Source organism: Lissotriton helveticus, chromosome 1_1, assembly GCF_964261635.1.
Source record: "Lissotriton helveticus chromosome 1_1, aLisHel1.1, whole genome shotgun sequence".
In the NCBI taxonomy this organism is placed as follows: Eukaryota; Metazoa; Chordata; class Amphibia; order Caudata; family Salamandridae; genus Lissotriton; species Lissotriton helveticus.
Window position 1 is genome coordinate 2,036,329,194 of NC_136057.1, and position 72,089 is coordinate 2,036,401,282.

A 72,089-nucleotide genomic window follows, 5' to 3' on the forward strand; every position below is an offset into this window, starting at 1 on the left:
GCAGGAATGAGCCAACCTCCACCCTTCCTCAATGAGTTAGGAGAACCAGTCATTCCCTGGAGAAGGTGGGAAGGTATCTTTAAATCTTACTTAATAGCCATTGGGGGTAGCAACTACACTAACATACGCAAACAACATATTTTGCTACACAATTTAGGCACACATGGGAGGAAAATATACGAAGATGTTACAGGGAGATTAATTGAGGATGAGGATGAAATGGTGGAGGAAGGTGTCAATGTTTATGAAAGCACGCTGAGGGAGTTAGCGGCTCACTTTAAGGAGAAAATAAATGTGGTGATGCAAAGGCATAAGTTCTTCAAGAGAGTGCAGAAGAGGGAGGAGAAAGTGAGCAATTATATAGCAGTGTTGAGAGGTTTGTCAGCCACATGCGAGTTTGGTCAACTCACAGACTCTTTAATAAGAGACCAACTGGTGAGGTGCACCAATGATACTAAGACACAAGAGGAATTACTTACCAAGAACCCAAATCTTGAGGAAGCAATAAACATAGCTAAGGGACTAGAACACACAGCACGTTGCATGAGGGAAATGAAAGCACCAGAGGGGGCAAACAGAGAGAGGGCTGAAGGCAAATCTAGTACAGAGAGTGAAACGGTTTGTAAAGTAGGGGACAAGAGTAAAGAGGTCCATCGCAGCAAGCCAAGTTCCTCTGTGTGTTATAAATGTGGTAGCCCCAATCACTTGGCCAATAACTGGAAATGTCCGGCAAGGAATGTACAGTGCAGAAAGTGCAACAGGTGGGGGCATTATTCTAAGGTGTGTAAGGCCCCGGGAAAGGCAGTGCATGTTATTGAGGAGACACCCCAGGAAGAGGAAAGGGAAAAGTCTTATGTTTTTCAAATGGGGGATGAGGAAGATAACAGTGATGATGTTTACCCCAAATGTGATGTCTTACTAGATGGTGTAAGTTTTAGCATGTATGCAGATTCATGCTCCCCATATACGTTAGTAGACAAGAAAGTGTTTGATGACAAATTTGCTAACCATCCTGTAAAATTGTTGCCACCAGACATCAGTCCCAAGGGTTACAACAAGGGGAAAATCCCCCTTGAGGGCATGGCAACTATGAGAATCACATTTAAAGATAGACACACAGTAGGTAAGGTGTATGTGTCCACGAGAGGTTCGACCTTATTGAGCTGGAAACATCAAAAGCAGTTGGGGATCACCCTTGATCCCAACAACAGAGAGCAGGTGTTGTTAATCGATCCAGTAGGAATATCAGAGGATCTCACCAAAGAGTTCAAAGAGGTGTTCAGTGATGGATTGGGTGTATTTAAAAACTACATGCACAAGATAGTGTTAAAGGAGGGGGCTGTACCAGTGGTGCACAAGACTAGGTCCATACCATTGCGCATGAGAGAGCCCCTCCAACAGGAACTGCAGAGACTAGTCAGTGAGGGGGTCATTACAGAAATTGAAAGTTCAGCTTGGCTAGCCCCGATTGTCATCATGGCCAAAGATAAAGGGAACAGCATAAGACTCTGTGTGGACCTGAGGGACCTGAATGCGAATATCCTGGTGGACAGGTTTCCTCTTCCTAGAATAGGCGAGATGTTAAGCACCATAAGGGGGGCCAAGTATTTCAGTGTGCTGGACCTATCATCAGCCTATTACCAGATCAAGCTTCATCCGGATTCCCAACTACTGACAGCGTTCACAACCCCATTTGGAAATTTCAAGTTTCAGAGAATGCCATTTGGCTTGGCTTCAGCAGCTGCTGCTTTCCAAAGAGTCATGCAACATGTATTGAAAGACTGTAGGAACACCATCTGTTTTCAAGATGATATACTTATCTTTGGAGGTAGCGAAGAAGAACACAATGAAATGGCAAGAAGGGTTTTGGAAAAGTTGAAAGAGGTAGGCTTCACCACGAAACCCTCCAAATGCAAACTAGGAGTAAGTTTGGTGGACTACCTGGGACACACCCTATCTGAAGATGGTATCAAGCCGAAACATGATTTAGTGAAGGCAGTGAAGGATGCTCCCACTCCCAAGAGTAAAGAGGACATACTTTCTTTCCTAGGTCTTGCAGAATACATGGCCAAATTTATTAAGGATTTTGCAATGGTGTCGCAGCCGCTAAGAGACCTGATAAAGAAGGACAGTGTTTTTGATTGGGGAAAAGAACAAGAAATGTCCATGAAGTGCATAAAGAAGGCAATCATAGAAGCTCCATTCATAGGGAAGTTTGATCCTAACGGTGCAACCATCATCTCTACGGAAGCAAGCAACAGAGGCATCGGAGCAATTTTGGCGCAGAGAGAAGGCAGCAAGATAAACGTGATAGCCTTCGCATCAAGAACTCTCACATCGTCTGAGAAAAATTACTCGACCATAGAGAAGGAGGCTCTAGCGGTCTATTGGGCCATCTGTCATTATAAATTTTTCATTTGGGGGATTCCGTTTGAGGTACAGACTGACCATAAACCTTTGGTTTCCCTGTTCACCAAGAAGGACATGGAAAGCATGACACCAAGGATAGCGAAATGGGCAGTGGGTTTACAAGCCTACAACTTCAGAGTATCCTACATACCAGGACAACAAAACAGAATTGCGGACTTCCTATCCAGAGCACCCGCAGAAGGAGAAGAGGAAGAAGTAGAGAAGGGTAGCTCTATCCTGGAGGTGCGTCTAGCAGCAGTGGAAAAGGTGTCATGGGAGACACAGATGGAACTAGACGAAGTTTTGAAGAAGGTGAGGAGGAATATTCTATCTGGATGGCCCAAGAAATGCAAGGACATGGAGACAGAGATCCAGCCATATTGGAATGTGAGGGAGGATCTATCGGTGGAAGGTGATTTCATACTGAAGTCAGGGAAATTAGTCCCTCCAGAGGCCTTAAGAAACAAAGTAGTGGAATTGGCTCACGAGGGACATCTAGGAAGAAGCTTGTGCAAAGCTAGACTTCGTGCAGACTACTGGTTTCCTACCATGGACAGAGAAATGGAAGACAAGGTACGTGATTGCTACGCGTGCGCTCTGAGTGACAAAACTAAGATCACGAGAAGAGCACCACTGTCGCCAGTTGAAGTACCGGAGGAGCCCTGGAGCAAGTTAGGCTTTGATATAGCAGGTCCCATCCATGGCAAAGGACCTCAAGACTGGTACTTATTGGTCCTAGTAGACTACTTCTCAAGCTGGATAACCTGCAAGACCGTACACAGCGTGAGCACCAAAGTGATAGTAGATTTCCTGAAAGAGGTGTTCACACTAGAAGGTATACCCTCAACACTGGTGACAGACAATGGCGTGCAACTGATCTCGGAAGAGATGAAGGATTTCCTCAAAGACTGTTCAGTGACCCACATTCGCACACCACTGTATTGTCCTAAAGCAAACGGAAAGGTGGAGAGAGTCAACCGAATGCTAAAGGAGTGCATACAGCTGGCCAACCGGGCGGGGGAGAACATAGAGGAAGCCATAAGGGACATGTTGTGGGCATACCACACCACGCCTAAGTCTACCACAGGATGCACGCCCTTTGAGTTACTGAGGGGAAGAAAAGCGGGCACCAAACTCACACCAGGTTGGATGGGGAGAAAACAAACAAGAGAGATCGAGCACAAGGAGGTCAAGAGGAGAATTGAAGACAGTCAACAGAAATACAAGGAGTGGTATGACAAGAAGTGGGGAGTGAAGGAGAGAGAATTTCAGGAAGGACAAGGAGTTTATGTAAAGAAACCAGAGAGACTATGGAGAGGCGGCAACAAGTTCTATGCCTCCAAGACCGTCCAGCGGCAAAATAGAAACTCTGTGGTCGTGGAGGATGGGAAACTATGGAGTCATGATCGAGTGATTCCAGCAGAAGGGGGAGAACATAGGACAGTAGTGAGAAGAGCAGGAGGTAATGACATCAGTGAAACCATCAGACGAGACAGAAGGAGTGACAGATTTAGAACCTCTCCTCAGTGGCACAAACAGTACATAATGAGATAGACACACACACCAAGGTCATAGCATCCTAAATCACCATAGACCAGATATTCTGTTTCTTATCCTGTATTTCCCTTAAGGGGGATGATGTGTTGTAACTGAAGTTAATGCTTTACCCTTTCCCCTGTTCCCCTCCTACCCCCCTTCCCCTGATTCCTGGTTGGTACATTCCCCTGGAAAGCCAGGCGCTCGCTGTGGAATGTTGACACAGCGACCCGGGCTTCCAGGTTGACAAGCTGACGGCAGTCTGTTATGTTTATCTGACATTAAAGGAACTTACTCCAGACTTCTGCGTCCTTTATCACAACAGCGAGTCTTGGTCTTGCTGCAACGCGTAATCGAGTTCTGAAACCTGTGCGGGAAATTGAGTATTTGGCGGAAAAGGAGCCAAACAGTACCGACATTTTGAAGACCAACATGTTGGATACATATTATCCAAATAGAAGCAGTCACCTCGACAATGTTTGTCTGTATGAGGTTCTTCAAAATTACATATTCAAGAGGAACATCAAAGAAGATACTGAGAAAGGAGTGTATGCTGTAATAGGAAGTGAGGGATGTCTGGTCAAGCAAAGAAAATGCCACTTGGTAAACCATCGAAAATTGAGTGGCGAATCTCCTGAAAAAAAGGAGTTTTTCTATTTAGCACTTTTGCAACTTTTCAAGCCTTGGCGTGCAGAAGAGGAACTGCTTGGAGATTTCCTCTGTTACGAAGACTCTTTCAATGCCGCCAAGGAGACCATAGAATGTCCTGCTTTTCCCAAATATGTAGAAATGTTGAATGCGGAAATTGAGCAGGAAGCAACGATTGCAGCCGAGATTGCCAGAGACAGTTCTCAGGACAGTCAGAGTTCTGCTTCATTGAGTCAGGATCCACTAGGAGGACCTGTTATCGAAAATGAAGCTGCCACTGCCATGAATGAAGTGGAAAGAGCCATGGCACATGCTCAGGAGGATGCGGTTAACTTAGAAGAGTTGGAAAGACAACTCAACGTTGAGCAGAGGAAAATATATGACGAAGTTACCATGCAAATTGATCATGGATTAAGTCATGACAAGAAAGAGTGCTCATGTACGTCGTTGAAGCCTGTCCGACTGTACGTGAGTGGAGAAGCGGGAACTGGAAAAAGTTTCCTCATTAAAGCAATTTCATGCTATTTGCAGGAAAGGACAGAGTCATCGCTGTCTTGTGTTGTCACCGCTCCAACTGGACTGGCAGCACATAACATTAAAGGGATTACTTTACATCGTTTACTGATGCTGCCAGTGGAGCATGACAACAAATTACAATATCACAAGCTATCTGGAGATGCTTGTTTTGAAGTTTCAAGAATCTTGAGGAAAATGAAACTTCTTATCATTGACGAAGTAAGCATGGTTTCCAATGTCATGCTTGCCTTTGTGCATTTGAGGATGCAAGAAGTTCTCAAAACAGAGTATGATGTGTTATTTGGTGGCAAACACATCATTGTTTTCGGAGATCTTCTGCAGCTGACACCAGTGAAAGGGCAACCTGTGTTCAAAATGCTCACGCATGAAGATACCAGGAAGTGCCTAGGCAGCATTGGCAACGTCAATATATGGTTAAACTTCAATTATGCTGAACTGCATGAAAATATGCGTCAGGCGAAGGATGAAGTTTACAAGACTATTCTACAAGATGTTAGAATTGGAAAAGTGACCGAGCAAGGGAAAGAAGCTTTACATGCACGATTACTGTCAAATTTATATCCAGAACAAGATGTTGTGCCTGAGAATATTTTTCAGAAAATTACTGATAAGAAATCTGGAATATGTTTGATGCCAACTCTTGCAGAATGTGCCAAATTCAACAACAAAATGTTGCATTTAGAAAAGCAAGAGATTGTGAAACTGGAAGCTATTGACAGAGTAGAGCATATGGGATCAACAATTATTTTGTCTGAGAATCTGAAAACAAAATTGGATTCATTAGAGAAGAGTATATCTAAAACTGCAGGTTTTGAAAAGACTCTCAATGTGTGCTTGAACTGCCGTATAATTTTAAGAAGGAATTTACATGTTGAAAGAGGTCTGGTAAATGGATCAATGGGTAATGTTGTTGATTTTGTAAAATACAGAAATAGAGATGGAATTGAATTTTTAAAAATTAAATTTGATGGCATTGAGGAAGTACAGCTAATTGGTCGTTGCTCTGCTAGATTTTTGCTTGTAAAAGACTTATATGTTCGCCGTAAGCAGTTTCCTGTTTGCTTGGCATATGCGGTGACAATCCATAAATCGCAAGGTTTAAGTGTAGACAGTGCATTGGTGAATATTGGCAGTTCTGTGTTCAAGGAGGGTATGGCATATGTGGCATTGTCACGAGTTAGAACTTTATCGGGATTGTACTTGATTGAGTGTGATGTCACAAACATTTGTGCTGATCTAGATTGTGTTAAGGAATACAATAGGTTAAGAAGAGAGTATGCGCCACATTTGCCTCAGTATCCTTTGTTTGAGAAACGTGTGGTAGGCCGGAAACGAAGAAATGTGACCAATACTGGGGAGGTTGTAGCAAAAAGACGAAAAGTCGATGAACCTAAAATTACAAGCAGAAACAAAAAGGATTCTGTTGAAGATGTTGTTGGTTTTCAATTTGAAAACAGTTCTGGTGTCAACTGCTATGCTAATGTAGTGGTTAATGTTTTGTTTTCTCTAGAAAATGTAAAAGAAGAGATTGTGGTCAATTCTGATCAAAGATTTTGCAGTTTGTTAAATTCTGTGTTAGGGAAATGTAGCACTGATAGAAGAAACATAGAAAGTGTGTCTGAAATTCGAAATCTGTTAGACAGATGTTCAGGCCAAACACAATTCTCTCAAAATATTCAGCAAGATTGTCAGGAGTTTTTAATGTATATGCTTGATGTATTACATGCTGAAGGTGTAGATGTAGATCAGCTGTTTGGGCTTTCTTATCAATGGCAGCATGACTGCGAGAACTGTATGGTATCAAGTACTACTAGTGTAGACTCAGAAAGATTTATATATTTAACTTTGCCAGACAGTAAATCAGTCTCCTTTAATAAGCTAGTAAAAGCAGCTGATCACAACATGGAGTGTAGCCAATGTAAATCTGAAATGATGTCCACATTATTTATACGAACATATGGCCAGTATGTCATTTTAATGTTCCAACGATGTAGGCCTGATGGAACAAAATTGACAACTTTAATTAAAAATTTTGTAGCTTCGCAGTTGTCAATATCAGGAAGGACTTTTGTAACTGCAGCAATTATATATCATGACGGCCCTTCAATAACATCAGGACATTTCACAGCTTATTTAAAGTCTAGAAATGGCTGGTCATTCTGCAATGATTCTGTTTTAATTTTCACAAAAAAATTGCCGTATGACCTTAAAAACTCTTACCTGGTGTTTTTAAAACCAAAATTTTAGGGAAATAATCTCGGGATGTGCTCTGTGGAATTTCAAGAAGTTCTAATGGCTCCTACACAATTTGGCCTTGAGGATAAGTGTAGTTCAGAGACATAACTTCTAACCATAGGACTGGACGTCATGGACAAATACGTGCACTTTGAATGAGTTCAGAAAAACTGTTTCTTTTTATAAGCTAATTGAAGCAGCCAATCAAAACATGGAGTAGAGGGAATGTAAGTCTGCAATGCTGTCTACTGTTTTACATTGCTTTGTGATTAAAAGTGATGTAGAGAATTAAATAATTGTAGTAGTCATAGAGGTAGTGTAAGTCTGCTTCATAGTAAGCAGTATCAGTGTCATAGGAAATGTAGAACATGACTGAGCAAGAAGGGGAAGATATTACTATTCCAGGATTGTGAAAATGATCTTCAACATTTTAATTCTGAAAGTTGCGGAAATGCCAAATGACGGGATTGGCTTACAAGAAATCCAAGAGTTATAAATGGCTCTGACCAGATTTGGCCTTGTGGAAAATTGTGGTAGAGAGCAAGAAGTCATTTATTGCATGTAACGTGTTTTTAAAAACGATGGAGATTTTCTTTCAGAAAGTGGCGGGCTGAAAGTAATAACAGCACAAAAGAGTGTAAGCTGTTCATAGGACATCCTTGGACGTCATGGAAAGTAAGTTAACTTTAAGGAGTTCTGAATTTTGATTTCTTATGTTGTATGGGTTTTTTAAACACAATCATTTTGATTGTGTTTTTTTTTCCCCGCTGTTATATGATGAATACCTTCAAGTCACTGTTTTTAGTGAATTTTGATACATTCTGAGAACAGCAAAAATAAACCATTTAACATGTATAATTAATTCTGTACTGTTTGCATTTATGATGTATATGTAGAACTGTGTAGGAGGCATGGAGAAGGTGAGGCTTCTGTAAGTGTCAAAGTTGTTGCATGCAGTGCTGCACTTCTGCATATTCTTTCATATGCTGGACTACATCTGCACAATGAGATGCCTAAGCAAAGGAAACACAAGTGATGTGATTGTGAAATGAGCAAAATAAATTGCACGTATTTCATTTACATCACCTGTGTTTCCTATCATTACGAATCACATTGTGCAGATCAAGTTTAGGTCTGTCCAGGGAAACATAGGAGGTTTGGACTTTGTTGAAGAGTGCAGTGGACATGACTCACTTCATTGGTAGACCTTCACATGTATTATCTCCTCTGTACTCTTCAACAAGGGTAAATCTCATCTGCAACCCTGAGTAGGCCTCACCTCAAACAAACCTCTGGATAGTAGACATCTTATTGGCATCCTGAAGCAATTATTTAAAATTTTAGTGTCTTGCGACACTTTTCTGAAACAACGGCAATGCAAAAGATGCACCATGTTTTAAGATAGGCCTCAGTTCATCTGCATCAAGATACTGTTAGTTTAAAATGTATATCTTTAGGACTGTGTAGGGGGCCTGGAGAAGCAGAAGCTTCTGTAAGTGTCAAAGTTGTTGAAAAACTGTTTGTCCTTCAATCTTTTCCCTTGTCTTTTCTAATTTTTAAATACAAGTTTTAATATTTTTCAAATGTTTGTTCTCTCTTTCACAGATTGAAAGTATAAAAACAAAAAGTGAGTAATTTAACGACAATTATAAGGTAAATGTTTTGTATTCTTTTTGTTACATTTCTATCACATTCACCTACTATTAGTTCCACAGCTTCATTTCTTTAACCCTCAGTTTCCTGCCTTTGCTACTTTCCTCATTCCTTTCTCTATTACCTACTTACTCAACTCCTTCCACTCTTTTCCTCAGTCCCTCTCTTCTCATAGTTCCTCACTTTTGTTCACTCACTCCGTCTCTATTACTCTTAGTGTCTTTGACTGATCACTCTATCACTACTTGTTCATAATGCTTTCTCTGTGTAGTTGAAGCACACTAAGGGGAATATTATGAACACAGCCAATAAAATTATTGCTCTTTTTATTGGCAGAAAACTGGTGCAAAAGTGGTTTTAGCGGCAGTTTTCTGCCACAAAAGCAGCTTTAGCGACACATTTCTGCCAATAAAAGCTGCAAAACTTTTATTGCCTATGTTGATGATATGGCTCTATGTTACTTACATTTCTTTGCTGTTTCAATTAATCTTTTTCTGTTATTTTTTGTTTTCTGTTTTCTATTTTTTCTCTCTGTTATTCCTCATGTTTTAATCTTATTTTGAACATTCACTCACATTCTCCAAGAAACTCTTCTTTGTTAATGTTATACTCTCTTTTTTTTTCTTTCACTTCGTTATCTATTTTGTTTTTCACAATTATACCCTCTTCTGTCTTTTCTTCGATAAATAGATCTATTAAACAGTATCTCTTCTTTACTCCCTATAGCTGTCTTTCTTTTAACATCACTCTCTGTTTACTTTCCTTATACTTACACTTTTTTTTTTTTTAATTTTTTTTGGTTAGCTCCCGGTCCGCGTACCGGGAAGCTAACCCGGGAGCGAACCAAAAGAAATAGAGCTTGCCAGAGTGCTAAACATTCTAGCAATTTTTTTTGAAATGGAAGGTAGTTCTGAAAAGAACTTTTTGTTGTTTTATATTTTTTTTTTATTTTTTGAACATTTTTTGTTTTTTTTGTATTTTTTGAACGATTTTATATTTTTTTTGGTTTTTTTTGGGGGGGGGGAAACAACAAAAAACAGGCGTTGAAAAGGGCTCAACAGGAGCAAAAAAAAATTACTGGGGGCGGTTAGGGCAATCATGGTGTTCATACGCCAGGTTGAGTGCATTGATGCTCATGTTGCCACAAGCTAATAATGCACGACAGTGCATACATAAGTGAATCATGTGCCCAAAATTTTCTTGAATATTTGGCACAGTTTCCCGTGCCTCTTCTGGTGTTAGAGAAATCGGTATTGTTGGTCTGGCCACAGGAGTTGGTCTTGGATTGTCAAGCATATCCCTTATTTCCGCCCGGCTGTAATTTAGTGGATGCTTCCTTGTCATGTGCCTGTGCATTGTGTGATTTCCATAGCTATATTTTTTGTCCGTCCCTCTGGACAATTGTTCTTTGCATATGCGGTAGGTGACATACCTCGCATTGACTTTTTTTTGGCCACAAGGGATCGAATAAAACTGCCAGATGAAACTGGCTTTCTTTCTGGAAACCCGGGGCACCTCTTCTAAGAACTGTGGTTCTTCTCCCTCCTCATCCATTTCTTCATCTTCCTCCTCAGTGTTGGTAATGACCTGGGGAGGTGGTCCTCTCTTCCCATGAGGAGGTGGAGGTGGTGGTGGGGGTCCACCAGCTGAAGCTACCAATGAAGCCATTTTCCAACAAGCAAAATAGGTCTTCCTCTCACAATGATGAAAGTCAGAGTGAGGAAAGAAGGAGGGGTTTTCATCATTTGGGAAAAACAATACTTCTCAACCAATGAAAAGTGTTATTTTTAGGTCACCTGACCTAGCCTTACATCATTATGAAACCAAAAGTGAAATGAACCAATGAAAAGTTTTATTAACAAGTCACATGACCTCTCACGCTCATGTTACGCGCTGCGGAACGCGCCCCGGTTAGCTTCCGGGTCGCTAAGCTTCGCGCCCCGGTCCGCGCCCCGGGACACTTCCGGGTGCGCTAACGCGGTACGTCACAAGACGCATTACGCGGCAACGCGATACGTCGCGTTTTCGCGAAGCGCCCGGGATCGCTTCCGGGGAGCTGCGTTTCGCGCCTCGGTCCGCGCCCCGGGGCACTTCCGGGTGCGCTAACGCAGTACGTCATAAGACGCATTATGCGGCAACGCGATACCGTCACTATGTTGATTTTTTACCGGTTCGCGGACCGGGTCGCGGCATCAAATTGAGCTAACGGGAAGCTTCCCGGTCCGCGGACCGGGAGAGAAACAAAAAAAATATTTAAAAAAAATTATTAATAAACATATAAAATATATTTTTGGATTTAAATAAGAATACATTTTACAGCTATAGATATTTGCTATTAAAAAACCATTGAAATTCACTGAAAAAACCATAGGTTATAAACCATATATAGTTAGGAATTAGCATTTACAAAACCTTGAAAATTCACTGAAAAAACCATAGGTTATACACCATATATAGTTAGGAATTAGCATTTAAAAAACCTTATTTTACTCACACAAAACCATTGAAATTCCATATATAGTTAGTTGCACTAACTATATATCGCGCACCCGCAATCCACTGCTGATGATGTCACATATTACATCATTCATGACATGGTCAGTGACATCACTGATGACATCACTGATGACATCTCAGTGTGAGTAAAATAAGGTTTTTTAAATGCTAATTCCTAACTATATATGGTGTATAACCTATGGTTTTTTCAGTGAATATATATATATATATATATATATACACACATATATATATATATATATATATATATATATATATATATATATATATATATATATATATATATATATATATATATATATATATATACATATATATTACCTACTGGCGGTCGCCAGTAGGTATATATAGTTAGGATTTTTTCTCTATGGGATTTTTGAAAATTCTATGTCTAATAACTTTGGCGTTTGTGGACGGAATTGGCTGAAATTTTCTGGAAAATGGAACATTTTGTTTCTGAGCAGCCCCTGGAAATTTGGGGGGGGTTCGTCCAGGGGGGGTCGAGAAAAAAGGGGGGTCCCAAAACGTGTTTTTAACATTGAGTTTTCCATAGGGCGGTTGGCCTCACTTTTAGCCCGAACGGCTGAATGGATTTGCATGAAACTTGGCAAAATTGTAGGGACTGGTAGCCCGATGTGCCTTTTGTAGGTCTCAATATATGTGCTCCAGTGGATTTTGAGAAATTAACATTTAAAAAAAGATATATATCTGTAAGCGCGCTCTGGGCAGCGCTCCGGTTCGCGGACCTTACGCGTACCGGAACTTCGCGTAGCGAAGCTGATTGGTTCTCCACTGTCTGTCAACATTCTAAACAGTCCGGAGCGGCCGCCATCTTGTCTCTCGGTAGGATTGAGAGACAAGAGGAGGCCAAAACAAAGGGGGAAATAACCATAAGGGGGCATACTAGATCCTCCCTGACCCCCTAGGTTTAATGTGGAGGTTTTAAAAGGGCCCCGCGGGGCAAAAAAAACAAAACATTTTTTTTGGTTTTTTTGCGTGGGTAGCGCCCGGTCCGCGAACCGGGAAGCGTTCTGGGCAGCGTACTGCAATGAAAAATGAATGATAGACTTTTTAAATACTGTATGTTAATTGATTGTTGGTTTTGTTGATTATTTTTTATTTTTTTTATTTTTTAAGCAATTATTTATTATTGTGATTGTGTTTCAAAATTTAATAACATTTCTAACATTTCACTGTCTGAAATGTCGTCATTTTCATTGAACATAGCTTGTAATCTATGAGGGTGTAAAATGTCCTCATTTTGAAGGAGGTCATCCACTGCTTGCACACATTGCAGTAGTTCTTGGTCCCAAGTTTCATCCATAAATTCTATATAATTTGGATCAATTAATTCTTGGCTGCTCTCTTGCAGGACAATTTGAAATGAAACTTTCTGTTCGCCTTCCATGTTGCCTGAAATTTGGATAAAAAAAATATATATTAGTAGAGATAGGGCACTGTTGGGATTAATTTTAGATAGGCATTTTTTAACAGAGAATTTATCTTTGGGCAGTGTATAGTATCAGAGTGGAAGTAGGAATATAAAAAAGTGTATGTGATTTAACGTAATTAAATTCATAATTATAAAAGAGAAGCCTAACTCCATCCATAACTATAACAGAGAAGTCTATCTAAATCTATAACTACTACAGAGGGATAGTATATAACTATCAGAAAAAGTTTACCATATTAACTGATAGTACACAATATAGTTCAGTTTTTAAAATAACAACTTACCTTTAGAAAGAAGTTGAAGTGATTAGTGAAAATCCAATTGAAATGTACACCAGGAAGTAGTAGTCAACATGGCTGTGTTTCATTCTCTTCTTTTATATATATTCAGGTACATAACCAATCAAATGTCAGGTAAAAAAAGTAGAAAATGAAAGTAACATTTTAATTGGTTGTCAATTCCAACACTTCAGATGTGTTTTGAGAAGTAATTTACCTCAGGGTATTTAGAGAGGTCTACAGGCTAAATGGCTAAATGGAATTCCAATCAAATTTGTGAAAATGGTAGGGATTGGTATGTAGTATGAGCTAATCTATATTTGGTGAAATTGTCTCCAGTGGCTTTTCTGTAAACTACTTTCCCACCTTTTTTGATGGTGCGCTTCCCAGGGAGCGACCCGGTACGCGAACCGTTGAGCGCCCCGGTTCGCGAACCTTAAGCGTTACGGGAGTCCACCATTTTGTGTTTCGGTCGAATTAAGATACAAAATGGAGGGCAAATAATGTTCAGAATGGGTAGAAGGGGGCACGGTAGACTTATCTTGACCCCCTAGGTTTTGTGAGGGTGGCTGAGGAGGCTTATATGTGCGAAAAAAAACCATTTTTTTAAAACATTTCGCGAGGTTAGCTCCCGGTTCGCGTACCGGGTAGCGCCCCGGGGAGCGTACTTTGTTGAAAATTAGTGAAAAAAGTTAGAGTAAAATAATAATTGTGAGTGATCAGATGTAGGGTAGCTCTGAGAAGAGCTTTTGGGTTTATGGTACATTTAGGTACTTATAAGTAGGTACCAATGCACAGTCTTAAATTCTGAGTGAAAATTCTGTTGCCCGCATCTGAGAAGTGAACTCCATCTCCTCTGTAGATATCTTGCATGTAGTAACGCAAGTTATTGTTGTACAGGGAGCCCATTCCATGGTCTCTCATGTAAGCTGAAACAGATTTGTTTACATGCTTCCTCGACTTCTCAATTTGTGGACAAAATTGGTTTGACCACCTCCATTTCTGTCTTTGGCATATATTTGAATATATCCTGAGCTAACACAAATATCACTTTGCATCCAATTGACAGATTACAAGTCGTTGTTTATTTTCTTATTTTTCTTTCTTTATTTCATGTGTAGATTGTTCACAAAACCTCCTAGCCGACACGTGTTTCGTCTGATAGGGAGTTAATCCACAGACTTCTTCAAGGCTTGTATAGATCAGTTCAATCTTTAATCTCTTATTCAACACCCCTGCCACAGCGTCATGGGGGTTCAGTTCTCCTCTTGTCTTTTTCACGTTAAATCGGCCCGTGGATAGCAAAAATCAGTCTCTCTCCAATTTATATAGTTAGGGTATTTTCCTCCTTAAGACGATATCTCGTCCTCCATGCATGGGTTTCTGGCGTGCAGGCCAGAAACCCATGCATGGAGGACGAGATATCGTCTTAAGGAGGAAAATACCCTAAATATATAAATTGGAGAGAGACTGATTTTTGCTATCCACGGGCCGATTTAACGTGAAAAAGACAAGAGGAGAACTGAACCCCCATGACGCTGTGGCAGGGGTGTTGAATAAGAGATTAAAGATTGAACTGATCTATACAAGCCTTGAAGAAGTCTGTGGATTAACTCCCTATCAGACGAAACACGTGTCGGCTAGGAGGTTTTGTGAACAATCTACACATGAAATAAAGAAAGAAAAATAAGAAAATAAACAACGACTTGTAATCTGTCAATTGGATGCAAAGTGATATTTGTGTTAGCTCAGGATAAATTTTGTGTTGTATATGAGGGCATTGACTGGTTCATGCCTGCTGTGTTTAGATTGGTGGCCTAAACTCTATCCTTTGAGCTTTTATATCTGTTCCTTTAGAGTAGTATCACTGTTACCCGGCGCAATTATAACCCAGCCATCAATTCTTTTGTTTGCTATATATTTGAATATACCAAGGCAGTCTGAGGAAAAAGTGCCATTAATTGCTCAAAGGTGTCCTTTAAAAGCATTTCCAGACCTACCCCAGTCAAAGTGCCCAAATCATTACCTCCACAGTGCACAATTAACAGGTCAGGTTTGGGCAAATGCATAAAGGTTTTCACCAATGGTATCAATTGGTGACATTTTAATCCTCTGTGGCCAAACCACTTAATTTCCACATCTTGTAAATTGAGGTTAGGTAATTTTCTGTTCTCAGCATACCTGTGAGCCCAGTGGATATAACTATGTCCAACAATCCAGACAGAAAACATGGTGAGAGAAGGTTCTCCTGCAGTCAGATGAAGTGTGGCAATGAAATGGCAGTTGAAAAAATGAGAGTTTAAAATGAAAAAAACTGTGGAGTTTCTGTGTTCATGAAGCAGTAACAGTGATTGGTGGATTTTGATTGCTGAAAACAGAAAGTTAGGGTGCATGGATGAGTTATTTGAAAGATGTATTTTGAATGGTCAATAAAAAATCATTAAATGAAAGAATGCACTGGATATGCAGGTGCACTGAGAGTTCAGAGTTCAATTGCAACATTGTTGTGTGAACTTGCAAACACCAGACGTCTTCCAAGAGGTGGTTGCCATGCAGAAAAGGCATGAAATGGCAGAGGGAGGAAGGGTTTTCATTTGAAAAAAAGTGAGGGAAGAGTTTTGATTGGGTGACATGAGAGATATGTGTGAAGAATTACAGCATTTCTGTGCTTTTGATAGCTGCAGACTCTGGAGTGCATACCTTTTGCTCTGCTGAAGACAAATTGGTGTGTTTCTGAGACTGTTTTCAAACTCAAAGTATTTGCTAAGGTGAGAAAATATTTCTTTAATTTAGATAGAGAATAGTGTGCTTTAAGGAGAAAATTATGAATTATGTGGCGCAAATTGCTTGTAAATATGCTCCCACCTGTGCATGGAAAATTTAGATTTTGAATGTTTGTGTTACATAGCCATGTTAAAAGTGATACAAACATGCTGCAAAGGCAATCAAAAAACGCTTTTATGTGTCTTAAGGACATTTTAAGTAATTTTCCCATGTGCAGTGTTTTGAAATTATGATTTGAAAATCGTTTTTGGGGAAAAGGAATTGTTTTTAAATTGATGACAAGGACATAATGGTGTATGCTTCTTTATAAGGCAATTGACTGTCCCTGATGTTATTTTTCCCATTTTAATGTAAGACCTTTCTCTGTGGCGCAAATTGCTTGTAAATATGCTCCCACCTGTGCATGGCAAATTTAGATTTTAAATGTTTGTGTTACATAGCCATGTTAAAAGTGACCCAACCATGCTGGAAAGGCAATCAAAAAACACTTTCATGTGTCTTAAGGACATTTTAAGTCATTTCCTCATGTGCAGTGTTTTCAAATTATGATTTGAAAATCGTTTTTGGGGAAAAGGAATGGTTTGTAAATTTATGACTTTTTGTCACAAGGGAAATGACTTAAAATGTCCTTAAGACACATGAATGTGTTTTTTTAAAGCGTTTGCAATTTTTTTGGGTCACTTTTAACATGGCTATGTGACTCAAACAGTCAAAATCTAAATTCACCATGCACAGGTGGGAGCATATTTACAAGGAATGTGCTCCATGGGGAAAGGTCTTATAATGTAATATGGGAAAAATGACATCAGAGACAGTGAAATGCCTTATAGAGAAGCATAAACCATTATGTCCTTGTCATAAATTTGCAAACCATTCCTTTTACCCAAAAACGATTTTCAAAGCATAATTTGAAAACACTGCACATGTGGAAATGACTTAAAATGTCCTTAATTCAAAATTTGCTATTCCTTATTTTGCGATTGCACTGAAGGATTTGCAAATTTTGCGATTCCTTAAATGCAATGTATCAAACAAAAAATATGTAAAAAATGACATTAAGGATTTGGAAACTACCACCAACTTCTAGTTTGTGGTAATTTGCGAATTCTTTTCAAAAAGCATTTTTTTCCAAAAAACAAAAGGTGCCATATGACGCCAATACATGTCCTTAGGGCATGTATGTGCGCCATATGCCCCCAAATTTCTTTTTCAGGGGTGCAGCAGGGTGTTCTTGAGATACCCCTGCACCCTTGAAAAAATTCCTAATTTGCGATGAGCTAATTGCTAATCGCAAATTGCACCTTCATTCCTATGAGCCTCCTAGCACATGGAAATGAATGGGTAATTTGCAATTAGCAATTTGCTCATTGCAAATTAGGAATGGTAAAGAATTGCTATTTATTCCTTAAAATTCGCTATTTAGGAAATGCAAAATAGTTTGATGGTACATATGGTGGTTCATCTGTAACAAGATAAGAAGCTTAGGGATACATTTATGATGACTGGTGAAATAAAGTGCACATCACTCACTTCATTGGTAGGCCTTTACATGTATTATCTCCTCTGTATTCTTCATCAAGCGTAACTTTAATCTGCAATCCTGAGTAGGCCTCACCTTAAACAAACCTTTAGATAGGCCACACCTTATCGTCATCCTGGATTAATCATTTAAAATGCTAGGGACAGATTTATGATAGGTGTATGCCTCTTTTGCGCCACTGTGCGTCACTTTTATGATGCAGCGGCGTTGCAAAAGATTTGCTATGAGGCGACAAAATTATAAATTGATGCATTTAGGCAGATATGTCATGGTGTAAAAAAAACGTACCACATGAAACCGATGCAGCAGTGATGCAAAAGATGCACCATGTTGCAAGACAGGCCTCACTTGGGGCCATATGTATCAAGCTAATTAGCATTCGCAAAGATCAAAATTCTGCGAATTTCGGCCTTTGCGAATGCTAATTAGACAAATGGTATGTATCAAACAAGTTTGATGCAAAATAAGGAATAGCAAAATTTGCTATTCCTTATTTTGCGATTGCACTGAAGGATTTGCAAATTTTGCGATTACTTAAATGCAATGTATCAAACAAAAAATATGTAAAAAATGACATTAAGGATTTGGAAACTACCACCAACTTCTAGTTGGTGGTAATTTGTGAATTCTTTTCAAAAAGCTTTTTTTCCAAAAAACAAAAGGTGCCATATGACGCCAATACATGCCCTTAGGGCATGTATGTGTGCCATATGCCCCCAAATTTCTTTTTCAGGGGTGCAGCAGGGTGTTCTTGAGACACCCCTGCACCCTTGGAAAAATTCCTAATTTGTGATGAGCTAATTGCTAATTGCAAATTAAACCTTCATTCCTATGAGCCTCCTAGCCCATGGAAATGAATGGGTAACTTGCAATTAGCAATTTGCTCATTGCAAATTAGGAATGGTAAAGAATTGCTATTTATTCCTTAAAATTCGCTATTTAGGAAATGCAAAATAGTTTGATGGTACATATGGTGGTTCATCTGTAACAAGATAAGAAGCTTAGGGATAGATTTATGATGACTGGCGCATCACCAGGGATGTGCTAGTCATCCTGCGCCGCTGTTCCGCCACCCATGGTGTGCTGCATTTACAATGCGGGGCAGCATGGGGCAAAAATGGCACAGATGCGTGACGTATCTGTGTTGTAAAGGTGGCGCATTGCTGGAGTTGTATCGCAAGTGCGATGCAGCTCAAGCAAGGCTCAGGGGTGCCCCATCTTCACAATGTTGCGTCAAGACCTATGCCTGCTTAAAGCAGGCGCAGGGTTTTGACGCAGCTTTCTCCTATCTGATTGTAAATACGGCACACCATGGGTGGCAGAGCAGCGGTGCACGTTAACTAGTGCATGCCTGGGGATGTGCCATTTAACATAAATCTGCCCCTTTACATTTAAGTATGTGCAGGGGACACAGAGTTGGTGAGGCTTATCCAAGGTTAAGAAGAGATGAGTCCTGTTCACTGAAAAATTAGACATAGGCTTCACCTGCTCAGCATCGCTGGACATGGCTAAATAATAGCTGCAAAATGTTACTCTTGTTAAACAATTTTACTATTATAATCTCTGAGATTTGTCTCTTACTCTGCAACATCTCATTGTTGTTATCTTTCTTTAAAGATAAAGACAACATCAACATGAGCGACAATCTGCAATCAGTTGATTTTGACCTCATCATTGAACTTGTAATTGAAACATCAGTGGATGTTGATCCCTTGGATGATTTAAATCCTGAGGATGAAGAAGAGCGTGATGAGGATGCAGATTTGTCCGAATTATATGACATAGGGTGGGAAAATGACCTGCTTGAGCCTATGGAACTATAAACATTTATTTTTAAAATTTATAATAAATAAAAAGTAAAAGTGTAAACCGTTTAATTTAAAAATAAAGACACCTTCAAAAACAGGTTATGTGTAGTGTCTTCAATAAAATATTAAAATATGCTCATAAAATTAGATCAGATTCACATATAAAATAGCACAGGTAACATGAATATAAATTCCATTTCTTTTCTGCTATTTCTGTATTGTAAATTTGCCAAGGACTAAAAAATCTTCTATTTAAAATGTCAAGTAGTGTGTTAAGTTTTTGATCACTGTTATTGATTTACTGTTTGGTAATAGTGGTTAATAACATTTTTTAATATATTTTACCACAGATTCAACTGCAGATCATTTCAACATTTCACCATGCCAACGAAAGAAAGAGAGAGAAAGGCTGCAAAACGTCAAAGACAACAGGTGAATCAAAAGAAGCAGCAGTCCTCTAACAAAAATATTTGTCAAGTCACGAAGAAAGCACCGGGTAAGAGTACAAAAACATTCATAAGAAATATGTGTAGTAAAAAAAATATTACTACAGAAAATGTTTCAGTCCATAAAAAGAGAAGCAATTCAAATGGAAAGGAAAGGCCAATCAAAAATGTTACTGCTAGAGCAAGAGATAACTCTGTGCATGATAGTAGAAGGAAACAACAGTTTAGGGACATTCGTAAACGAATGTTCCGCAACAGGATAATTGGCAATTTGTTAAAAAATATTAAGAAAGGTCAACAGAAAGTTGTTTTTTATAAGAGAAAAAAAAGTTGAGAAAGTTATTGATCAGGCATTTGAAATTAAACGTAAGTTATTTATTTTGATAATCAATAGAATTAGGAAGCTAAACAAGGCAATTTATGATTTCAAAAGAAATAGTAGATGGAAGAGAATAGTTAATCGTAGTAATTTTTGTGAAGTTTTTTCTGGAGAATGGATGCATAGTTCAAGCTGTGAGGCATTTTTTAATGAGGAGAGTTATTTCCAGGATAATGATTTGGTGCATGCAGTTGACACCAGTGGTCGTGCTTATGAAGTGAAAGATGGTTGTCCAGTTGAAAAAGAAAAACTTGTGACAACAGAGACAGAAGAGGTGTTAGGTAATGAGGTTTTAGGAAGACGTGCTAAGGGTCCTGTGTACACCTGGAAGTGTAGTAGTATTTGTAGTGTGCGACAGGATTCCATCAATTTGCTTTGTGATTTTGTACGGTCATTTAATAAGAAAAGTTTGAAGCAGAAAATAAGGTTGTTGCAAGAATTAGATCCTTGCAGAGTGAGAGAAGTGACAGGTTTGCATGGTCATTCACTGGCTTGTCTTTCCAGGAGAGTATGCCAGAGTGTTTTTCATCATTTCAGGATGCTAGCAGTGCATCATAATAAAGTGAGGAAATTAGTTAGAATGTTGTATTATGCTAAGAGTCCAGCAATTATGCTTAAACAATTATGTGCTGCTCTTTTGCATGGTTCTGAAATAGATGTGAAGAATATATGTGTAGAAATTGAGTTTTGTTACTTTGGAAGTAAAGAGGAGAATGTTGAAATTGACCAAGAAGAAGCGGGTAATGTGGAAGATAGTGTACAGGTTTCCAGTACAGATAATTTCCAGAGGGAAATTGTCACATTTCAGGTCAAATCAAGTGAGAGGCCAAATTTCACTTGTGTGTGTTGTCGACGCACTTATTATAAGAATCAGACTAAGTTATTGGATTTATATGCAAAAAGTGAAAGGGAAAATAATAGTGAATGGAAGGATTTTGCAACATACTTGATGGTAGAAAATTGTTTTGATTTGGGATTGGATCAACGTGTGTGTACTTATTGTTGTTGCAAATTAAATCAAAACCAGATGCCTGCTAGAGCAGTTCATAATAATCTGGAATTGGTTGACATTCCTTCTGAATTGAAGGATTTAAATACTTATGAATCTGTTTTGATTCAAAGTATCCATCCCTTTCAGGCTATTGTAAGAATGGAGCCAAAGACAGGGAAATTGCCTCCATCAGATTTACAGAGAGGATTAAAGGGAAGAGTTGTTTATTTGCCTCTAGATTTGAAGAAAAACATTAACACAATTGGAGTAGAAAAAGTGGAAGAGGAACCTCTGGTTATCTTAGTTAATGGGGTTCCGACAAAGAATAAGAAAATATGGCAAGATTTAGTAGATGTTAGGAAAGTTAAAAAGGCAACATTGTATTTGAAAAAAAATAATAAATACTATAAGAATGTATATGTTGCAGAAGAGGAAGTAAGTGAGGAAGAGGATAGTGATTTGTGTGCTGGTCAAATTGAGAAAGTAGAACCCTCTACTAGTGAAGAAATATATGAACATTATAGTGTTCATCCTTTGCATTCCAAGGAAGTCATGGGGAATGCTATTGAGTTGTTTCAAATGAAACAAGCCAAAGGGAGTCCCATTAGTGTTTGGGAGGAAAGTTTGGAAGCTCGGTGTTTCCCACAGCTTTTTCCAACAGGTCAGGGAGGAAGATATGATGAGCGACCTCATCAAATTCCTGCTTCTGAATACCGGACTTTGCGATTGTATGCAGGAGATGCTAGGTTTCGACAATGCATTCCTTATTTGTTTCATCTCCTGTTTGAAAGCAATCTGTCTGGACTGTCATATGCAGTGAACCACATCTTGAAAAGTGGTATACACATGCAAAACATCTCGGCAAGTGACTTTATGGATAAAGTCAATGTCCAAGACAGTATTTTGGATTCTCACCTGATTAATCTCATGGCGTGTCAGCGTGGTACTAATGAGTACTGGTACCGTCGTCATGGTGATTTAAAATGTATGCTGAGGAACTTAGGTACTCCCACATGGTTCCTCACTCTGAGCTATGCCGAGTATGGCTGGGAAGACTTACTTGAATTTCTACGAGAGGCAAATGCTAACGTAGATAACATCGAATTCAAGACACCCGGAGAACTGTGCTCTTTGGATCCAGTCAATGTATGTAGGTACTTCAATCATAGATTTGAAGCTATGATGTCTTTCATCATGAATAAGAAGAATCCACCTCTTGGAGAGGTGTTGGATTTCTTCTGGAGAAAGGAGTACCAAGCAAGAGGTGCTCCTCATATACATATGTTGCTGTGGATCAAGGATGCACCTAAATTTGGAACGGATCCAGAAGACTCAGTGATGAGTTTCATCCAACAGTATTCTACGTGTGCTGTTCCAAACGCAAAGGAGAAGAAAAGCCTAAGAGAAAAAGTTCTGCGTTTCCAAAGCCATCGATGTGGAAAGTACTGCCGTCGTAAATTCCGAAACAAGGACAAGTTCTACACTAAATGTCGTTTCGGCTTTCCACGACCGGTGATTTCTAAAGGAAGAGTAAACAGTTTGATGTCTTCGCTGCGACATAATGTCATGAAGAAATCACCTAAAAACTCCATGTGGAATGCTAACATGGATATACAGTTTGTGGCTGATAACTGTATGGCTGTGGCTCGGTATGTGACGTCTTACATCACCAAAAAAGAGAAGACAGAATTGAAGGATATGTGGGAGGACATTTCCCATGAAAAGAGCCTCAGCAAGAAGTTGTACAGTTTCAGTCTGAAGATGTTGTCGCATCGAGAAATTGGAGCTTACGAATGCTCTGACCGGTTGTCTTCAGCAAGTCTCTATGCCAAGTCCAGGAGTATCTTTTGGGCGAGTCTTGGTCTTGCTGCAACGCGTAATCGAGTTCTGAAACCTGTGCGGGAAATTGAGTATTTGGCGGAAAAGGAGCCAAACAGTACCGACATTTTGAAGACCAACATGTTGGATACATATTATCCAAATAGAAGCAGTCACCTCGACAATGTTTGTCTGTATGAGGTTCTTCAAAATTACATATTCAAGAGGAACATCAAAGAAGATACTGAGAAAGGAGTGTATGCTGTAATAGGAAGTGAGGGATGTCTGGTCAAGCAAAGAAAATGCCACTTGGTAAACCATCGAAAATTGAGTGGCGAATCTCCTGAAAAAAAGGAGTTTTTCTATTTAGCACTTTTGCAACTTTTCAAGCCTTGGCGTGCAGAAGAGGAACTGCTTGGAGATTTCCTCTGTTACGAAGACTCTTTCAATGCCGCCAAGGAGACCATAGAATGTCCTGCTTTTCCCAAATATGTAGAAATGTTGAATGCGGAAATTGAGCAGGAAGCAACGATTGCAGCCGAGATTGCCAGAGACAGTTCTCAGGACAGTCAGAGTTCTGCTTCATTGATTCAGGATCCACTAGGAGGACCTGTTATCGAAAATGAAGCTGCCACTGCCATGAATGAAGTGGAAAGAGCCATGGCACATGCTCAGGAGGATGCGGTTAACTTAGAAGAGTTGGAAAGACAACTCAACGTTGAGCAGAGGAAAATATATGACGAAGTTACCATGCAAATTGATCATGGATTAAGTCATGACAAGAAAGAGTGCTCATGTACGTCGTTGAAGCCTGTCCGACTGTACGTGAGTGGAGAAGCGGGAACTGGAAAAAGTTTCCTCATTAAAGCAATTTCATGCTATTTGCAGGAAAGGACAGAGTCATCGCTGTCTTGTGTTGTCACCGCTCCAACTGGACTGGCAGCACATAACATTAAAGGGATTACTTTACATCGTTTACTGATGCTGCCAGTGGAGCATGACAACAGATTACAATATCACAAGCTATCTGGAGATGCTTGTTTTGAAGTTTCAAGAATCTTGAGGAAAATGAAACTTCTTATCATTGACGAAGTAAGCATGGTTTCCAATGTCATGCTTGCCTTTGTGCATTTGAGAATGCAAGAAGTTCTCAAAACAGAGTATGATGTGTTATTTGGTGGCAAACACATCATTGTTTTCGGAGATCTTTTGCAGCTGACACCAGTGAAAGGGCAACCTGTGTTCAAAATGCTCACGCATGAAGATACCAGGAAGTGCCTAGGCAGCATTGGCAACGTCAATATATGGTTAAACTTCAATTATGCTGAAATGCATGAAAATATGCGTCAGGCGAAGGATGAAGTTTACAAGACTATTCTACAAGATGTTAGAATTGGAAAAGTGACCGAGCATGGGAAAGAAGCTTTACATGCACGATTACTGTCAAATTTATATCCAGAACAAGATGTTGTGCCTGAGAATATTTTTCAGAAAATTACTGATAAGAAATCTGGAATATGTTTGATGCCAACTCTTGCAGAATGTGCCAAATTCAACAACAAAATGTTGCATTTAGAAAAGCAAGAGATTGTGAAACTGGAAGCTATTGACAGAGTAGAGCATATGGGATCAACAATTATTTTGTCTGAGAATCTGAAAACAAAATTGGATTCATTAGAGAAGAGTATATCTAAAACTGCAGGTTTTGAAAAGACTCTGAATGTGTGCTTGAACTGCCGTATAATTTTAAGAAGGAATTTACATGTTGAAAGAGGTCTGGTAAATGGATCAATGGGTAATGTTGTTGATTTTGTAAAATACAGAAATAGAGATGGAATTGAATTTTTAAAAATTAAATTTGATGGCATTGAGGAAGTACAGCTAATTGGTCGTTGCTCTGCTAGATTTTTGCTTGTAAAAGACTTATATGTTCGCCGTAAGCAGTTTCCTGTTTGCTTGGCATATGCGGTGACAATCCATAAATCGCAAGGTTTAAGTGTAGACTGTGCATTGGTGAATATTGGCAGTTCTGTGTTCAAGGAGGGTATGGCATATGTGGCATTGTCACGAGTTAGAACTTTATCGGGATTGTACTTGATTGAGTGTGATGTTACAAACATTTGTGCGGATCTAGATTGTGTTAAGGAATACAATAGGTTAAGAAGAGAGTATGCGCCACATTTGCCTCAGTATCCTTTGTTTGAGAAACGTGTGGTAGGCCGGAAACGAAGAAATGTGACCAATACTGGGGAGGTTGTAGCAAAAAGATGAAAAGTCGATGAACCTAAAATTACAAGCAGAAACAAAAAGGATTCTGTTGAAGATGTTGTTGGTTTTCAATTTGAAAACAGTTCTGGTGTCAACTGCTATGCTAATGTAGTGGTTAATGTTTTGTTTTCTCTAGAAAATGTAAAAGAAGAGATTGTGGTCAATTCTGATCAAAGATTTTGCAGTTTGTTAAATTCTGTGTTAGAGAAATGTAGCACTGATAGAACAAACATAGAAAGTGTGTCTGAAATTCGAAATCTGTTAGACAGATGTTCAGGCCAAACACAATTCTCTCAAAATATTCAGCAAGATTGTCAGGAGTTTTTAATGTATATGCTTGATGTATTGCATGCTGAAGGTGTAGATGTAGATCAGCTGTTTGAGCTTTCTTATCAATGGCAGCATGACTGCGAGAACTGTATGGTATCAAGTACTACTAGTGTAGACTCAGAAAGATTTATATATTTAACTTTGCCAGACAGTAAATCAGTCTCCTTTAATAAGCTAGTAAAAGCAGCTGATCACAACATGGAGTGTAGCCAATGTAAATCTGAAATGATGTCCACATTATTTATACGAACATATGGCCAGTATGTCATTTTAATGTTCCAACGATGTAGGCCTGATGGAACAAAATTGACAACTTTAATTAAAAATTTTGTAGCTTCGCAGTTGTCAATATCAGGAAGGACTTTTGTAACTGCAGCAATTATATATCATGACGGCCCTTCAATAACATCAGGACATTACACAGCTTATTTAAAGTCTAGAAATGGCTGGTCATTCTGCAACGATTCTGTTTTAATTTTCAAAAAAAAATTGCCGTATGACCTTAAAAACTCTTACCTGGTGTTTTTAAAACCAAAATTTTAGGGAAATAATCTCGGGATGTGCTCTGTGGAATTTCAAGAAGTTCTAATGGCTCCTACACAATTTGGCCTTGAGGATAAGTGTAGTTCAGAGACATAACTTCTAACCATAAGACTGGATGTCATGGAGAAATAAGTGCACTTTGAATGAGTTCAGAAAAACTATTTCTTTTTATAAGCTAATTGAAGCAGCCAATTAAAACATAGAGTAGAGGGAATGTAAGTCTGCAATGCTGTCTACTGTTTTACATTGCTTTGTGATTGAAAGTGATGTAGAGAATTAAATAATTGTACTAGTCATAGAGTTAGTGTAAGTCTGCTTCATAGTAAGCAGTATCAGTGTCATAGGAAATGTAGAACATGACTGAGCAAGAAGGGGAAGATATTACTATTCCAGGATTGTGAAAATGATCTTCAACATTTTAATTCTGAAAGTTGCAGAAATGCCAAATGACGGGATTGGCTTACAAGAAATCCAAGAGTTATAAATGGCTCTGACAAGATTTGGCCTTGTGGAAACTTGTTGTAGAGAGCAAGAAGTCATTTATTGCATGTAACATGTTTTTAAAAACGATGGAGATTTTCTTTCAGAAAGTGGCGGGCTGAAAGTAATAACAGCACAAAAGAGTGTAAGATGTTCATAGGACATCCTTTGACGTCATGGAAAGTAAGTTAACTTTAAGGAGTTCTGAATTCTGATTTGTTATGTTGTATGGGTTTTTTAAACACAATCATTTTGATTGTGTTTTTTTTTCCCCGCTGTTATATGATGAATACCTTCAAGTCACTGTTTTTAGTGAATTTTGATACATTCTGAGAACAGCAAAAAATAAACCATTTAACATGTATAATTAATTCTGTACTGTTTGCATTTATGATGTATATGTAGAACTGTGTAGGAGGCATGGAGAAGGTGAGGCTTCTGTAAGTGTCAAAGTTGTTGCATGCAGTGCTGCACTTCTGCGTATTCTTTCATATTCTAGACTACATCTGCACAATGAGATACCTAAGCAAAGGAAACACAAGTGATGTGATTGTGAAATGAGCAAAATAAATTGCACGTATTTCATTTACATCACCTGTGTTTCCTATCATTACGAATCACATTGTGCAGATCAAGTTTAGGTCTGTCCAGGGAAACATAGGAGGTTTGGACTTTGTTCAAGAGTGCAGTGGACATGACTCACTTCATTGGTAGACCTTCACATATATTATGTCCTCTATTCTCTTCAACAACTCGAAATTTCATCTGCAACCCTGAGTAGGCCTCACCTCAAACAAACCTCTGGATAGGAGACATCTTATTGGCATCCTGAAGCAATTATTTAAAATTTTAGTGTCTTGCGACACTTTTCTGAGACAACAGCAATGCAAAAGATGCACCATGTTTTAAGATAGGCCTCACTTCATCTGCATCAAGATACTGTTAGTTTAAAATGTATATCTTTAGGACTGTGTAGGGGGCCTGGAGAAGCAGAAGCTTCTGTAAGTGTCAAAGTTGTTGAAAAACTGTTTGTCCTTCAATCTTTTCCATTGTCTTTTGTAATTTTTAAATACATGTTTTAATATTTTTCAAATGTTTGTTCTCTCTTTCACAGATTGAAAGTATAAAAACAAAAAGTGAGTAATTTAACGACAATTATAAGGTAAAGGTTTTGTACTCTTTTCGTTACATTTCTATCACATTTAACTACTATTAGTTCCACTGCTTCATTTCTTTAACCCTCAGTTTCCTGCCTTTGCTACTTCCCTCATTCCTTTCTCTATTACCTACTTACTCAACTCCTTCCACTCTTTTTGTCAGTCCCTGTCTTCTCATAGTTCCTCACTCTTGTTCACTCACTCCGTCTCTATTACTCTTAGTGTCTTTGACTGATCACTGTATCACTATTTGTTCATAATGCTTTCTCTGTGTAGTTGAAGCACACTAAGGGGCATATTATGAACACAGCCAATAAAATTATTGCTCTTTTTATTGGCAGAAAACTGGTGCAAAAGTGGTTTTAGCGGCAGTTTTCTGCCGCAAAATCAGCTTTAGCGACACATTTCTGCCAATAAAAGCTGCAAAACTTTTATTGCCTATGTTGATGATATGGCTCTATGTTACTTACATTTCTTTGCTGTTTCAATTAATCTTTTTCTGTTATTTTTTGTTTTCTGTTTTCTATTTTTTCTCTCTGTTATTCCTCATGTTTTAATCTTATTTTGAACATTCACTCACATTCTCCAAGAAACTCTTCTTTGTTAATGTTATACTCTCTTTTTTTTTCTTTCACTTCGTTATCTATTTTGTTTTTCACAATTATACCCTCTTCCGTCTTTTCTTTGGTAAATAGATCTATTAAACAGTATCTCTTCTTTACTCCCTATAGCTGTCTTTCTTTTAACATCACTCTCTGTTTACTTTCCTTATACTTACTCTTTTTTTTAAAAAAAAAATTTTTTTGGTTAGCTCCCGGTCCGCGTACCGGGAAGCTAACCGGGAAGCGAACCAAAAGAAATAGAGCTTGCCAGAGTGCTAAACATTCTAGCAATTTTTTTTGAAAGGGAAGGTAGTTCTGAAAAGAACTTTTTTTTAAATATTTTAGTTGTTTTATATATTTTTTTTTTTTTGAACATTTTTTGTTTTTTTTGTATTTTTTGAACGATTTTTTTTTGGGGGGGAAACAACAAAAAACAGGCATTGAAAAGGGCTCAACAGGAGCAAAAAAAAAATTACTGGGGGCGGTTAGGGCAATTATGATGTTCATACGCCAGGTTGATAGCATTTATGCTCATATTGCCACATGCTAACAACGCACGACAGTGCATACAAGTGTGGATCATGTGGCCAAAATTTTCTTGTATGTTTGGCACAGTTTCCCGTGCTATAATTGAGTGGATGCTTCCTGGTCATGTGCCTGTGCATAGTATGGTTCCCATAACTATATTTCTTATCCGTCCCTCTGGATAATTTTTCTTTACAGATGAGGCAGGTGACATACCTCGCATTCACTTTTTTTTGGCCAGGAGGGATCGAATAAAACTGCCAGATGAAACTGGCTTTCTTATGGGAAACCCGGGGCACCTCTTCTAAGAACTGTGGTTCTTCTCCCTCCTCTTCATCCATTTCTTCCTCTTCCTCCTCAGTGTTGGTCATGACCTGGGGAGGTGGTCCTTTCTTCCCATGAGGAGGTGGAGGTGGTGGTGGGGGTGCACCAGCTGAAGCAACTACTGAAGCCATTTCTGATATAGTAATAAAGGTCTTCCTCTCACAATGATGAAAGTCAGAGTGAGGAAAGAAGGAGGGGTTTTCATCATTTGGGAAAAACAATACTTCTCAACCGATGAAAAGTGTTATTTTTAGGTCACCTGACCTAGCCTTACATCATTATGAAACCAAAAGTGAAATGAACCAATGAAAAGTTTTATTAACAAGTCACATGACCTCTCACGCTCATGTTACGCGCTGCGGAACGCGCCCCGGTTAGCTTCCGGGTCGCTGCGCTTCGCGCCTCGGTCCGCGCCCCGGGGCACTTCCGGGTGCGCTAACGCGGTACGTCACAAGACGCATTACGCGGCAACGCGATACGTCGCGCTTTCGCGACACGACGCGGATCGCTTCCGGGGAGCTGCGTTTCGCGCCTCGGTCCGCGCCCCGGGGCACTTCCGGGTGCGCTAACGCAGTACATCATAAGACGCATTACGCGGCAACGCGATACCGTCACTATGTTGATTTCTTACCGGTTCGCGGATCGGGTCGCGGCATCAATTTGAGCTAACGGAAAGCTTCCCGGTTCACGGACCGGGAGCGAAACAAAAAAAATATTCAAAAAAAATTATTAATAAACATATAAAATATATTTTTGGATTTAAAGAAGAATACATTTTACAGCTATAGATATTAGCTTTTAAAAAAACAATGAAATTCACTGAAAAAACCATAGGTTATAGATCATATATAGTTAGGAATTAGCATTTACAAAACCTTGAAAATTCACTGAAAAAACCATAGGTTATACACCATATATAGTTAGGAATTAGCATTTAAAAAACCTTATTTTACTCACACAAAACCAATGAAATTCCATATATAGTTAGTTGTACTAACTATATATCGCGCACCCGCAATCCACTGCTGATCATGTCACATATTACATCATTCATGACATGGTCAGTGACATCACTGATGACATCACTGATGACATCTCAAATGACATCACTGATGACATCACTGATGGCATCTCAAATGACATCACTGATGACATCCCTGATGACATCTCATTTGACATTACTGATCACATCACTGATGACATCATTCATGTGATAATACGATGAACCTCTTCAGACTCTAATATAACCTTAGATACACTCAGTGTAAACAGACACTCACAGACTGTCACTCATCCATGGAGTTACTTACACACCTAGTCAGTCATGCAAAGAATCAATCACACCTCCATTTTCACAACTATACAGTTATACACACCTTACTTATTCAAACATATACTAAAACATATTTACTCACTTATACAATCCTGGATACAAGTATACAATGATCCATACAGCCACTCACACATTCACTGGCTCTTATGCACAGTTATTTATATATGTCAACTCTCACATGTACTGTATTTTACATATGTACTTACTTTGACATGTAGCACTGAGATATCTATTCACTCACCAATACAGTCATGCACACAGTCAACCGCCCATACAGCTGTTTCCACATGCACTTTTGAACCCATACATCTATGCACAGAGTCATACACCTCCCAGCCACCCACACACACACTCAGTCTCCCATACAAATGCTTGGGCAACCAATCAATAACCCATATAGTTACTCATATAGCTACTGATCAACACATGCAGCAGTTTACAGAACAACAGACATAATGATGCACACATTAAGACAGTTTAGTCACTAACCCATGCACTCAGTGAGACACATTTAACCAATCACTCATACAGTCAGTCATGCACCTACTAAATCCTTCATCCAGACACTTATACATCCACTCATTCTTAAATATGTAAGACATATTTTAACTTTACAGAAAAATACAGTCACTGGATGTTGTCATCAGTGATGTCATCAGTGATGTCATTTGAGATGTCATCAGTGATGTCATCAGTGATGTCATTTGAGATGTCATCAGTGATGTCATCAGTGATGTCACTGACAATGTCATGAATGATGTAATATGTGACATGATCAGCAGTGGATTGCGGGTGCGCGATATATAGTTAGTACAACTAACTATATATGGAATTTCATTGGTTTTGTGTGAGTAAAATAAGGTTTTTTAAATGCTAATTCCTAACTATATATGGTGTATAACCTATGGTTTTTTCAGTGAATTTTCAAGGTTTTGTAAATGCTAATTCCTAACTATATATGGTCTATAACCTATGGTTTTTTCAGTGAATATATATATATATATCTATATATATATATATTCACTGAAAAAACCATAGGTTATAGACCATATATAGTTAGGAAATAGCATTTAGAAAACCTTATTTTACTCACACAAAACCATTGAAATTCCATATATAGTTAGTTGCACTAACTATATATCGCGCACCTGCAATCCACTGCTGATGATGTCACATATTACATCATTCATGACATGGTCAGTGACATCACTGATGACATCACTGATGACATCTCAAATGACATCACTGATGACATCACTGATGACATCTCATTTGACATTACTGATCACATCACTGATGACATCACTCATGTGATGATACAATGAACCTCTTCAGACTCTAATATAACCTTAGATACACTCAGTGTAAACAGACACTCACAGACTGTCACTCATCCATGGAGTTACTCACACACCTAGTCAGTCTTGCAAAGAATCAATCACACCTCGATTTCCTCAACTATATAGTTATACACACCTTACTTATTGGAACATATAATAACACATATTTACTCTGTTATACAATCCCTGATACAAGTTCACAATAATCCATACAGCCACTCACACATTCACTGGCTCTTATGCACAGTTATTTATATATGTCAACTATCACATGTACTGTGTTTTACATATGTACTTACTTTGACATGTAGCACTGAGATATCCATTCACTCACCAATACACTCATGCACACAGTCAACCGCCCATACAGATGTTTCCACATGCACTTTTGAACCCATACATCTAGTGAATCAACTGCTCACACATCTATGCACAGAGTCATACACCTCCCAGACACCCACACACACACTCAGTCTCCCATACAAATACTTGGGCAACTAATCAATAACCCATATAGTTAGTCATATAGCTAATGATCAACACATGCATCAGATTACAAAACAACAGACACAATGATGCACAATTTAAAACAGTTTAGTCACTAACCCATGCACTCAGTGAGACACATTTAATCACTCACTTATACAGTCAGTCATGCACCTACTAAATCCTTCATCCAGACACTTATACATCCACTCATTCTTCAATATGTAAGACATATTTTAACTTTACAGAAGCATACAGTCACTGGATGTTGTCATCAGTGATGTCATCAGTGATGTCATTTGAGATGTCATCAGTGATGTCATCAGTGATGTCACTGACCATGTCATGAATGATGTAATATGTGACATCATCAGCAGTGGATTGCAGGTGCGCGATATATAGTTAGTGCAACTAACTATATATGGAATTTCAATGGTTTTGTGTGAGTAAAATAAGGTTTTCTAAATGCTATTTCCTAACTATATATGGTCTATAACCTATGGTTTTTTCAGTGAATTTTCAAGGTTTTGTAAATGCTAATTCCTAACTATATATGGTCTATAACCTATGGTTTTTTCTGTGAATTTCATTGGTTTTTTAACAGCTAATATCTGTAGCTGTAAAATGTATTCTTCTTTAAATCCAAAAATATATTTTATATGTTTATGAATAATTTTTTTTTAAAATATTTTTTTTTCTTCGTTCCCGCTTCGCGAATCGGGAAGCTTCCCGTTAGCTGACCTTGATGCCGCGAAATAGACCGTGAGCCGGTAAACGTTTCTTTACCGCAAGTGCCGCGTTAGAAAACAACATCGTGACGCCTCCCGTCCGCATGACGTTCCACGTTGTCGCTTGATACGTCATATGACGTGCTACGTTAGCGAACTGGTACGCGAAGCGAGTGCCAAAGCGCAGGTTTCTGGAAGCAAACAGGGAGGCCCTGCAAAGCGCTTAACGTAAACACAGCAAGTCATGTGACTTGGTAATAACACTTTTCATTGGTTCATTTCACTTTTGGTTTCCTAATGATGTAAGACTAGGTCATATAATCTAAAATGAACACTTTTGATTGGTTGAGAACTCTTGTTTTTCCCAAATGATGAAAATCCCTCCTTCTTTCCTCACTCTGACTTTCATCATTGTGAGAGAAAGACCCTTTGTGATCACTGAGCAATGGCTTCTTTAGTAGCTTCAGCTGGTGCTTCCCCACCACCTCCACCACATCCAAGGAAGAGTGGACCACCTGCTCAAGTTGTAATTCAACAAGAAGAAGAAGAAGAGGAACAGGAGGACGAGCACGAAGAGAGGCAGTTTTTGCCTGAGCAGCCCAAGACGTCTCACCGGAAAGAAAACTTCATTTGGCAATTTTTTAAAATTCCCAAAGGTCAGAAAAAAGTAAATGCAAGATACGTAACTTGCCTTATATGTCAAGATAGACTGTCCAGAGGGACCGACAAAAAATACAGTTTCGGAAACTACACAATGCATCGCCATATGACTAGGTGGCATCCTAACAACTACAGTGCTGCACAGTTTCGGAACGACCTAGATAATCTCCCTATTATGGCCAGAAGATCTGTTGTACCGGAAGTAACGGGACCAGAGGGCAGGGAGATGGTGCCAAATATACAAATGAGATTTGGTGAAGTAAAACACACCTGCGTATTTTGCGATGGATTCATTTCCTACGGAGAAAGAAGCATCACTCTGATCAACAGAGCTATTGACTATCATATGCAAGTTTGTCCGAAACGCCCAAAATAATAAATACTTCTTTTTTTTGTTTTGTTGCTCCTGTTGAGCCCTTTACAATGAATCGTTTTCATTGCCCCCTCCAAGAAAACCCCAAAAAAATATAAAACTGTTCCGAAAAATTCAAAAACAGTAAAAAAATGTTCAGAAAAATAAAAAAAAAGTTCTTTTCAGAACTACCTCCCCGTTATTAAAAAATTGGTACAATATTTGGAACTGTGCCAACCTCTATTTCTCTTAGTTCGCTTCCTAGTTCGCTCGCTGGTACGCGAACTGGAAGCGAACCAAAAACAGTAAGTATAAGGGAAGGAAACACACACTTATGTTAAAAGAAAGACAGCTATAGGGGAGTAAACTAGAGATACTATTACCCATAATCCACTACTGATGATGTCACATATTACATCATTCATGACATGCTCAGTGACATCATCAGCAGAGGATTGCGGGTTTTTTGGCAACATGCCTTATCCACGGTTTAATAACGCTGCCTTTTGCTTTATATAAGTTTCAAATTGTATGAAATATATACCAATAGGTCTTTATGAACCTTTAGGTAGTGCTTTTGTTCATGAGGTCTGGTCGCTTCCATACACATACAGATGTTTCAAAGATGATCAAGAAGTTTATCTGAATGGAGAGGAATGCACTGAGACGCCAGATCATTCACTAATGTGTAGGCACATACAGTTACACGATTCATGCAACAAACACCGACCAAATATGGCTTGCGTGTTGCAAGGCACGCCAGTTCCTGCTATCATCCCCACGTTCAAGTTGTTGGAAAATGGTAGTTATTTGATGCTCAATAATGAAGATTGTTCTGAGTTAATTAAAAGTATTCCTTTTATCGTAACAGTAAGTGAACGGGTTATTTGCTGCAGAAATGTTCTATTTCCTCCCACACATGAACATAGGGAGTTTTCAATCTGGCCACAAATACCAACCTTGGGACACGTTTCAACGGCATGACAAGAATAAGAGCTCTTTTGTCTCAGAGAGAGGTGGCCTTGAGTTCGGCCCGTGAAACTTTCGTACTTCACATAGCGAACACCCGTACACAGGTTTGCCTTTCAATTTCAGCAACATGTTTCCGACTATCTTTAACGCATCCTCCACAAAATCCCTGGCACACTTTTTTAAAGTTGTTACCAGTGGTCTCGTGACTTCATTTGAGAAAATCTTTGGAGTCATCCCTGCTCCCTTTCATTCCATTTTCTCCACTCTGGTTCGTGGATTGCATTTTTACTTGCATTACCAGCGGACGCTCTTGTGCTTTTTTACATTTTTAAATATGGATGTCCCTCCTATGCAACCTCCGACCCTGCAGCTGCTGACACTGTTCCGCAATCGCATGCTAGAATATTATGGCACAATGCCGTTGGCGATATTAAGCACGGCATATGGATTATCTTTTCGGTTCTCCTACTTCACCTGTGTCCAGCCTGTATTTCACTGCCTGACCTGTGATTTCGATTGGGCCATTGATTTGTGTCTCTGCGGACCGGTTTCTCCTGACGTCGACTTTAATCAGCTGATGACTCCTATCATTACTCACGAGTTGATTTGTCCTGGCGAAAGGATTATGGCTGTGGCATTGATGCATGGACTACTTGGTCCCTGGAATTTACTGGCGGCAGCACAGTCTTTCTTGGAACACAGCTTTCTTGAAAACCCACCGAGCTGTCCTCTGATGGTGATAGAGGATCCGGTGCTGGGAGAGCACGTATGTTCTTTTCCGCTTTTAAATTGGATGGCTGAACTGTTTTCGGATGAAGACGGTGACTTCCTATTGGAGGCTGTTGCAGCTTATTTTGCATACACAGTTATGTCATAGACCTTTTTCATGTTTGATATGCTGAGTACTAGCATTTCATTGACAATTCATTGACTTATTTGTCAAGTTTTTATTATTTACCTTGCCTATTGGCTTAAGACTCGATAAAGTACTTGGCTGTTTTATTTTTCTTTAGCATTGAATTTTCCTAGTTTTTAATGCTTTACCTTGCGGACCGTCCACATATAAACTTGCAATCTGCTCTCATGAGATGGCACTTCTATTATCTTATTCAGTTCGTTTCCGGATCATGAGGAGGTGTCATCTAGGTCCTGGATATCTTTACACCGTGTTAAGTTAGCATGGGCTCATTACCGGTTTAAACGCCATTTTTCCTTTTTTGCAACTTCTGCACACAACACTTAGTTGTTGCTTTAGCTTTCCACCTAGTAGTTCATCGTGGTTTACATGAGAATAATATGTTATTGGTCTACTATCTGCTTTACTTGTTAAACTATATCTGTACAGCGAGTGCTAAAGTTTCAAGAACAACACGATACAGAATTGTTATGAGGTCTGATCTCCACGACTTCATACTCATAACATAAGTGCAACTTCTGCCAATTCTGGGCATGAGGCGGGTTTTATATTGCTTTGCCGAACACACATACACAACAGTTGATGCGGTTCACATGAAGAGAGAGCTGGTGTATGCTGATGTGATTCCTTCAAATCTAAGACACTAAAGTATGGACACGCACTAAACCAACACAAAGAGACCTTCTTAGCAAATAATATAATATGTGTATTAGGGAGGGTGAGATATAAGCAGCCGCGGGCCGTGGAGGGAGTTACGATGGGGCAGGGAGGCGGGGAGGGGGAGAAGCAGGGTGGAGCCCTCTCTACCTTGCCCCTCCCCCTCCCCGCCTCCCTGCCCCACCGTAACTCCCTCCACGGCCCGCGGCTGCTTATAAGTGTTGCTAACTCTTATTCATTTACAGCATGTTAACATACTGTCACCATTCGCTTTTTATGTACTAGTAACTATGCTGGTAATTTTGCTACTGATAATATGTGTACTTGTATTCTCCACCCTGCTTCTCCCCCTCCCCGCCTCCCTGCCTCACCGTAACTCCCTCCACGGCCCGCGGCTGCTTATAAGTGTTGCTAACTCTTATTCATTTACAGCATGTTAACATACTATCACCATTCACTTTTTATGTACTAGTAACTATGCTGGTAATTTTGCTACTGATAATATGTGTACTTTTATTATCTAAGGTACTACGCCTGAGAAGACGGCATTAGTAAATAAACATTTCAAATACACATGTGTTCTTCTTAACTCCATGTTCTGGTTTCTAAGAAATATATAACGACCGACTGTTCATGAGTTCCACGTATCCTGAGGTACTATAAGTTCATATTCTGGATTGTCTAAACATTGAGAGTTTGTGATATCCAATGTGACACTGTACCTAGCTTGCTAAATAGTTTTTGATTACTAACGTGAGTTTTGGGACACCCTAATTCGCCGAGGTTCCAATCCTCTGTCCACAGTTCTGTGTGAGAACAGAAACCCTGCGACAGGGGCACCCCCGACCCTTGCTGGAGCTTCATCACACTTGCGATACAACTCCAGCAATGCGCCACCTTTACGGCACAGATACATCACGCATCTGTGCTGTTTTTGCCCCATGATGCGCCGCATTGTAAATGCAGCACACCATAGGTGACGGAACAGCGGCACAGAATGACTAACACATCCCTGGTGATGCGCCAGTCATCATAAATCTATCCCTATGCTTCTTATCTTGTTAGAGATGAACCGCCATATGTATCATCAAAGTTATTTGCATTTCCTAAATAGCGAACTTTAAGGAATAAATAGCGATTCTTTACCATTCCTAGTTTGCGATGAGCTATTTGCTAATTAGCCGAATGTAGCCCAATGAAGCCCAATGTAGCCCAATGTAGCCCAAAGATGGCCGCCAGACACACAAAAAAACAAATGTAGCCCAAATATCAGCCAGATGTAGCCCAACTATAGCCCAGTGACAGAATGACCAATCAGCTTCGCAAACCTCCGTTACGCGAAGCGGAGCGCTGTTACAGATATATATCTTTTTTTGAACGTTAATTTCTCAAAATCCACTGGAGCACATATATTGAGACCTAGCAAAGGCACATCGGGCTACCAGTCCCTAATATTTTGCCAAGTTTCGTGCAAATCCATTCAGCCGTTCAATTATTATTATTTTTTTTTTTTTTTGCCCCGCGGGGCCCTTTTAAAACCTCCACATCAAACCTAGGGGGTCAGCGAGGATCTACTATGCCCCCTTATAGTTATTTCCCCCTTTGTTTTGACCTCCTCTTGTCTCTCGATCCTACCGAGAGACAAGATGGCGGCCGCTACGGACTGTTTGGAATGTTGACAGACGCCGGAGAACCAATCAGCTTCGCTTTACAAAGCTCCGTTGCGCGAAAAGTCCGCGAACCAGAGCGCTAACCGGTCCGCTGTTACAGATATATATCTTTTTTTAAACGTTAATTTCTCAAAATCCACTGGAGCACATATATTGAGACCTACAAAAGGCACATCGGGCTACCAGTCCCTACAATTTTGCCAAGTTTCGTGCAAATCCATTCAGCCGTTCGGGCTAAAAGTGAGGCCAACCGCCCTATGGAAAACTCAATGTTAAAAACACGTTTTGGGACCCCCCTTTTTTCTCGGCCCCCACTGGACGAACCCCCCCCCAAATTTTCAAGGGCTGCTCAGAAACAAAATGTGCCATTTTCCTGAAAATTTCAGCCAATTCCGTCCACAAACGCCAAAGTTATTAGACATAGAATTTTCAAAAAACCCATAGAGAAAAAATCCTAACTATATATACCTACTGGCGACCGCCAGTAGGTAATATATATATGTTGCTTCTGTTTCTCCTTCCTACAATCCTGTAGATGAAGACACGGCACAGCAACAGGTTGGTTTTCACGAATTTATTTACACCATGTACAAGATAAAGTGCATCAAAATGGACGGTCTACGCGTTTTGGCTCCTTGCCTTCAACTGGACCATATATATATATATATATATGTATATATATATTCCGCTCCACTGTCAACAAAAAATTGACCGGACCAGCACTCTCGTTGGTTTAAACCTCAGTTCGGTTTATTGCGCAAAAATTATACAAACAAGACGCGTTTCAGCCTTAGCCTTCGTCAGTGTCAGCTGACGTCGGCGAGGCGGAAGTTAATATTGACACAATAAATTAAACATTAACAAAGGACTTATCGTTCCACAGTAGTCGCCATCTTGAAGTGGCTAATTAATACAAAAATGGAAAGAAAGTATATACATTCATTTCTCATCTGCAGAATACTGCTATCAAATTCGATTTACACACATTTGCGAATTTTGTGGAAGTAATAAAGAAAAGGAAAGGAAAGTATTATGCTATCTCATAATTAAACCCTGTATGGGTGAATGAGTTGATAGACAATTTTACACACCTCCTGTTTCAATTCCTAAATTCTCATTCCATCAACATATTAGCTTGTGTGTTTTAGTTAATCAAAATAATTAGTCATTTAACAAATTAAATGAGTGTTACATGATCCACATGCAATAAATATATTTGTTGTCATATACATATGTATTATGCTGGTAATCAGGACTGTGACTGCACAGTTTACATGCATACTTACTAAAGGATTGCGTGTCCTGCTACCGGAGAGGATAGGTTTGGTGGGGTGAAGATCTAAGAAACGGTATTCCCTCCACATACAACATCGAGGCATGAAAGGCAGCGCTGCAGGCACCGCTTACTGGGGCAGTACGTACAACAGAATGCCTGCAGCAGATTGGACTCGGATCACCGAGTCCTGTAGCACCGTTTCCTTTCTAGCCTATTAGAGCGTCACAGCAAATGTGAGAAGAGTCGCTCTGATTTGAACTGTGGACTGCAGTGAACAAAGACAGCAGTGGTATTTGAGAAAGGAAACTATTCCAAAACGCATCATGCCATGACTGCACATGCTAGAATAAAGAAGTTTTTTTTTAATTTGAAACAAAAAAAACACTACTGAAATTTACCAGTTGTAGTAGAATGAAGTAACTCAGGGCAGTGCTGCAACAGTCCTGATGGATACGGTAATGTTGTTCAGCATCCTGGGTGCATTAATGGAAATAGCCTGTTACCTTGTTTTTGCTTTTTTATACTTCATAGTCTGCAGCCTTATGGCGAGAACCACCTGAAATGGTGAGCTTCTTGCATATCTGTGTGTGTGTTGTGGGTGTTTGTGTGTGTGGGCGTGGGCGTTTGAGTGTGTGTTTGTGTGTGTGTGCTTGAACATTTCTTTGTCATTGTTTACTCTAAACTTTTAATGCCTGGTATATATGTCTGCAAATATAATAAAAATACAATTATTCAGGGCACATCGGTGGGTTTTGCCAGAATATTATTTTGAAGTGGTAGTGAGGTGGCATGCCAAAAAATGTATGTGATTGTGAATGTGTGTTTGCTCCTGCTTATGTCTTTAATCGAATGGACATTAAGATATCAGATATTTACTATAAGACCCACCATGAGCTGCTGAAATACACAATTGTTATGATTTATTGTGATGCTTCCTGACCTTGGTCTGGGTATGTTTTTTTCATTCCTATGGGAGATCCTTCAAATGAATTGACAAAGCGACACATAAAAATCGAGGACTTTAAGAAGCTTTTTCCAACAGTCATTTTACTCTCCAAACTGTACTACACGATAAAGCGCTGACCTTTGGCAACTAGTTAGATTGCTGACAATGACATTGTGGAATGCAGCTTTCAATAACACTGCGGAAGCGTCCATTGGTGAGACGTGATGGAAAGTGTATGTATAAGCGTTTAATGTTGTCTTGATGACGAACATTGCAGCCATTGAGTTCTAACACATTGAAACAAATCACACAGACGGACAGAAAAATGCCTTATAGGAAACACATTCATACTTGTTCAAAATTGCCCTTTAATCCTATCAGTCTCTCTTGTGACCTATTGTTGGATAGAAAATGATAATGGTAAAAATGTATATATTTTTTTACCATTTCTCAACAATGCTGCTATGGATAAAAAGGGCTTAAAATGAAAAATAAAATAACATGCCACATACGATATTATAATAATTCCAGTCACAAATTGTTCAAACAAAACTGCACGGACTACATTATCTACCTCTTTTCTACAAGACAAAGTGATTAATTGAATTGAATATTCACTACTTACGTACTTTTTCTCACAATCGTAAAATCGACCCACATGCTTCGTGGAATTGTGCGAGTTATGTTGATGCATTGAATTTCTGTTACAATCCCACTATATTAAAAAACCTACACATCCGAATTACGGACCTCTCTCGTGTCAATTTGAAGAAGGAAAAATGCTTGGCTGATGAAAATGCAGCGTAAATTAGCCAGACATATTCAAAAATGCAACTTGAGCCCAGAACAATATTCAAGATATGCATAAAATTGGATGGGGTGATTGTTTCCTTGTAAGGTGTATTGGATTTATGATCACATACTTTAAATATTAACACCTTATAAACTATGAAATATGCATTCTTGCAGATTTGTAATTTTATTCGAAGTAACACATTCTAGCCTGGTTTCCTTCGCTTCAAAAGCATGTTCACATTAATTGTGCATGAGACTAAATTTCTGCTCAGTAGGAAACATCAAACCTGATGAAAAGGGCGCTCCTAAAAACAACCACAATTATCATGTTTCACTTCCCTTTGATTAGTCGTGCATAATCTGTGTTATTGCTATATCTTTTAAGGCGAGTAACATTATGCTGTCAAGAACAGCATATGAAATTCATAAAGAAAATCACATTCGTATAGTTAGGCGAAATCCCTAATTGTCAAGAAGATAAAGCATGCCTTGCGTCGCCTTAGTTTAACACCATTGACAGCATTCTCCAACCAATTATTTATGCCCAATTATCAATTAAGGGCCAGTGCTCCAATAAGTCTGCTTAATTGTATCCCAGAGGCCTCTTCCTTGTGTGTAATATAGAGTTCTATCATGCCCGGTGACAGCATGCATGCCTTCCTTTCATGCAAAAACAATTCCTTTTGCCCTCCTTCCAGCTTTACATTTGACACTTCTCAGTGACACAAAAGGCAAGCCTACAATTGTTCAGGAGTGACAACTTGACGCCTGCATGTCAACGTTACATGTTACTCTCATCAGCATGACACTCATGATATTTGAAAACCTGGGATTACAACTCAGCGGGGATTTGTGGAGGGATCACCGGTGCAGCTAGTTGCTTCGTATTGTTCGGTGGGTGTGTATTACAACATAAAAAATACGTTTGTGTCTAAAAATAAATGAGTTTATCGTTGCCTGTTCCTGTGTTTTTTTGTTTAATCTAGTATGAGCCTTAACAATGTTCTAGTTCTGATATATTTTATAATAGCATTTGCTTTTAGGCATCATAACGTTTGAGTAGCCATGCGGAGAACCTGTCAATCACGAACAAAAACATTCTATACACACCCCCAAATACCAATTTCACACAAAAGTAACAACACTAAAATATTGCCAAAAAATACCAAACCGCCATGCATTGCATGGAACTCTCACTAGGGATTTCGCCACACAATAGAGAGTAATATTTGTTTCCTTCTCACTCTGCTGGCAGCCGAAGGTTTTGGATTTTAATTTCGAAGTCAGCAAAAGCAGGCCGAGAAAGTTTTTATTTTCGCGAGCTTCGAATGACATCTTTGTGCTGTGAATGTTTTTTGACTTTGAGAAGAAGGACACTTCGTTTCGGAACATATTTTTAAAAGACTCGGCCAATTATTAGCAGTTTAGCATTTTTTAATGAGTTCGTACCATGTGTAGTAGTGCTTGTTTGTTTCAGGATAGGCTATTTAACTTTGAGTTATTGTTCAAGCAGAATAATGTGTCTTGGTTAATGCTCGACAGCAAAGTGGTGTTGTGCCATTAGCACAAACTTTAATTTAATTTGCAAAATGTACTACAGAGTAGTGGCATCAAAGGCACACCAATAGACTTACCGGACTATTTACGAGGGAAGTTGCGTCATACTTCCACCACAAAAGGTGGTGCAAGAGCGACGCAAGTCCTAAATGAGATTTCTGAAGCCACACAAGGTCACTTTGTGTTGCTCTGAGTGGCTTCATAAATATGTAGTAAAGCAGTGCAGCGCAAATCGTCGCCTTGCTCTGCTTTGAGGAGGGGTTCCGTGGGCACAACTCCCATGGTTTTTGACACATTCCCAGATTCACCTGAACTGGTAAACTGGAGAATGTGGCAAAGAGGTACACCGTCTCAGGAGAGATGCAACAAGGCGAAATTTCTTTATTTCTCCTCATTACTTCCTCTTTCTTTGTGTACACACACATAAAAAGAGGAATATACATGCCTCTCAGGATTGTTTTTGAGAAGGAAGGTGCCCCTTTCTACCCAAAAACAATCCTACATGCAATGGAGGAACACTTGGACCATGGTGCAAGGGTGCCTGCAATGGTGCTAGGCTGTCAAAAGGGTGCCACCACAGGGAAAAAGACAGGAATGTATTGTATTTCCTTAAATATGGCACATTCCTGTCTTTTTCCTGTCATGCAGTGCAGCGCAGTAAGGTGACTTGACGCACTGCTTGACAAGTTATCAAATCGGCCCCTTAGTCTGTAAGATGGTTGGGTTGTAATATATTTGAGATAAAAAAAGGTTGAGTTTGCATACAGTGTGAGATATTGTATTGATATTATACTGCTGTTTTTTATGAGTGCTTATAATTTGTCTAATTTTAACCCTCAGTCTCTATTGTTCACTACATTTTACCTCTTATTTCTCCATCGCTCCATTTCTTCTTTGTTTTGTATCTGCACATTTTTACTGCTTGCAACCTATTATGATCCTGTTTTTACCCTCTGCTAAGTTTGACAAATAAAGTTTGTTCTTTGGATTTCTTTGAAACTTTATGGAGCTAAGAAGAAATTAGATTTTTTGTGTAGTTATGATTTATTGTTTGACCTTCCTTTACTTTCGTCTTTTTTAAAAACGTATTCAATGTTTATGTTAGAAATGGGGGTCTCTAGTTGGCAAAGGGAGGTACCTTTGTCCAAATAGGGACCCTTGCTTCTAGTCAGGGTAAGGGGGACACATTTCTAAAATAACCCCTGCTCACTGATCCAGCGCGGCCCCAAACAAAACCTCCAGACCATCACTATATCCCCTAGGAGCTACCACACACTACTCGTCAGTGGGGCCCATAACACTGCAAGTTCACTCATTCACACAAATCACCCTGCTCCCTGGATCAGTGAAAACTAGAGGAAGAGATGCTCGATTTTAGAGGAGTGTCTTATTTTATTCTAAAAATGTATACACTATATACATCTGCAGTTTATCGATATTACCATGGTTTTATTCTTAAGAAAACATTAAAACACCCCACCATTTTGGTCAATGGATCGGCTAGTAAAAGTTAACTAATGGAAAACAAGACCAGCTTACTTCTCCATGTATTCAATTTTTATTTAAAGACTAGTTCTTTTAATTTCAAACAGTTTACATTTATTAGCAGAATAGTTCAGAAAAATAAGTCGAAATAATATTACCAAGATTTCGGAAAATGGACATCAGAGTTAGGACAGCATAGTTCCCAAAAACCACCTCTCTATTCTTTCTCGATGTTCACCTCCCATCCGGACTCCACACCCAAAAAAGGTGAAGTCAACAAAATTTCAAAGTCTTTGCACTATAGGAAAGGTTCGTCAGTCCGACAGCATGTCGTGATGAGAAAATAAAATCAAAAGCAAGCTTTTTTCTTACTTCCAAACATCCTCTTTTATACCCTTTCTCCCTAACTTATCTATCTAAGATTTGAAACTTTTAGGGTCCTCATTCACTCTCATTGGTCCTCGTATGGGGTGGATGAGCATAACCTCATCTCCTCATTGTCCATATTTCCGCCAAGTCATCATCATTGTGTCCTTTAAATTGTCACTTCGGGCTTGTTTCCCATGCTCACAACGTGCACATACTCATTTTTGGCACTGATTCTAAACTCCGGGCCACGCTGATCTTGACCCACGCATGCGTAGATCACCACAATTTCGGAGTCTTGCAAACTTCCATTTTGGAGCAGGCCTCATGGGCCATAATGGGAACTATTAGAGAAACAAACACAATTAAACATTAGATTTCAAAGTATAGCCCTTCTGTTTACCTCTCCCCATTCTAAGGTAACCCGGTTAGTTATTTCCTAGCGGTTTTGCGACAATTAGGCATGGTTTTCTTACCATTCTCCATCATTTCTGCCACAATAAGACATACAAAAGCAAACACACATAGATTTTCGTTAGATTATGACATTTGCGTACCAGATTAGTATAACTATTTCACTTAATTAGTAGATTAAGATTTGCAACACAAGCAAATTAGTATCCCACGTGTATTTGTGTGTGTGTGCATTCTGTTCTACATTGGTTAACTTCAAAATCACAGGATTAGTACATATTACTGTTATGGGAAAGAGATTTCAGGAGGGGTATACAAAATTTTTTGTTTTCTCCCTCGCTCCATCAACTCCCCCCTTTGGTGATTTATCACCAAGTAACACCCAAAAAGTTCGTACATTTTATCACAACATGTTTCAAATTCTTGTAATTAGTATGAGTTATACTCTAGTTTCTTTCGGTTTGTTTTTGTCTTGATAAAGTTTCTCTTTGAACTCTTCCATTTCAATGTCACCTTTTTCATATTCTCTTTCTTGTCATTCTTCAAATTCCTTTTTTATAGACTTTTTAATGTTTCTTCTTTTTCTAAGTTTACAACCTAATCTTAAAACTAGAAATATTGCTAATATTAAAGTTACTGGAATTAGTACCTTTCCTATTATGGAACTACCTATTCCATAAAACCAATTCTTAACTGCAGAAAAACTTCGAACAAGTTTCTCAAGAACACCATCAACCTCCAGTGGAACAATTTCCTTATGCAACTCTGTAAGATTTGTAATATATCTTTCAATGTTTTGACTTTTATCAGGTATGTAGGTGTAACAATATTGTACCTTCAAAATTCCATAGACTCCTCCTTCTTTTGCCAACATTAAATCAAGAGCAAGCCGATTTTGCATCACCATAGCTCTCATAGCAACCATTTCAGTATTTACCATTAAAAATCCTCCTGTAGTATCTGTTGACAAATGATCTACTATCGTTGACAATTTCCAAATTCTGTTTGCATTAAAGGATATACCCACTGCTGGTATCAATGCTCCAAAAACATCACCTATTATTTCTATTACACTTTCTCTCTTTCTACGACTTAAAGGTTTACCTATCTCATGAATTCCATTAGTTCTTCTATCTACATGAAAAATGTTAGGAAAAACCAGGCCTATATAACAAGACCCATACCAGTGATCAGGCAATCTATAATAAGCTTTGTTCCCACACAATAAATAGATCCCAAGAAAAACTGGATTGTTACCTCCTTTAAATCCCCAACCCCCTTTTATAATGTATGTATCTTCACATTGACTTGCTCCCACAAATAATTATCATACACAGAGTTATCTCTTTGAATACATAATTTCCCTAATAATAGTGCTTCTATATTTATAGCCACATTCACATTATGACCTTCTATTTTATCATCCTCAAATGTCCACATTGTAGATTTAGATTGCTTTGCTTTTTCCCTCCTTTTGTACTGATTCTTCCTTTATTCTACCATATCTAAAAAGGCTTTCTCTTCATTTCTTATTTTACATGTCAAATTATGTATGAATGCATATTCATAGGTCAGTTCTTGTGTTTCCAAAAAATATTCTCCAAAAACTTTTGCAGGTTTAATGTGATTCAATTCAGCTACAGTTTTCAATTTCACAAAAACATCATCAGAATTCGAATAATAATACTCTAATTTACCTGTTCTATAAAACAAACTGGCTAATGAACTACATGTAATTCCATATCTTAATGGAAGGTGATGGTGCGTCCCACCCTCTGATATAGATGCTGGTAATTTCACAGAGACGTAACAGTCACTCGCATCCATCGTTCTCACATGTTCAGACAATTAATTTTGAAAATGTATTTCTAGTGAAATCACTGATCGAGCTATCTTGATATACTTCAGCCCTATACACATGTGTCATTTCACCCTTTGACTTGCAGGCCTTTTCTTTCGTACTCGCATTTGCCTTTGCTTTTTCAAAATTTGGCCTGAAAAGAATTATAATAGCTAAAATCAACGATATCCACATTAATAATCCTGTACATAGTAACCAAATTCTACACCATTTTCAAAATATTGTACATTTTGTTACATCATTAGTAGCCATTATTGTTTTTACACAGCGCTTTCCACAATCTTTTCTGCCCTTATATTGTGTCTTTCAAATTTCTTTCGCGCTTAAAATGTCCTTACCACCAATAATTTCAACAGTTTTGTTCCTTCACCTTTTCTCTTCTTTTAGTTTCCCAGTTTAGGTACTTTTCAAACTTTCTTTTGAGTTTCAATTCACCCACTTTCCTTCTCTTTGCTTTGACAACTCAAATTTTCTTGACTGCTATTCACTTCATTTATTGGAGGCAAAATCATATAAGACCACTCAGGTGACTTGTATTTTTGATTTGGTCTTCTCCCTCTTTTTGGCCTTTGCACGATTTCTTTCTTTTAACCTAATGACTCCTTTTGACTGGTTATTTCATTTACTTGATCCTCTTGTGTTTTTGCTTTATTAACCAGTTTAAATTTCAGTCCATCATTTTCTTTGGGCCAATTATCTCCTTTACAAGGTCTCTTGGTTTCAGGTCTGACAGTGTTACGTTGCACTCTCCAAGCTCTCTTTCTTGAGCTTCTCCTCAATTGAGTTTCATCTTGACTGTCATCAGACTCAGTTTCAGATATCTCATTAGTTTGGTTTATGGTGAACTTTATAATGTCTGTTTTCTTCACTGAATCTGTTTTATCTTTGGTCAATTCTTTCACTTTGTTAGGAACTTCTCCATAGCTGGTACTTGGAAGCTCATCCTCATCGTGAGTTATTTCCTTTTCACCAGTTTCGAGATTCTGGTTCCTGCTTTCAGAGCTTTCAGACTGCTCTTCAGTATCTTCCTGATTACCAGTTTTATATTTACTTTGTTCAGTGTCCTTACTGGTATCAGTTCTTACTAAATCTCGACTTTCAGGTCGATCTTCAGAATTTGGTACTTCTACAACTTCACTTTCTCCTTCAGACGCGGAACGTGCTTTCAATATTTCCAGATGTTGACGAACAGGTCGAGCTTCAATATCTGCATCTTCCTCTTGTTCACCTTCAGAATCTGAGTCAGTTATGCTTTCTTCTTCATCCTGTGGATTTTCAGGTTCAGGCACACGGATGGTGTGACTTGCGTGCACCCATCTCTTTAGTCCAGCACATTTAACTGCAGTTGTGCTAACCAGAATGACTTGTATGGGCTTCTGCCAACGAGGGATTAAGCAGTTTCGTCTCCTGTGTACCTTAATCCGAACCCAATATCCAGCGACTAGATCATGAGATGGATGTTTTTCTTTTGAGTTTGCCTCAGTTCCGACCTGATGGAACACAGAAGTTACCACGTCAGACAGGTTTTTGCAGTAATCCAGTATGTTATCATCATTAAGAGTCAATGGTTTATCAACTGGCACAAATGCTTGTCTCATCACTCTTCCCATCGGAATCTTATTCAGACTTAATCCTGTCTTTTTATCAGATATGCTCCTTAGGGTCATCAGAACAAGTGGCAAAGCATCAGGCCATTTCAGTCCAGTAGCCTAACGCATTTATATAATTCTGTTCTTTAGGGTTCCATTCACTGGTTCAACTACCCCAGAAGCCTCTGGTCTGTAAGCACATCGCAATTTCCGACGAATGTCCAGTGCTTCACAAATCATCTGCATTAACTCATTGTGAAAATGCGTTCCACGGTCTGTCTCAATTCTTACTGGGAAACCAAAGCGCAGAATGATTTCTCTTAACAACAGTTTTGCAACAGTCACTCCATCATTCCTCCTGGTAGGGAAAGCCTCCACACACCTGGAAAAAAAACAAATGATCACAAGTACATATCGAGGTCGATTACAAGGTGGCAATTCGATGAAGTCTAATTGCATTTGTGTGAATGGACCTCCCTCCCGTCCTTTGGTTCCCAAACTCACAACTGTTTTTCTTCTTGGATTCAACTGCTGATAAACAAGTCATCACTGACAAAGGCTCTCAGCAATCATCCTGAATTCAGGATTTTACCATGTCTGCCTGAATATTCTGATCATGGCATCCCTCCCAATATGGGCTTTACCATGGTATATTTGGACCATATTTGAAATCATGTTATCAGGCTTTACTGGTCTTTCATCTTTGTAAACCCAAATTTCATCCTCTTCTCTTTGTCTACATCCTGATTTTAACCAGATGTCTTTTTCTTCCTCACTTGCTTCTTCCTGTATCTGCCTCACTTCCTGTCAAGTCTCAACAAAATGATTACCTCTGGTGACGTAAGCATCTCCTTTCTTGTGAGCTGCACATTTTACAGCAGCAATTTTTATCAGGTAACTGGATTGCATCAATCAACATTTTTACAAATTCAGCATTTCTGATGGGGGATCCAACAGAAGTTAAATAACCTCTTTGGGACCACAGTTGACCATAATCATGGACAACCCCAAAACCATATTGACTATCAGTCACTATGGTGACCCATATATTTTTTCCCAGTTCACATGCTCGAATCAAAGCAATCAATTCTGCTATTTGAGCAGTTCGAATTCCTTTCAAACAAGTTGCTTCTAGGACATCTGCCACTGTACATACAGCATATGCTGCACTTAAAGCACCCTCATCTGTTCTCAGACATGAACCATGAACAAACATTACATAATCAGATTCAGGCAATGGTTTGTCTTTAATGTCAGGTCTTGGTTTGGTACAGTATTCGAGAACATCCAAACATTTATGATCAACTTCATTTCTCACCTTAACATCTATAACATCAGGCAACAGCGTAGATGGATTTACATTCACGTATCGTGAAATTGTCACATTATCTGCACCTTGAATAATCTTTGCATATTTTGTCATCCTGTTATTAGTGAAGGGACTGCTTTTTAGGCTTATTGAGGAGAATCTCCACTGAAAGAGGTACATATACCATTACAATATTATCCCATCACTATACCTTCACTTTGTTCCAAACTCACACTTGTAGCAGCTACTGCTTTTAAGTTTTCCATGTCTTTGAATTAATCAATCAATCAATCAATCAATCATTTGTAAAGCGCACTACATACCCACGAGGGTCTCACGGTGCTGGGGGGGGGCACTACTGATCGAACAGCCAGGTCTTGAGTATCCTCCTGAAGGTCAGCAGGTCTTGGGTCTGTCTTAGGCTCAGTGGGAGGGTGTTCCATGTCTTGGCGGCGAGGTGGGAGAAGGATCTCCCACCAGTGGTTGTTCTTCGGATGCGTGGGACGGTGGTGAGAGAGAGGTCAGCGGAGCGTAGCTGGCGGTTGGGGATGTAGAAGAGCTCCTTGCTATTGTAAGCATTGGTGTCGAGGCGGTCTTTGAAGGAGGTCCTCTTGGCAGCCCTGATGAGGCGGTACGGTTGCGGATGGCATCCTTGTGTGCTGCATGGCTGTCCGGAGTTTGTTCACTGTGCCATTTCTTCTCTAGTTTCCAGCAGGCTTGCATGGAGGCTAGGAGTTCTGGGGTGAACCAGCTGGCCCTCTTGCTGGTGTCACTGTGGGGGGTTTCTTCAGCGGGGCGAGGGTGTTGGCGCAGTCCTCGATCCAGCGTCTGAGGCTGTGGGCAGCATCGCCGGTGTCGGAGGGTTCGGTGGGTGGGCTGAGAGCAAGGTTTGCGTGCAGTTGGTCTTCTGTGATTTTGCTCCAGCAGCGGTGGGGGATCTGTTGGGTGCAGTGGTGTGTGGTGGGTTTCTGGAAAGCGTAGTGGATGCAGCGGTGGTCAGTCCAGAGGAGTTCAGTGGGGTGGCTGATGGAGACGTACGGGCTTGAGGAGAAGACTGGGTCGAGCGTGTGGCCAGCGGAGTGGGTGGGCATAGTGACGAGTTGCTTCAGTCCGAGATTGGCAAGGTTATCGATCAGGGTTGTGGAGTTGTTGTTGTTGTTGTTTTCAAGGTGAAAGTTCAGGTCTCCGAGGAGGATGTAGTCGGTGGAGGTCAGGGCGTGCATTCTGATCAAGTCGGCGATGGAGTCGCTGAACTGGGGGGTGGGTCAGGGGGTCATTAGACGAGGGTGCCTCAGTGGGTGGAATTAGGGTCTGTGTGGATCTTGAAATGCATGTGTTCGGCAGTGCTGGTCGAGACCCTGATGCTGTTCTCGTGGACAATGGCGATTCCTCCTCTGACTCCGTTGGTGCAGTCTCTGCAGGTGATCTTGTAGCCGTCTGGGATGGCTATGGCGATGTCAGGGGCAGAGGAGTCATTAAACCAGGTCTCTGTCCGTGGATGTTGTGTCGAGCAGGTCCCAGAGCTCGACGGCATGCTTGCGTGCGGAGCGGGTGTTCAGTAGTATGCATCGGAGGTGGTTGGGGTCTTTGTTGGCGGGTGGTTCGTCGGCTCTGAGGCTGGTGTAGCTGCAGCTCCGGCAGGTGAAGGGGCCGTGTGTGCGTTTCATGGCTGCCTTGGAGCAGGTGTGACTCCGTCTGGAGTTGAGAGCGTGCAGAGTGCTGGTGTCGTAGTGGCGGTGGTCGTTGTGGCGGGTGCGGGGGCCAGGGTTTCTGGCACTGGGCGCAGTCCAGGCACGGACGGTCACAGATGGGCTCGCCTTAGGCGTGCAGCAGCTGGCATATATGGGGAGGTGGGAGGAAGGAGCAGTTGGGAGGCGGGAGGTGGGGGCAGCGAATGGGCAGTGGGCAGTCTGGGGGGTGGGCACGCAGGGGACACAGCGGCAAGGGCGGTGAGGGACAACGAAGGTAACAGAAGGAAAAGGGGCAAAAAAATCAAGGGTAAAACAAGTGGCATGGAAGGCACAAAGTGCACAAAAAACAAGTGGATCATAGGGCAGAAGGGCTCAAAAAACGAGGGAAAAGCAAGAGGAACAGAGGGCAGAAAGGCACAAAAATGAGGGAAAAACGAGTGGTACAGAGGGAAGAAGGGCACAAAAAACGAGGGGAAAACGAGTGGCACAGAGGACAGAAAGGGCACAAAAATGAGGGGAAAACGAGTGGAACAGAGGGCAGAAAGGCTTAAAAAATGAGGGAAAAACAAGTGGCACAGAGGGCAGAAGGGCACAAAAAAACGAGTGGAACAGAGGGCAGAAGGGCACAAAAAACAAGGGAAAAATGAGTGGAACAGAGGGCAGACAGGCACAAAAAAACGAGTGGAACAGAGGGCAGAAGGGCACAAAAAACAAGGGAAAAATAAGGGGAACAGAGGGCAGACAGGCACAAAAAACTAGGGAAAAATGAGTGGAACAGAGGGCAGAAAGGCACAAAAAACTAGGGAAAAACAAGTGGAACAGAGGGCAGAAAGGCACAAAAAACGAGTGGAACAGAGGGCAGAAAGGCACAAAAAACAAGGGGAAATGAGTGTAACAGAGAACAGAATGGGCAGAGAGGCACAGGGGCAGAGAGGGGAACAGAAGGGAAAACCAGGCAAAGACACGGGGACAGCGAGGGAAACAGCAGGAAAGACCGGAAAGAGAGAGCATGGGGACAGCGAGGGGAACAGAGGAAGGAAAAATGGGCACGGACCACGTACAGGCAGCGGGGGAAGACAGACAACAGCAGTCACAGACACAGCAATGAAAATACAGGCAATACAATAAAAGCAATAAAGCGGAGGATGAACAAACCTACCTACGGCCTACCACTGGCCACCAGGGATGAGGCGCAGGTGTTAGCCTGTGGGTGATGGAGGGCCTCGAACTTCCTCAGCAGTGGCAGCTGGGGCAGGGAGACACAGGTGGTGCTGTGTGGAGGGGGAGCCACCTACCTGGTGGGGTCAAGGAACTGATAATACACATCCCTCTCGTTCACTGAAATATAGTTCAAACTCTTTCTCATAATAAGGCATTCCCAATGCTGATGCTTCACACAGAGTGGTTTTTAGTTTTTGAAAAGCCTCCATTTCTGTTTTATTCAGCACTACGGGTTTTTTTACATCTGCTCTTGTCAGCCTCTGCAATGGTTTTGCTATCAGTGAGAATCCACTGATCCATTGTTGACAGTAACCTACCATTCTCTCTGAGTTTTAGGAGATTGCATTCCCTGTATCATTCTGATTCCTTCTATGGTAAGTTGTCTGATTCCTTTGGAAATCTTGTGACCTAAATATTGCACTTCTTTCTGACAGAACTGTAACTTTGATGGGGACACATTATGTCCTCCTTCTGCCAAGTGGTTCAGTAATGCAATGGTATCTGAAACACATGCATCCTTAGTTCTTGATGCCACTAACAGGTCATCAATGTATTGAACCAGTACTGAATTTCCAGGCATGTTCAAATTTTCCAAGGATTTCTTTAGCAACTGATGAAAGATGGAGAGACTTTCAGTATACCCCTGAGGAATTCGGCACCATGCCAAAATACGGTCCCCAAACGGGAAAGCAAATATTGGCTGGCTATCTGGGTGTAATGGAACTGTAAAGAACGCATTACATAGATCAAACACTGCTGGATTTGGTACAATTGGACAACATGGGTCAACAATTTTATTAATCCTTCTCAAATCCTGTACTATCCTAAATGTTCCATTAGGCTTTTTCAATCCCATTATAGATGAAATACAAAGGCTGCTTACTATTTCTCTCAGAATTCCTTGTGCAATCATTGTGTTTATCACTGGAGTTATTCCTTCAATTATTTCTGCTATCATTTTGTACTGGGGAATGTTTGGGTAACTTACAGGATCTTTAAACTTTCATTAGTCCAATATCTTCTCCTGTGAAATCCCACACTTGTTCTTTGACTGACTCTTTCAACTCACCAGGGATCTTCTCTCTGTCAAATACAGGAAACATACTATTTCGTTCTGAATCTATCAGTAACATAGTCATTTTATACAAACCATCTACATCTGGGGTTTGAAGCTCAATGCCATCTGATGAGCAGTAAATGACACAATTAATTTTACACAGAATGTCCCAGCCAAGGAGGTCAACAGGACTACTGTCACACACTACAGATCAATGCTGGGTTCTGCCACAAACTCGATCGTACCCCTTAAACACACAACAAGAAACAGATTGACTCCCTCTGCTCCTTGGTTTACCGAAGAGCTTAGGGTCCAGAAACAACTTTGTCGGAATAGGGAGAGGCACTGGCGGAAGTCTTATAGCAAAGAAAGCAAAATTCATTATAAGGAGATGCTAGTCAAATATAAAGCAATCATTACTGAGGCCTAGAAGAGGTACTTCAGCGAATGGATTGAATTAGCGAAAAATTCCACAAAACAGCTTTATGACACCACTAAGTATTTAGCCGGTTATGCTCCAGACCTAAATCCTCCCCCCTCTCAATCTTTTTGTGACGCATTGGGAACCTTCTTTTTTACCAAGGTTAATGATATTTACTCTGCATTTTCTGCTAACACCAATACTAATAACCCGGTAACAACTTTTCATTCCACATCTACTGCTACTCTATTCACACAGTTTAAAGACATCACTGAGGTTCAAACAACATATATAATTTCTTCGATCAAAACAGGATCAGCTTTAGATCCATGCCCTTTTAAAATTCTCCCCCCGGTAATGGATGTTCTAGTACCAGTCATCACGCAAATCTGCATTGGCATGTTTAGATCAGGAATCTACCCGGATATCCTGAAAAAGACCCTCCTTAAACCCCTTTTAAAAAAGCCACATCTTGTCAAGGATGACTTGAAAAACTACCGACCAATAGCCAGCCTTCCATTTCTGGCAAAAGTAGCAGAAAAAGCGATGAGCCAACAGCTATCACAATTTATTGAGGAACATCACTTACTGGATAATTCCCAATTTGGCTTCTGCAAGTACCACGGCACTGAAACCGCCTTGATCAAAGCGGCGGATGACATTAGAGTCATCCGAGACCAAGGAGGAACAGCAGTACTGGTGCTACTCGATCTATCTGCTGCTTTCGATACGGTCGACCACTTGACTTTGGTCGACCGTGTCGAAAAAATGGGCATTCAACAAACAGCTAAAAATCTACTGGCCTCTTTTTTGGCAGATAGAACTCAGGCTGTTACTCTGGGATCCTTCCAGTCGGCTAACTTGTCTCTGCCGTGTGAGGTTCCTCAAGGCTCATCCCTGAGTCCGACACTTTTTAACATCTATGTGTCGGACCTAGCCAATACTATTCGAGCAAATGGAATGCGCCTTACCTCATATGCCGACGACACACAGTTAGTCCTGTCCATTAAAAACAATGGACACAAGATCGCCAAGAGTTTTAAAGAAGGTATGTTGGCAATTGGAGATTGGATGGCCTCCCACTGTCTTAAGCTTAATTCCGAAAAAACGGAGGTACTCATCTTTGGACAGCTCACACCTAGCTGGTCATTAGATTGGTGGCCTGAGTCTTTCGGAACATTGCCTATACCCACCTCCAAGGTAAGAAATCTGGGAGTGGTTTTTGACGATCAGCTCAACTTTGTCGCCCATGCCAATCAAGTAGCATCTTCGGCGTTCCATAAACTACGCCTAATAAAGAAAATGATCCCTGTCCTCCCTGAAAGTGCCGGGAAAACCTTGGTTAGCTCCTTGGTCTTGTCCACTTTGGATTACTGTAACGGACTTTTCTCCAATGCCCAGAGTAGGGTACTTGATAAAATGCAAATAATACAAAACGCGGCAGCTAGATAACTGGCCAGAATTCCCAAACATAAGTCTGCCTCAGATACTATCAGAAAACTTCACTGGCTTCCTATCAGAAGCAGGGTCAAGTTTAAAACCCTCTGTATAGTATATAAAGCTTTGCATAAACAGGGACCTCAGTTCCTCAGAGACCAACTCATCCTTTACGAGCCCTCCAGGGTACTGCAATCCGCCACTGCTAACAACTTAGTGGTGCCGTGCACCAAGACCGTCTCCTGGGGAGACCGGCGGTTCCTGGTGGCGGCCCCGAAACTGTGGAACTCCCTGCCTCAGTCAATTCGAACCTGCACCTCCCTTTGGTCCTTTCGTAAACAGTTAAAAACATGGCTGTTTAATCAGTAATTTTCTAGTTCATACACAACCAGTGGAGAATCCAATGCAGATGTCCATAGCGCCGAGACGCCTACGGGCAATTTATCAAATCTCATAAATAAATAAATAAATAAATGCATATCTTTGAAATTTCCAATCTCCACTTCAACTGGTTCGGTCAGGGATGTTTTGATATGTCTATTTGCTACACCTACAACTTGGATGCTTTCTCCAGCGAGAGGAAGATTTTGAACCTCTACTGATCTAACAGTAGAACGGGTAGTACCTATTTCCACTAGAAAAGTCACGTTTACATCATTCACCTTCCCATTCACAAAAGGACCAGATTGATCTACCTGTATTTCTGTAGATTTACACTGTGTGGAAGTGGTGGTTGTGGCACCTGACTCTGTTGGGTAACTACCTGCTGCTAAGGCGATGGCTGTTGATTTACCTCATTCTACACCTGCCTATTCAATGATGTATTTTCGGGATTAACTCTTGGTGGATACTTATACTCTTTCTTCCAATGCCCTAACTTGCTGCAATTGTGACAAGGAAACATTTTCTTGGCCTTGTCCAGATTAGCCATTACTTTTGTTTTATTAAAATTCCCTTTAATTCTTACTTGACCTCCTTCTGAATTTTTTTTTCTAATTAAGCTACTTGATGTTCAGCCACTTTTCCTGTGCCCACTTTGCTTTCTCTTTAAGCTTTCTCTGCTTAACCTCAATCTCATCACTGCAATATTTTTCAAGTCTCAAAACTTCATCTACAGAGGATGACTGCCATCCCATCAAATTATGCTTAATCATGCCTCCTATCTCTGGTCTTAATCCAAAAACGATATACAAAATGACTCATGTCCTTTTTATTTAATTCTTCATATCAACTGTATTGCTTAAACACTAGCAACAAGCTCTCATAAAAGGCGTGTACAGATTATTTAGGTTTCTGCAATGTCCTGTCAATCTTTACCCAATCTGTCTCTTTTGGCGGGATTTTATTCTTCAAAAATACTATTACTTGTTCATATTTTGCATTACTTCAGGTCCAGTAGCATCTGTTCTAGTGTCTCTCGGATATTCCGTTTTTGGCCAGTCCACGGTAATTTTGCACCCAGACCATAGGTCTGCTGGTACTACTATGTCAAACAATCCATCTACATCTTCCCATAGTATCTTTGAAACATTTACAAATCGATCCCCTTGACGGTACCATTCCACTGGTTTCTCTCTTAATCTGGGGAACTAATTTGTGAATGACAATATATCCTGTCTAATCCAAGGAACATGTACATACCCTCTTCCTGGTATTTTTCTCATAGGAAATTCATTTGATACAGGCTCCTTTTCTCTAACCGGAAACGCTGATGATGTTTTATCATTGCTCTCTTCCCTTTTCTTTGTCCATTTAGCCTCCATTTATCCACATCTCCCCACTTTCAGCACAATTAATTATTTTATCGGAGTTAATATTCCAGCAGCATTCATATTGTCAATATCCTTTTCAGTAAAATCTACTCTGTAAGGCTTTTGTAACAATTTATTCTTTGCAAAGTCTACATTGAGTTCACTTGTCAACCCTTCTAGTCGATCATGCAGGTTTTTCGCTCTCCATGTAATGCTTTTACACAGAAACATTAATTCATCATTTTGGTATGCTTTTAACCTATCTGTTCCAATTGTCCCAATTATTAATTCTTCCGTGTCAATTTTCAATCTGACCACATCTAACACTTTAGGTTTGGTATTTTACTTTTAATGTTTTAAGCCATTCACTTAATTCCTGCTCTGTTGGACCTACAGGAGTTTGTGACAAATCGATTTTCTCTATACCTCTTTCGGGTGTCGCAGAACCTAATTCCGCACCCGTTGGAAACTTACATGGGAGACTTTGATTAAAAGTCAGGTCAGGCGGTGTCATCTGACTTGTACGCCTAACCTCAGACAAATCTGGATAAATGTTTTCTCTTACTTTTTGTAAACTTTGATTCAAAGGGATAGTTAACGATGGTTCCTTTATTTTCTGGTTTTCGAACACTGGAATTACAGGACCTATTGTTACTGGGACAGTTACAGCTTCTATATTTTTAGTAAGTTCCTGTATCTTTTCAGTCAATTCATTAGTAGACCGCACATATTCAGAGGTACTTGGGTGTTCTTTAATTCTCCTTTGTACTCTAGCCACACTGCCTCTGATTTCTTCATTTTGTCTGGGAGTACCAGTAAATCTGGTTTCCATTACTGGGGCATTAGAATCATATCTAATTTCCTCTCTCTCTGGAATGTCTTTGAATTCAGAAAATCGTCTTGGGGTACCAGTAAATCGGGTCTCCATTGGCGGAGCATTTGGAGTCACAGTTACAGAACTTGGTTGATATGGAGGGGGTCTTCTATTTAGTATCTCCTCCATTACCACATCCTCCGTCTCACAATCCTCATAACTCTTCTTATCTGACTCCACATTATTTCTTATCTCCGTACACTTCCGTTTCATCAACTGTCCTCACAGGATACATTCCATCACACATATCAGCGTTTCTCCATCTCCGCATTCTACTCTCATGAGTCGTTCTCCATAACCCTCGCAATCTGCCTCTAGGTCCTCTGAACTCTGAGGTCCTAGGTCCTCTGAATCGGATCCTCCCACTCGACTAATGCCTCAAATTGAGTCGGTCTAGGTATCAGTTCAAGTTTAGTCATCTTTTCTCTGAAATTTCGTAGTACAGCAGTGCTAAAAGAGCCTACTTCTGGAAATGCTAAAACACCATCATTCTTATTATATCTAGCCCAATTTTCTAACCATATACATGTATGGTAGCCATATTTTCTCAACATGTACGATGCAGGCGTTTTAGGGGGAGGAAGCAATTTTCCCTCTCTTGTCACTATTTCTTTATCCTTTTTTAACACATTCTTTAATTTCTTAAACCATGCAGATTTTTTTTTCTTCTCCATAATAAAACTCAATTTTTCTAACGGTTTCACTGACTTTCAAACAATCACACATTCTTCCACAGACTGCTTCACTGCACCAACCTATCACAGCACGGTTCACACTAACGCACCAATCAGAATACGATACGTTTCAATCCCTCTCAACCAATGCTTATACAGCCTTTGCTAGCGCACCAATCAGCGCTTACTCCGACCTAGTCATGCGGACCAATCTCAGCGCGATCCTTCTTACGGCAGCCCTGCTCCTGTTTCCTCAGCTTCGACTGACCCCTCCTTTACAAAAATTATCGGCAGACTGTATTTACACCTTTATACAACTTGAATCAGTTAGTAACCCCATAAAGCATCTCCATTCATCTGTTTCGCTAAAACCAAAGTGATAGTTTCCTCAAACTCACAAGTATACTGTATTTCCAGTAGACACTGCTTACCTTTTCTCTACCACGGAATTTTAGTTTTGCCGATAAAGTAGCACATCCCTCTACCTTACCCTTCTCTCAAGCTTAGATAAAAACTCTATTACTCTCTCACGGATAAGATTTAATTCAGAATACACATTGATTCCTGTGCTTAAGCCCAAGATTTTATAGGTTGCCTTTGCTATACATTCACCACTTTTACACGTAAAGGTCCCTAACTTGTAACATACGACGATGTCGCCACTTTGAAACAGAATAGGTGATGTGTGACTTACATGCCACATGAGTGCAACTTACATGCCACATGTTCCTCTTCCTAGGCAGAGTAACCAGCTTCCTACTTCCCAGAAGCCTCAAATTCCAGACTACATATAACGCAATACAGACTCAACATATAGTGTAAGTCATAAATTCTGTACATCAAAATTCTATATATATTGCCCTACTAATTCTATACATTACTTATCCAAGTTAACCTATAGCAACCAGACTTCTGCTACCAAGAAAAACTGATCCAGCGCGGCTCCAAACCAAACCTCCAGACCATCACCCTATCGACTAGGAGCTACGACACACTACTCGTCAGTGGGGCCCATAACACTGCGAGTTCACTCATTCACACAAATCACCCTGCTCCCTGGATCAGTGAAAACTAGAGGAAGAGATGCTGGATTTTAGCGGAGTGTCTTATTTTATTCTAAAATTTTATACACTAAATACATCTGCAGTTTATCGATATTACCATGGTTTTATTCTTAAGAAAACATTAAAACACCCCACCATTTTGGTCAATGGATCAGCTAGTAAAAGTTAACTAATGGACAACAAGACCAGCCTAATTCTCCGTTTATTAAATTTTTATTTAAAGACTAGTTCTCCTAGCATGACCTTATTTTATTTAACCTACTTCAATAGTCATAAAACATTTAATAACCTGGAAAAAATAAAATTTAATTTCAAACAGTTTACATTTATTAGCAGAATAGTTCAGAAAAATAAATCGAAATAATATTACCAAGATTTCGGAAAACGGACATCAGAGTTAGGACAGCATAGTTCCCAAACACCACCTCTCTATTCTTTCTTGATGTTCACCACCCATCCGGACTCCACACCCAACAAAAGTTAAAGTCAAGAAAATTTCAAAGTCTTTGCACCAAAGGAAAAGTTTGTCAGTCCGACAGCATGTTGTGGTGTGAAAATAAAATTAAAAGCAAGCTTTTTTCTTACTTCCAAACGTCCACTTTTATACCCTTTTTCCCTAACTTATCTATCTAAGATTTGACATTTTTAGGGTCCTCATTCACTCTCATTGGTCCTCGTAAGGGGTGGATGAGCATAACTCCATCTACTCATTGTCCATAGTTCCACTAAGTCATCATTATAATAAAAAAAGGTAAGGTTTTGATTGTTCTTGAACAGTTTTTTTCACTTGTGTCCTTTATATTGTCACTTCGGGCTTGTTTCCCATGCTCACAACGCGGATATACACATTTTTGGCACTCATTCTGAACTCCGGGCCACGCTGACCTTGACCCACGATCTACAGGCACAGGCTGCTTGCACTTCTCTCGAGCACAGTCGCACATGCGTAGATCACCACAATTTCGGAGTCTCGCAAACATCCATTTTGGAACAGGCCTCATGGGCCATAATGGGAACTATTATAGAAACAAACACAATTAAACGTTAGATTTCGAAGTATAGCCCTTCTGTTTACCTCTCCCCATTCTAAGGTAACCCGGTTAGTTATTACCTAGCGGTTTTGCGACAATTAGGTGTGGTTTTCTTACCATTCTCCATAATTTCTGCAACAATAAGACATACAAAAGCATACACACATAGATTTTCGTTAGATTATGACATTTACGTACCAGATTAGTATAACGATTTCACTTAATTAGTAGATTAAGATTTGCAACACAAGCAAATTAGTATTCCTTGTGTATTTGTGTGTGTACATTTTATTCTACGTTGGTTAACTTCAAAACCACACGATAAGTACATATTACGGTTATGGGAAAGAGATTTCGGGAGGGGTATACAAAAAGTTTTGTTTTCTCCCTCGCTCCATCATCACCCCCTTGGTAGCTTGGCACGAGCAGACAGGCTTATCTCAGAGGCAGTGTGTAAAACATTTGTGAACACATACAGTGAAAGCCCTACAGATGGACACCAGGCCAGTTTCGAAAAGAAGAAATCTTTATTTGAACCAAAACAAGACCAAACAACAAAATTCCACAATACAGCAATAAAGATATGACTTTTAGATGGTAAAAGTAATCAAAACAAATTGCAGACGTGACACTTTTCACACAAAGTACCTTAGATGTGTCATGTAAACAAACAAAACAGGACACAGGGCAGGTGATGCGTCAGTTCCTTACACTCAGAGAAGGTGATAGGTCATGCTTTGGATCGCTACTGGAGAAGGGTTGATCCGTCGATTTCTTACTGCGTGGAGAGTTGATGCTTCTGTTTCTTACTGCATCTACCCACGATGCGACAGACTTGGCGCCTTGATGCATTGCGACAATATGAGACGATGCGTGGATTCCTGTAGCCACACAGTAGGCTTGCGTTGTGATCGGTGCGTTAATCTCGGAGACCGTTGCACTCAATGCAGAATGCAGTAATATCTTGAGCCGCGTCAGGCACAGCGACGGTTTCTTGAGCGATGCGTCGGAAACAGGCATGGATGCGTCATGCTTCTTGATGTTGCATTGATTGTCCAGCTCCCAGCAGAAAATAGTTCTCTAGAGGCCCAAAACAACAGCAGGCACATCTTTGCAGGTCAGAACTCCCAGCAAGGCAGTTCAGGGGAGCTGGTGGTAAAGTCTTTGTGTCCCTGAGACTTCAGAAAAGGAGGCAAGCTCAGCTTCAAGCCTTTGGAGGTCTTCCTCAAGATATGGACACAGCAAACAGCAAAGTACTTTTCGCCTTTCCTTGGCAGCAAGTAGCCACTGCAAGCCTACCCCAGACAGCAAGCAGCACAGGGGCATGTGTTTACTTACCAGGTGATGGATTAAACCCAGATCTTTTGACTGGGTGTGAGTGTTTGATTGGTTCTGATGCTCCGTCCATCACCACCCCCTTTTGTACCGCTTTGGCCGCCATAAGTGTGGCAGGGTATGCTCAGACGTGAGTCCCTTGCTCACTTTGCCACTGGATTCAAGCAAACCGGGCTGAAGACGGCTGGAATGCCAGAAACCGGTCCTCGGAAACTTGTTTCCGTCCAGGGAAGGCATGGCTTGGCAGTTCGGGCTGGACTGTTCCCATGAGGCACAGGGTCAGACTGATTTGCATATAGCCATGCCTGAACTGGGGTGGCAGAGTGGGCTAAAGAACGGTGATGGATCAAACCCAGATCTTTTGACTGGGTGTGAGTGTTTGATTGGTTCAGATGCTCCGTCCATCACCACCCCCTTTTGTACCATTCACATTTTGAAGCAGGCCAAAGTAGTGTTTGTGTCTCTCACCTTTAGCTATTGGCTATAAGGTGCATTAGTCTGTTTGCCTGAAGAGTATTTCCTGTTGTGGTGGATAGAAGGAAAGTTCTATTGCACTGCTATTGAGGAGCATGTGTTTACTTAAAATATTTTTACATGCCTGCTGATGCTGCGCCAACAGTGATTGTGTACCTAAATGTAACTTTGATGTTAAATGTGTTTTTGCTCAACAGTGTGATTTGTGCTGCTGGAAGTGTTTTGACATTCTTATTCATCTTGAACCATGGGCTGCTTGCACCTTAATGTGATTTTGTACATAAATGTGATACCACATTGTGCCTTACTTCTTATAAAGTGTCAATGCTTTCAATCACATTTAGGGACATATTTATCAAAAGTTCACACAACGCAGGGTAGCAAGCAAAGTTGCCACACTGCGTTGTGTTAACGCAAAGCTGAAAGCTCCATGCATACTAAGATATGATTGGCTCTTGGTAGCGCGGAAAGGGTCCAATTGACCAGTTTAACCTGTGACTTACAAAAATGCGCTCCAACTCAGTGCCAAAATCATCATCTAGTCGACACATTGTTGCTGCTGTGTTTGAATTGAAGAAAAATCAATTCATATCAATAGACATTTAAATTTATCACTTCTTAACTTCTATCAATATTTAGAGTTTTGAATTGGCTTTGGAAACCTTTAATCTCACAAAGAGATTTGTAAAATTATTTATGTCTTTATTCAAGTAGTAACGCAGGTAAATCAGTTTACAGAAGCATATAAAGAAAAATAGGGTAAGAATCAATAATAATGTAAACATTACAAGCGTGTTCCATAAAGGTATTAATCTCTATTGTAAACAAAGGTCTAGAATCAAAAGTTTGTAGAACCCATAAAGAGTTTGAGAAAAGATAGAGATCAAAGGAGCATAAAGTTAAAATCAAATTAAGTAAGTGAATTCCACATAAAGAGTTGTTCATGAAACCTAGTCAAGTCTCATTAACAAAGAGCATCAGCATAGAGTTGCAATAGAAGTCTGTACAAAGAAAGCCTCAGCAGGGAGATACGGGGAAACAGATGCAGCAGTAACTACAACCATCAGGGACAAGAAATAGTCTCTAGGAGCATTTCCTCCAAAAGAAACTTTGGCCAAAACGCTCTTTAAGGTCTAAACCTAGCTAAAAGCACACACTAATATAAAAGATAAGAACGCATGCAAACAACATTGTTGCAGGTTAGACCACATCAGTCAAATGGATAGACATCTTTCAATGGCAAGTAGGCTTTGTTCTTCCTTTCCCATGGAAAACACATGAAGTCAACAATCTACCATCAAATATGTAACAGACATTACTTAACCTTGGTTCCCAGGGAAGTTTAATGCAGAGTCTATTCTATCATTTGTTCAGTGTTGGACTACGTGACAGTGAGCAATACTAAAGACAGAAACATTTGCTTTGAGATAGGTAATGTTTTTCATATTTGATGTTAGTCGGAATCATTGTTAAAAAAAACTTGATTCTCTATTCAGTATTATATGGACGCGAGATAGATATGAATTTCAAGTTTGGTGCAAACAAGATCATGTAGCCTAAATAAGATAATAGATTGTATAATACCAGACCATTTTGCAGTTATGACGAAAATTTTAAGCAAGTCACATTAAGGTCAAGCTATCAAGTACTTTTCTGCATAATTCAGCAATTTCTAAAGCTTCCATTTCTTAAAAAGAAAATAACTGCCTACTGCATTTTGTGCATTTTGATGTTTATATCTATGGCAACTTATCAGCTTTGTTAATTAATTTTAATTTATATTTTTCATCTTTTTTCATTTTTCCCTCTGATGGTTATCTTAACCGTCACACTAATTTCATTTCACATGTGGGTTCATTCAGAGAGCACTTTCATCATCTGTTGAGTCTCACCTTTTTTTCTGTCCTCAAAATTGTAATGATTTCATGCAATCATCATTTATCAAATGATATAATCATAATTCTTTTTCATATCTCCTATTTTGTTCTTTTTCTCTTCTTTTCCACAAAATAAATCTGCCGTTCATGAACAAAACATGCCCGCTGCAATGTTAAAAATGCGGGATTCGCCTGGCACTGTGGCGGGCGCATCATAATAGCTCAAACGGGACCCCCGCCCTTATGACGGGTGGTCCCTTTTAGCGTCGGGATTTGTCCGCCCGCCATCCTAATGTGCCCCTAGGTGTTTCCAACTCTTCTAACTCAGGTTCTTGATCAGAAATGCTCTTTGCAAACCGTTCAGTTTTCTTAATTTCCTCATGAATATAGGAACATCAATGGGTTAATTTAAACATTTTGCAGGCTCCTCCTTTCTCTGTGAGTTATATGTCTAATGCTAGACGATTCTACAAAACCATTGAAAGTAGAACAATTGACTTAGTGTTCACTACTAGCAAGGCTACAGAAGTGCTTGTTGCTATCTTTTTGACAACAGTTGACAGTTTACACATTTCTCACCATTTATTGTGACACCTACAGTTGGAATAATTATAATAAATATATCTCCCGCTAATTCAGCTCCAGTGCTATTCTGTGTTTGGGTCTGGGTGCTGCTGTCATTGTTAGTGCATCGATGCTTAGCACATGGTATATTTTAGGAATTAGTACAACTTAAATAACAAATACCCTCCCAGTCTCCAAGCAACAAGAAATAAGCATTTTGTACACAAATAAAATAAACTCAAGGAATTGCAGATTCTTCTCATTATAAAATTTGCAATACTTCTCTTGTTAATTCAAATATGTGGTCACAGCTACGTGTTTAGTTCATTTGGGTGTTCTCTTTTTGTAAACACAAATTTCCCCTCTATGATGACTATCTAACCTTTGCTTGGGGTAACCCATTTTCTTTCTGAATTCATCTTCTTCTTTCTTCCAAACATGTTTCAAAACATCATTATGTTTATTTTTAGTATGTGTTATATTTATGTATCTTTCTTCAGGTTAATTGTTTTTAGAAGCTTTAATACTATCTATAGGGCTATGGGGAAAGAAGCAATACCAAGTTGTGTCCATTTCTTTTGCTAGTGGGTACAAATTCTGGCTTTCTATTAAAGGTACTCTTAAAAGTATAAGATCATGTTGTAACATTTCTTGGTTACTATGCATCATCCCTAGAGTTCCAAGTCCCTGCTGTTCAGCCAGTGAGTGAGGTAATTGGATGGTTGGAATATTACGAGTGTTTGTTCTTGGATGAGTGGACAGTTGGTTTACATGTAACTTGATCTGAACCAAATAAACCTACTTCTATTGTGACCTACAAGACTACATCCTTGATTGTAGCACTGGCAACGAGCGGAAAATAAACTATGCGTGAGAAACAAGAAATTGAGAAGGGATTAAAGAAACTAAGAATAAACTAGAGTATTACACAGAAAATGAGTTTGAAGCCTGTCAGGAAGAATTGAGTCTGGTAGCCCCACCAGGGTCTATGTAAATCAGACAGCATGTAGTCCAGGGCAAGTGATCAGGCCAGCGTACTGTTTGCAGCAGATCTAGAGGGTGGCTGATGAGTTGAAAAGAAATTATCAACAAGAATGAAGTTGGTATGTACAAGAAGAGTTCATGGTTTGGCTAGTCATTCTGGAGGGGAGTGTACAGGTGGTGCTGTGATACAAATAATGCAGCAAGTTGTGAAGTGAGCCAATTGGCAGCATGAAATTAACCTTTGTAGGGATAACTAAGGAAGGGGTCTACTGCAGAAGGAGTATGGTGGATGTCAGCCAAAACATGTGAGTTATACCTGTGTTCAGATACTTGCTCGAGCTGTGAGTGAATATTGGCATCAACTTTATTGGAACCATTCAAGATTACAGTGGCTCCCTGTTATGGTGGTGAGACTTTGTTGTTGAATTTTCTCTGGGATTTTGCCAGTCGTTAGTGACTTTCACATTTTGAGGAAGAATGATTATTGCACCACAACTACCTCACTTTGGGGCAGTGGAGGCCCAATCATTTAAAGCAGAGGAGGGATATTATCCGATGCGTGGGCACATACTGGAGCTATTTTGAAAGCACTGAACTGGACCAGCTGATCCTCTTGTGACACCTGGGAAGGTCATGTTAGGATTCAGGGTTGGATGTTGGGTGAGAGGTCACTCAACGGAGTGGGGGATTCTTGACGTGTTACCTCAATTTATGTTTTTAAACCCATGATTATTTCCACAAATTTAGTATGCCTGAACTCAGAATGATAAAATGCATCTTTTAGTGAAGTTGGTTTTAACATTCTGTGTTTGAAAATACCACTTTTAGAAAGTGGATATTTTATTGCCTAACCATCAAGCCTGCCTCTGCTAGGTTGTGTATTACATATTTGGTTTGTGAGTGACAGGAGGGCTGGGGCTCCAGCAGTCTGATGAGTCAGGGCTGGGCTGATTAGTATCCTGGTTGAACAGAGAGTGGGGGCGGAGATCTCTTTTCACTCCCCTGAGCCCTCATAGAATAGAGATTAGGAGGAGATTTCCTTTCAGCTACCTGGGCCAGGTCTGCTTTTAACAATTCTGTCTCCACCTCCTGCCAGGAAGCTGCACAGAACTAGTTTTGGCTAGGTACAGGCACCCTCTGCCTTTAGAGGACAAAGGATTTACTACTGCAAATATTGGGGCCCAGACACCAAGACTTTAGATCACTTCTCGGAATCAAGATGGACCTTTTCCAAAGAGAACCAACCAAGGAAGCTGAATGATTTGACTACACATATGCCAGTGTGCTATTTTCTGGGGTTAGCCTGCAGTGGTTACTTAATTGCCAAGGAAAGGGTAAAAAACTTTTATTGAACTTTCATCATTTTGAAGAAGAATCTCCAAGGACTTGAATTATGCTTGCCTCCTGCTGAAGTCTAGGGAAACAAGACTTTACCACCATCTCCCCCCTCAATTTCCTTGCTGGGAATTTTGTCTGCAGAAGCCTGTGTATTGTTGGGAGTTGGAAGCGCGACACAATGAGAAGAAGCGTGTCCCCACCGCAGCTATTGCCGTCACATCATCGGAGAAGTGTGCCGCCACCGTAGAGGTCACCATCGCATCACTGGAGAAGCTTGTCGCCACCACAAGGGTCGCCGTCGCATCACCGGAGAAGCGTGTCCGGAGTCGCCGTACAGCCATCGGGCATGCACGCATCGCCTTCACATTGTCGCATCGCATCAAAGACACCATCTTGTCACATCACACCGGATCGTCGCATCGCATCGAGACGCCATCTTGTAGCCTCGTAACCAGAATGCAACCCGAGATTGATGCATCACCTCCTCTCCGGTAAAGTACAGACGAATCGCTCTCCCTGCGAACCTTTTGTTTATCTTGCTTTACGCATCCCAAGGTACTTTGTGAGAAATGTGTCGCATTTACCATCAACTTTGTACTAAGTGATTTTTATCATTTAAAAGTCATTTTCCTGATACTGTATTGTGGATTTTTGTCATTTGGACCTTGTGTTAAGTCTATTTAAAAATACCTATTTTTATAAAAACCTGTGTGGTGTTCATCTGTAGTGTTTTCACTGTATAACTGTTTTTGCTCACAAATGCTTTACACACTGCCTCTGAGATAAGCCTTCCTGCTTATTCCAAACTACTACAGGGTGAAGCAGGGGTTATTTAGGAGTGTAGCCCCCTTACACTGACTAGAAACAAGGGTATTTGGACAAAGCTGCATACCATTGCCAACTAGAGACCCCCAGTTCTAATAGTATGCAGAGTGTGTGTACGGTGATATGGTGGTCCTAAAGTGTGACCATGTTGTGATGTTTTGGTCTGGGAGTGTGACTGTGTTGGTTGAGTGACATTGATGTGAGGTGTGATTTCTACCACCATTCCTAAGGGTTTAAGGTTGCTGGGGCAAGTGTTTAGCCCAAGATTCCACCCTTCCTAAGGGGTATGGGTGTAGAGGCATGTGTTTAGACCAAGAATCCACACATCCTAAGGGGTTAAGTGTGTGGGGGCATGGGTTTAGCTCAAGGTTACACCCTTCCAATTGGGTTATGGGGTGGGGCACGTGTTTAGCCCAAGTTTGTACAAGTGTATGTTTTCTTTGTCCTGTTTACTTTGCAGGAAGAAGAGAGTGTGTTGAGTTACATTGCTGTGGAATGTGAAGACCAGAATCTTTGACTATTTGTCCTGGAATTTTTGCTCTATCATTATTGAGCTTGCCAATGTATTCCTTAGTATGCCTCTCAATTTGCTGCGGTGTTCTGATGTTTGCCTAGCATAATTATATGCTAAGAGTATTTTGTTTATGGAGATCTAGATTTGCTTCATGCATTTGTTTTTTCTTATGTGCTAGGGTGTGGGTGAGTGTTTCAATCATGTTTGGTGAATGTGTCTTATACTGTATGAGGTGTGCATATTGTGTAAAATATTACACTATGAAGTTTCCCTGTGCATGAGAATGAGTTAGGGATTGAGTGGGGTCTCTTGGGAGACAGCGTGAAGTGTTTGAGGCTGTGCTTGGCGTGCTAGATTTTTCTGAGATTCCCTGTGTGAGTGGGAATAAGATGGGGGTTGAAAGATACATTTTGCTACATTTGTTAGATTATTTGTGTTGGTAGCAATGTAATGGGTTTAAATATACCTTGTGGCTGTGATGGGTTAAAAGATACCCTTTTATGGTATGGGTTAAAAGATACCATTTGCAGAGGTCCTGAGGAGTAACATGATCCTGCTGTGAGTTGTGTAAGTGTAGTAGAGGGTGTGGAGTCCATGGTTCTGCTGTGTGAGTGGCTGCAGTAGAGGGTGTGGAGTCCCTTGTCCTGTTATGAGTTGAGCTGATGCAGTGGAGGGTACAAAGTCCCTGGTCCTGCCGTGAGTTTTGTAAGCGCAGTAGAGGGTATGTGGTCCCTTGTCATGTATGTGCTGTTTAAGTGCAGTAGAGGGTTTGGAGTCCCTGGTCCTGTCTTGAGAATAGATGCAGTAGAGGGTTTGAAGTCCCTGGTCCTGCTGTAAGTGCTTGGAGACACTGATTGATATTGTTTCTGTTGTCCTTCCTGAGTGGTTAAGAATATAGTGTAAGAGTATGTGTATTGCACCCTTATGTTAGTGTTGTCCATCCTAAGTGATTAAGGGCGTGTTACAGGAACATGTGTGTTGCACCTTCGTGTTGTGAGGTGAATAGCTTATGGGTGTTATTAGTTATAGTGTTAATGTATTCTAAAGTTCAAAGGACTGTTTCATCATATTGTGTCATCTCTTGCCCTTTTGATTTGATGTCAATCTAGAAGTAATATTTATGGGACTCGTTGATTGTTTTATTTGAAATATTTTCTATTATTTCTTTAACAGAGTGAGATGTGTTGTGACTTTTATTGGTTACAATGCATCCTCCCCAGAGACCCAAGTCCCTGATGCTCAGTCAACGAGTGATGTCATTGAATGGTTGGAATGTTAAGAGTGTTTGTGCTTGGATGAGTGAACAGATGGATTGAGTAGGGCTGAGCAGTAGGATGCTGCTCTTGATGGGGCTTTACCTGATTTACCTGTAACTTGATCTTAATCAAATTAACCCACTTATTTTGTAACATACAATACTGCATCCTTGACTCTTAACAGATCATAATTAGGATAGAAGTATTCAAAATGTTCTTGTCTATAAACAATTGAACCCAAAATACTACAAGATATAGCATATGATGCCAGCATGTGATAATAAGTGACTTTTTCTGATGCAGCTGTTGGTAAGGGAGCGCACACATAGCAGCCTTTTGCAGCTATAGCATGAGTGTATTCTTGTACTAGTAGAAAGGAAATATTATTGGAGAAATAATCTTTCTTATAACTTTCAAAAGGAGCACTTAATTGGTCACCATCAATGCATGTAGGCGGTACAGGGATATTCTTTGACTTAGGCTCTACTTGTGGTGTTGAATAAAATTACACTAGTACTATATCAACATGATTACTTGAGCACATAATATATTTTAAATTACCTCTAATGGAACACATTTATCCTCACTCACGCTAAGTATAATTATGTACAACAGTTCATTGTAGATTTCTATAAATAGCTGTTCAGAACGATTAGTTTTCGGCAGTTCAAATCTCTAAATAGACAAACCTTAACGCTACTCTGTATTCTTCTATAATGTTATCCCTACTCTTCTGCAGCACACTCAGGCATAGGTTGATCTTCTGTAAAATAAGAAACTAAAATAATAAAAGTCCAGCAGGACAATTCTTGTTCATCTGTCAGTTATTGTTTTCCTTTTTCAACTTTCAATAGTTCTCAATTATCCATTTTGACTTTTCCAATTTTTACTTCAATAATAGTTCATAACAGTGCAGATCTCACATCACATCACACAATTCATCGAATGTAACTTTAAGTACTCTGTCCACATAATCTTACCATTTAGGTGCTGAATACCTTCAAGATACTCTTGCTCTGTTTGATCTTCTCAGAGTTTTGCTACAGTGAGGCTGACTTTTCTTTTGTACCACTTTCATCACTTGATTCATTCTCTTTAGGTATAGTTGTTGGTATTTGATCAGCTGAACTACTCTTTAATTTATCTTTTCTATAGCTCTGTGGCCATTCAGCTTTGTGGGCGAATCTCTTTACTCCATTGTGTATTCCTTCACTTGGGTCTTCTGGCTGTACTGACAAGTTATCAGTAATGTTTTTGTTTTGAGGATCAGGCTCTGCTTCTGTTTCATTGGAGACGTTATTGCCACTTTATGTGATGTCAGGCACTTGGATCTGTTTTTCTAATTTCAAAGCTTCACCCCTTTCTTCTTCTTCTTGCTGCTATTGTGGTAACAGGCCTAGTAGTGTTCATGGTCTTTCGGGCAGTGGGGCAGTCACCAATGCTCTTCGTTCAGTGTCAAAGAACACATTTACCTCTTCTGGTGTGAGAGGCATGCACCCAATTCAGAACTACAGCAGTCTCAACAGCAGTATTTGTCACCAGCATTATCAGGAAGAGCTATCCCATCTCAGTTCCAAATAGGTCTTCTGAACATGCTTCTTGATCATGACCCATCACCAGGATTTGGGTTGTCGCACTGTTCTTGGTGAGGATCTCACGTGGTGGCTATTACCTGGTAAGAGAGAGAATGGACCACATCAGCAAGTCCTTTACAGTAATCGAGTATTA